The 72089-nt window shown below is 42.6% G+C and overlaps 1 protein-coding gene across 3 annotated transcripts; it reads right to left on the bottom strand.

Annotated features, from left to right (window-relative positions):
* Nucleotides 1–24259: 24259 nt before the first annotated feature.
* LOC147630593 (pentatricopeptide repeat-containing protein At2g03880, mitochondrial-like) lies at nucleotides 24260–56273 on the bottom strand. 3 transcript variants are annotated; one of them, XM_086810528.1, is made up of 4 exons: nucleotides 55759–56273; nucleotides 55400–55562; nucleotides 55097–55281; nucleotides 24260–24534 (listed from the first exon to the last, which is right to left on the bottom strand). In XM_086810528.1, the coding sequence occupies exons 3-4, from the start codon at nucleotides 55268–55270 to the stop codon at nucleotides 24358–24360; spliced, it is 351 nt and encodes a 116-aa protein (XP_086666654.1). In that variant the 5' UTR covers nucleotides 55271–55281; nucleotides 55400–55562; nucleotides 55759–56273; the 3' UTR covers nucleotides 24260–24357. The 3 variants fall into 3 exon arrangements, with proteins under 3 accessions (XP_086666654.1, XP_086666655.1, XP_086666653.1); XM_086810529.1 differs by lacking the exon at nucleotides 24260–24534 and adding an exon at nucleotides 25889–26368; XM_086810527.1 differs by lacking the exon at nucleotides 24260–24534 and having other exon boundaries at nucleotides 53445–55281.
* Nucleotides 56274–72089: the final 15816 nt, after the last annotated feature.

Here is a 72089-nt window from a genome sequence, read left to right as displayed (position 1 = left end):
ACAAAGTAAAGGTAATGATTAGAGAGGATAACATCATGGGAGTAATGGAATTTCCACCAACAACTAGGGACAAAGATAGTGGAGAGAAAGAATCTACCATTTAAATATTTCCTCAAAGACAAGAAGTACAATAATAATAGCACAGAGTATGACAATATAATAGATCCTATTGCAAAAAAGGCATGCCAAGCCTTGTCAATGATAATGCAAGTTAAACAACTTGTGGTGGATACATACAATTGGGTGGATCTCCACAAACTACAAAAGGTGCATCTAGGTACATCTTGGAAAAGGTTGTGTGTAAGGATAAAGGTAAGAAGAGATGAGGGGAGAGGTCATCCATGTGCACACCCACCTTGAGCACAGCATAAGCCCTCTCCCTAATTGGATGGATGGGTAGTCAATATTGGGGCCCCTTGAAAGTCAAATGGTTGCATAGAGAGCTTCATATTATTTCACTAGTTTATTATATTCACTTGCTTTAATGTATTATAATAATGTAGCATGCATCTCTCTCTCTCTCTCTCTCTCTCTCTCTCTCTCTCTCTCTCTTTGTAATAGAAGATATATTACCAAAAATTACTTTACAAATGACCACATGGCCACCATGTGATGTACTAGATTTTCCTCACTAATTACTCCAAACCACAGATGTAGCTCGGAGTACCCTCATCCAATAATATACTAGCTAGTACATCACATGGCCGCCATGTGATGTACTAGCTTTCCCTCACTAATTACTCTGAACCACAGGTGTAGCTCGGAGTACCCTCATCCAATATACTAGCTAGTACATCACATGGCCGCCATGTGATGTACTAGCTTTTCCTCACTAATTACTCCAAACCACAGGTGTAGCTCAGAGTACCCTCATCCAATATATAGCCATGTCATTCTCCACCAAATGAGCTGACCGCAAGGAAAAGATCTACCACAATAATAGCCCTTTTATACGACCTATGTGAGCTGCAATACCCACTTTTGCATCAAACGTGAAGGCATTCCTAGTTAACCAGATATGCCACAAACCTATCCACGTGAAAAAATGAAAGAAAACAGAATAGTTTGGGTTATCCGATCCATTCGAAATCTTGCTAAAATCTAGTCTTTAACCTTTACGGGCCTATTTGTCAACAAAATCCATACACGAGAAAGGAAATCCCACACCTTCTTTGCCGCTGGACATGAATAAAATGTTGCAGGCATATTTCCAAGCATGTAGTACAAAACACACAATTACGAGAAGCAATCCACTCCTTTCGCCATTGGTCTCCCAATGGTAGGCCTCCCCTTGGCATGTGCCATACTAGGAACACTTTCCCTTGATATGGAATCTTAGACCACCAACCCTGTAAGATTACTTCCTTACACCAAGCCCTACTTTTCTTGATTTTCCATACCCTATTAGCCTTCTGAGTGATCCAACGTTATCTTCCACCATCATATGGTACACTTGATTTGTTGTACATTATTGAACAACGTCCTGAGGCTTTCTAAATGCCCAATCTAACCAAGGTTGCTGATCCTCCAACTGAGGAATATCACCAAACGGTGTAAGTCCTAGTGGCAAACAAGCATCCATAATTCTCACTAGTCCTAATCGAGCCATTCTATTGAATTATGGCTGCTCAACAAGTTTGTCAGGCTACTCCAAAAGTCTAGCTAACACCTCACCTGCCCACCATAGAATTCGATTGCAACCGCTGATCTGAAGGCTTCCATTTAATTTTGCCAACACCTCCTTCCATGAGATCATCAAATGAGAAAGGAGAGGTGAAGCCACCACTTGAACCTATTGGGAACCATTCACTACATCCCACCATGTACCATCAATCCTCATATTAACCATGCACAAGTGCGATCTTCTCTATGAGGGCCTTAGCCCCATTACCACCCATAGCTCTTGATATACACACATATCTTGCAATAAAGGCCATCTCCTAGAGACCATATGTAATCTGATATCTAATAGGGCTGCCCCTCCACTCCTATTTGGAGTAGTAACATGTTCCCAAGAAATCCACGTCTGCCCTGCTTATTTCTTGATGTTTTCCATAGCATAAATCTAATTGGCTTTTGTATCTGATGCAAAGCTTTGCCCGTCCATGGCAATAAAGGCAAGAAAAAAGATATCATGCTAATCATAATGGATTGTGCCACTTTGAGCCGAACATGCATAGGTCAACCTTGAGATTTCCAATACACAACAAATCCTGTGAATCAACATTAGGCTCCGATCGGATAACCCAAGTGGCGTGTGATGCCTCCCCTTTTTATGACCTACCCATTCTATCCCAAACCAAGCAAATCGATCTCGGTACAACTTATTGGAGCAAATTTTTGCATATTAATGTATAACCCTGAAGCAAGACAAAAAGTATCCCAAACAGCCTTAGCCTTCTGAACATTATCTCTTTGAGCCTTAAGGAACATGAAAGAATCATCTACCAATGCGTAGTCGACCATCTACTCTGTGCTTGGAAGAGTAAGCACATTTTTTGCATATTAATGTATAACCCTGAAGCAAGACAAAAAGTATCCCAAACAGCCTTAGCCTTCTGAACATTATCTCTTTGAGCCTTAAGGAACATGAAAGAATCATCTACCAATGCGTAGTCGACCATCTACTCTGTGCTTGGAAGAGTAAGCCCTACAACTTCACCATTCTCCACTAGCCTATCCAGTCAAGATAAGATTAGATATGTAACAATTGCAAACAAGAGAGGGCTAAGTGGGCATCCCTGTCTGACCGATGTCGTCAAATGAATGGGCTAAGTGGGCATCCTTGCCTGACCGATGTCGTCAAATGAATGGGCTCAGTCACCCCACCATTAATCATAAGTGTAGCCACTACATGTTGGCTAATATTATAAATCAAAGAAGACATGTGAGGGCCAAATCCCATAGCCTACATAAGCTGTGAAAGAAAAGACCAACTAACGTGATCATAAGTCTTTTCAATATCTAATTGTGAATCATAACCACCTCTTTCCTTGAAGCCCTTGCATAATCAATTCCAATTTGTACATTCAGTATATTATGCAAAATATTTTGACCTTTAATAAATCCATATTGCCTTGGATGAATCAATGTAGGAAGAAATCGTTTGCAGCCTGTTGGCCAAGACCTTTGAAAACTTATACATGGCCCCCATCAATGTGATTGGTGTCCATTGACATAGATTAACTAGGGATGGAACTTTAGGCAATAAACATTTAGGCCCAATCTTACAACATGTAGGCATGATACCTATATTCCACACCTCCTAAAAAATAGAAGCGAGAGGAACCTTCAACTCATCAACCGTTACTTTGTGAAAAGATTATTGGGGACCACATCCCATCTTGGAGTTTTCCCTTTAGTCAAATGCTTCAACATATCTTCCACCTCATCCGCAGAAATATCTCTTTCCAATTCATTTACAGAAACGTCTGATACAAAGAAGATAACAAATAAAATAGAAATCATAATTAGCAAACATAGCTTAATGAAGTTTACTAGACTATTAAGATGGAATAAAAAAGAGGCTCAGAGAAGAAGAAGAAGAGATGAAGCAGATATGGTGCAAAAAGTGGGTATTGCAGCTCACATAGGTCGTATATAAAAGGGCTATTATTGGGGTAAATCTTTTCCTTGCGGCGGTCAGTTCATTTGGTGGTGGAGAATGGCATGGCTATATATTGGATGAGGGTACTCCAAGCTACACTTGTGGTTTGGAGTAATTAGTGAGGGAAAGCTAGTACATCACATGGCGGCCATGTGATGTACTAGCTACTATATTGGATGAGGGTACTCCGAGCTACACCTGTGGTTCAGAGTAATTAGTGAGGGAAAGCTAGTACATCACATGGCGGCCATGTGATGTACTAGCTAGTATATTGGATGAGGGAACTCCGAGCTACATCTGTGGTTTGGAGGAATTAGTGAGGGAAAGCTAGTACATCACATGGTGGCCATGTGGTCATTTGTAAAGTAATTTTTGGTAATATATCTTCTATTACAGAGAGAGAGAGAGAGAGAGAGAGAGAGAGAGAGAGATGCATGCTACATTATTATAATACATTAAATCAAGTGAATATAATAAACTAGTGAAATAATACTAGTATTGCACCCGCGCATTGCTGCGGGTGTGGCCGACTAAGGTTTCCAAAAAAGAACTATTCCCTCTCTACAACCATCTCTCTCTCTCTCTCTCTCTCTCTCTCTCTCTCTCTCTCTTTCACACACACACACAACCATCTCTCTCTCTCTCTCTCTCTCTCTCTCTCTCTCTCTCTCTTTCACACACATACACACACACACACATGCGCATGCATATGACCCTCTCCCTCTCTTTGTCACGTACACAATGTTGAAACTCTCTCTCTCACACACATGCACACACATATACACACCTGTTCTCTCTCTCTCTCTCTCTCTCTCTCTCTCACACACACACACACACACACATACACACATGCACACACTCCCTCTCTCTTCTTACACTCTCCCACACATAGAAGCGCTCTCTCTTTGTCTCTCTCTCTCTCTCTCTCACACACACACACGCACGCACGTATGCACTCTCTCTCTCTCTCTCTCTCTCTCTCTCTCTCACACACACACACGCACGCACGTATGCACTCTCTCTCTCTCTCTCTCTCTCACACTCACACACACACACACATACACATATGTAAATATATAGTATATACAATATTATGTTTTAGATACGTATACCTATACATAGACACATATATACATGTATTTAAAAATATAAATACAAACATCGACATAATTTAATTAATTTTGATTAAATTTTAATGTGCAGAGATGGGTGATAAGCTGTGGTCACTTTTAAATATATAGATAGATATATCATACACACACACACACACACACATATACAAACATATATATATATATATATATATATATATATATATATATGTATGTATGTATGTATGTATGTAAAAATGTAAATAAAAACACACACATGTATATATATATATATGTGTGTGTGTGTGTGTGTGTGTGTGTGTGTATGTATGTATGTATGTATGTATAAATGTAAATAAAAACACACACACACATGTATACACACATATACATATATGTTTTCTATTTAATTTATACTTTTGTTTATATTTTATTAAAAACTACTTTTTATTCTCTATCTCTCACTCTCTTTTCACCCTCTCCCCCATTACATCTCTCTCTCTCTCTCTCTCTCCCCACGTATGCCCCATCTTACTCTCTCTTAAGCACATTCTACACATAGATGTAGATGTACGCACATGCATATACTCTCTCTCTCTCTCTCTCTCTCTCTCTCTCTCTCTCTCTCTCTCACACACACACACACACACACACACACACACACACATGCATGTAGATGTAGATGTACGCTGTCGTGCCATGGCACGTCTATGGTGTGAAACCATGCATATGAGGCCATTAAATGCAAATCCAGATGCATGGGATTAAGTACCATGACTTGAGTCATTATATGATGCCTAAGTATATATGTTCATATTGTAAATGAGGTTGAATAAGACGAGTTGAGGCTGAGCCAGGTCTCGAAGCTTCTGTACATGAGTGTGGTGTGAATCATGGAGTTTTATGCTTATGGTAAACCTTGTAGTAGGGGACACCCCTCTCAACATGTTTGGGAAATGTGAGAGCATGCATGATGCAAGGATTGGTTTTGAAAGAATGCCTTTTTGAGATATCGTGTCTTGGAATGCCATGATTTCTGTTCTTACTCGGAATGAGCAAAACAAGGAGGCTCTGGGTTTGTATGATGAGATGCACTGTTGGAGGCTGGGGGTTGGCTTGGGCATTAATAAGGCAATGATGAAGCTAATGGAGGGATAGGTCTTGGGTGGTGGCTTTCATTTCCACCACCCAGAATTAGGAACAAGGCTGAGAGATGGATACTATGTGATGGATCCTGAGAAGGCAGTCTAGCTAGTGAATGAGAACACCATCTGTGTGTGCACGATTCTAGGTTCCACATACAATGGTTTGAAGATGTGAAGCGTTTGAATGATCTGCTTGAGAAAAAGAACAAGGAAACAGGATGGGACACTCCAATTCATGTGGATGCGGCCAGCGGTGGTTTTGTGGTACCATTTTTGTACCCGGAGATAGAGTGGGATTTTAGGTTACCATGTGTGAGGAGCATTGATGTGAGTGGCCATTATTGAGGCGAGAAAAATAAATGAAATATATGATACATGTGGCCAATAATATAAAGGGCCACATGGAAGCTTGTGAGGGGCCAACGTAGCCGCCAGCACACGTGAAGAGAACTGGCTAGAAGGCTGGCGAGCTGGCGCAGAACGCGTGGGGGGGGTGATTTGGGAGAGATCCGGTGATTTTCAAAAAGGTTTTGCTACTTGGTTTTTGGAAGGCTCGGGGGTGGAGCAAGTAGGCGTGGAAGACAAGGGAGCTGCCTGGTAGAAGAGGGCTGGGGAGAGAAGAGCTATGGGGGGGGAAGTCGATGCGTGGCCGCCTGGAGATACGAAGAGCAGACTGGTAATACTGTGGGGAGAGGATGCTAAGAGGACCGCCTTGTATAGCAAGGAGCTGACTGGTGATAAAAGCGGGAATTGGTAGAGAGCCGGAAGGGCTGGTGAAGAACGTGGCTGTATCGTGGGAGAGATGGTGGACATGCGCGACTATCTGCAGGGAGCATGAGAGTCTTTTGGAGAACTTCTTGGATTTGTGATCTTTGAAAGTTGTAAGCAAAATTCCAGTTTGAAAATTTTAGTGGGCACATGAAGAGAATGAATATGTGTTACATTCTATCTATTGCTTCTTTGTGAGATGATGGAAATTATAAGCAGGTCTTTTCGACAAGTTCAATTTTCGTCTTGAAGTTGTGAAGATGGCAACATGCAAAATATGTGATGTGCAAGTTCACATGTATTGGGAACTTGTCGAAGTCTATGTGATGCCAATATGTGACATGTATATGGCATTTGGATAAAGGGTCAGGAGATCTATGCTTGGATCTGATCATGCTCTTGATACACAATTTATGTGCAATCATCAAGCTGAAAATGGAGATGTCTTATGCTCCTTGAAGAGTTATATGTTTTGTTTCCTTGCTGGGATTTGAAAGCTACTCTCACAGCCAGAAGTCTCGCACTTTCCCAGCGATACCGCCCACGTCACGACAGCTTTGGTGAACCCGACGTGAAACCGCTGGGGTGAGAGTACATAGAGATGGCTAGAAAAATGGAGCATTTATATGTAGAGATGAAAGAGCTTGAAGAGCAGTTCAGGAAGATTGAAGAAGAAAAGCGAATTCAGGAAGCGGTGGAAATTGTGGTGCAATTGGTATATGACAGGGTCAATATATTTGATGGTTTCGATCTAGAAAGCTATCTAAGGTGTTACGAGATAGAGATGAAGAATCAAGGGGTTCTAGAAAACATGATGATTGCATCTTTTGCACACCTTATAAGTCCTGATTTAAAAGATGAAGTGCTGGAACTAGCAAAGTATCACTCCAAACGATGGAGTGATTTTACAGATGCACTTATTTATGCGAGTTCCATGAACCTAAAGCAGGAACAACTTACTTGGGAAAAGAAAAAGCAAAAGGGTGATGAAATGAGGTATAATGTGAGTTGTGATAGTGTTCCAGCAACAATCCGGGCCAATTTAGAAGCAGTCGTGGAATTATGTCATATGGAGGATAATCAATTGCTATTCAAGACTGATGCAGAGATCATTGAGGCTGTCTATGCTAAATTGGAACTGCAAGTAGCCGTTAGTGAACGCAAGACATTCACAGTGCTAAAAGGGATGCTTTGCTGCAACCTAGAAAGGATACAGTGGGTGAACTCACATGTAAGCTTTCTAAACTTGAGGATTCTCATGACAAAAGCACCCATTCAAAGGGTATTCCTCAGGTGACATATCGTATGTGCGAAGAGCTACAAGAACCAATGTTTTTTGTTGAAAGCATGATTGCAGAGTTTGAAGATCTAGGACAAGAAGAAGATGCTATCATTACTGCATTCTTATCTGGTTATGATGCTTATAAGCAGCATGATGTGTGGCTTTTGTGATGAAGGTCTGGATCAAGATTTTGAACTTGAAGACGAGGGACCAACTACTTTGCTAATTGAAGAGCAGGTTTTAATAGAGGGTATACATGAATATGCATTGGAGGAAAATAAAATATTACAAGATGGGCCACAAGTATGTGTGATTGATTTAGAGGGGGTGAGTGATATGGGTGATTCCAACAGTGATGTTGCTTCTGAAGCTGGTTGCCAAGGTTCTTTGGATTTGGGTTATCCTGGAATGCTAACTGGGTGTTCCAACAATAAACAGGGTGATGCTATGTCATCAGTGTCAGGGTTACCTTGCAACCACATTTGTGAGCAACAATCTCAAGCTTGGAAGCCTGTTTATGACGATGATTTGGAGAGGGAAATTGAATCTGTCCTTTTGGATCATACAGGGTTCAATGACATACAGATTCAAGGGTACTCGGGTGAGGGACCCATAATTCTAAGCCCACAGGTATCAAGAAATACTGGGAGATAAAATGCAAGATATGCAAAGTGTGGTCACAGAGCCTCATGAGGCTGCATATGAGCAACCAAATGGATATAGCTATGGGGGTATGAATGTTCATGATAATCAACATGTGGGATTGCAAGATGATAATGGCTTCAATGCGATTGATCCTGAATTGGATGCTATCCTAGATGATGCATTGGATGATTTCATGATATATAATAGATTCCCATCAGCTTTGGGCTCTTCTATGCTTGATGCTAGTCAACTGTCGGTTGCAAGCGAGGATGTGCAGGTGTTATGTAAGCCAAATGATTGTGATGAGATTGATCCAGAGCTGGAGGCTATTCTCGATGATGCCTTGCTGGACTTTGTATGTGTTGATGGTGTGGATGCTTTGCATACTTTGCAACGGCCTAAAGAAGAGGTATATAATAGCATAGAGGAAGCCAATGAAGACCATGCTTTTCCGTCTTTGGATGAGAAGAATGAATGTTTGTCAGTGGGTGAGCTGGATCCGGGCAAGGTAGATTTGGATGGGATGTTACCAAGTGTGTGTTCCATGCTGTTAATGCAGTTGTTACTTGGTGTGGCCATACAATATGTGGTGCAAAGGCTTCAAACATGGCCTGAGGAAATTTTTGAAGGAAATTATTTTGAAGAGCATCCCACTTTGAATGATGAGGGTAATTATGCATATGCAGGGAATCTAAGTGAGGATAGGGCTTCATATGAGTAAAGGATATGGCACATATGCCAAAAGCGGTTGGTATTTGATCCAGGTGGGAAAGTAGAACCATTCAGATGTGATTGCTAAGATATAAATATCTTGCAGGCGCTAGGGGGTAGGTTAAGATGTCATGCTATGTTTCAACTAAGGATAACCCCTTGTGAGTGGCACTATGTATATTCTTCTACTGTTTCATGTTTACTAGGGTGATACCAACTGGGTCAGGTTTGACAGGGTTTAAGATGCCTAGTTGGATGCTTGTACATATACCAATGTTGGTGTGCAAATAATGCATGGACACTGAATTCCAGGACCTGTGTGGCACATACCGGCGGATGTGCAGGTTTAGAGGGGGTGGATGTCGTGCCACGGCACGTCTATGGTGTGAAACCATGCATATGAGGCCATTAAATGCAAATCCAGATGCATGGGATTAAGTACCATGACTTGAGTCATTATATGATGCCTAAGTATATATGTTCATATTGTAAATGAGGTTGAATAAGACGAGTTGAGGCTGAGCCAGGTCTCGAAGCTTCTGTACATGAGTGTGGTGTGAATCATGGAGTTTTATGCTTATGGTAGACCTTGTAGTAGGGGACACCCCTCTCAACATGTTTGGGAAATGTGAGAGCATGCATGATGCAAGGATTGGTTTTGAAAGAATGCCTTTTTGAGATATCGTGTCTTGGAATGCCGTGATTTCTGTTCTTACTCGGAATGAGCAAAACAAGGAGGCTCTGGGTTTGTATGATGAGATGCACTGTTGGAGGCTGGGGGTTGGCTTGGATATTAATAAGGCAATGATGAAGCTAATGGAGGGATAGGTCTTGGGTGGTGGCTTTCATTTCCACCACCCAGAATTAAGAACAAGGCTGAGAGATGGATACTATGTGATGGATCCTGAGAAGGCAGTCCAGCTAGTGAATGAGAACACCATCTGTGTGTGCACGTTCTTTATGTGAGTATTTTTTTTGTAGTCAATAGTAAACAATACCATATCATTGGGAAAGTCTTGCACACAAGGTTCGTACTACTTGGCTTTCCATAGATAGGTACACAAAGTAAAATTTGTAAGGTGATCCTTGAAAATGGTTGAAAGCTTAGAACAAACCATCTCTTTAAATAATAGCACCTTTTTTCTTCGTCTATGTTCTTGCTTGCATGGTGCCTCTTTATACATCTTCAAACACTTTTACTTAATTGTTTTTTGAGATTACTTAAAGTTAATATTTACTCCTACCTTGTCTAGCAAACACTTGTGATTAATGAGAACACACAAAAATGTATAGACACTTGCATTTAGCTCAGTTTGTGATCTTTGAAAGTTGTAAGCAAAATTCCGGTTTGGAAATTTTAGTGGGCACATGAAGAGAATGAATATGTGTTACATTCTATCTATTGCTTCTTTGTGAGATGATGGAAATTATAAGCAGGTCTTTTCGACAAGTTCAATTTTTGTCTTGAAGTTGTGAAGATGGCAACATGCAAAATATGTGATGTGCAAGTTCACATGTATTGGGAACTTGTCGAAGTCTATGTGATGCCAATATGTGACATGTATATGTGATGCCAATATGTGACATGTATATGGCATTTGGATAAAGGGTCAGGAGATCTATGCTTGGATCTGATCATGCTCTTGATACACAATTTATGTGCAATCATCAAGCTGAAAATGGAGATGTCTTATGCTCCTTGAAGAGTTATATGTTTTGTTTCCTTGCTGGGATTTGAAAGCTACTCTCACAGCCAGAAGTCTCGCACTTTCCCAGCGATACCGCCCACGTCACGACAACGCACATGCATGCATATACTCTCTCTCTCTCTCTCTCTCACACACACACACACACACACACACACACACACATGTACACACCGCATATACACTAATGCAAATGCACACTCTCTCCTCCCACACAAACTATCTCTTACGTGTAGAAATTCTCTCTCTCTCTCTCTCTCTCTCTCTCTCTCTCTCTCACACACACACACACACACACTAATACAAATGCACACTCTCTCCTCCCACACAAACTATCTCTTACGTGTAGAAATTCTCTACCTCTCTCTCTCTCTCTCTCTCTCTCTCACACACACACACACACACACACACACATGCACACACCGCATATAAATGCACATGTATATATAGGTATACATCTCTAAATATAATAAAACATAATATTATAGATAATATATATTTACATGTTGGGGTGTGTGTGTGTGTGTGTGTGTGTGTGTGTGTGTGAGAGAGAGAGAGAGAGAGAGAGAGAGAGAGAGAGAGAGAGTGTGTGTGTGTGTGTGTGTGCACGTGTGCATAGTGTGTTTGTGTGTGTGCATGAATGTATGTAAGAGAGAGAGAGAGAGAGACAGAGTTTCTATATGTGGGAGAGTGTGTGTGAGAAGAGAGATAGCATGTGTGTGTGTGTGTGTGTGTGAGTGGAGGGGAGAGAGAGAGAGAGAGAGAGAGAGAGAGAGAGAGAGAGAGAGAGAGAGAGACATGGAAGTCTATGTGTAAGAGTGTGTGTTTGCATTAGTACATGTGCATGTGTGTACATGTGTGTGTGTGTGTGTAAGAGAGAGAGAGAGAGAGAGAGAGAGAGAGTGTGTGTTTGCATTAGTACATGTGCATGTGTGTACATGTGTGTGTGTGTGTGTAAGAGAGAGAGAGAGAGAGAGAGAGAGAGAGAGAGAGAGAGAGAGAGTTCCAACATTTGAGAGTGTGTACATGTGTATGTGAAAGAGGGTGTGCATGTCTCTGTGTGTGTGTGTGTGTGTGTGTGTGTGAAAGAGGGTGTGCATGTGCATGTGTGTGTGTGTGTGTGAGAGAGAGAGAAAGAGAGAGAGAGAGAGAGAGACATTACAAGTAAGATACATTTATTTGAGAGTGAGCACACCTCACCACTCATCCCTACCATTAAAATTTAATTAATTAAAATTATATATATGTGTGTAAATCTATTTAAGCATGTGTGCATGTGTATGTATGTGTGTGTGCGAGAGAGAGAGAGAGAGAGAGAGAGAGAGAGAGAGAGAGAGAGAGAGAGAGAGAGAGAGTTTCTATGTGAGAGAGTGTGCGCGTGAAGAGAGACGCAGTGTGTGTGCATTAGAGAGAGAGAGAGAGAGAGAGAGAGAGAGAGAGGCAGAGAATTTCTATGTCGGAAATAGTTTGGAGGAGAGAGTGTGCGTTTGCATTAGGGTATATATCAAATTTTAATACGTGAGAATGCATGGTGAGGTGTGTTCACTCTTAAATAAGTGTATCTTATATACAATGTCTTTAGTCTTCTCTTTTGCATACATATGTGTGTGATTGTGTGTGCACATACACACGTATGTGTGATTGCGTAATGTCTTCACACCTGCATGTGTCATGCAAGTGTCTTGATTGTGTGTATGTGTTAGTGTGTATGTGTTAGTCTTGATTGTGTGTATGTGTTAGTGTGTATTTGTTGTGTGTGTGTACATGGTGTGTATGTTTTTATTTATGTGTATCCATAGAGCGAGTGTCTACTTGTATGTATGTGTGAGCATGTGAATATACTCGTGTGTACATGTATGTGTGTGCAGGTGCAGGTGCATATGTGTGTATGAGTGTATGCATATCCATGTGTGTGCACATGTACTTATGTATGTGCTTGTGTGCATGTATACACATATGTGTATGTGCAAGCTTGAGTATGTGTGCATATCTCTAGATGTTGCATATGTGTCCATGCATGCGAGTGTGTGTGTGTGTGTGTTTGTATGCGTGTGTGCTACATCACTAGTATGTACAAACTTCAAAGGTTTTTAGTAGAAAATACAGAATTCTCCTCTCATCCAAAAGGCTATAGGAGAATGGTCAAAGCTATTGCATTCATAGTTTTCTCCATTGTCAAATATCCTCTTAGAGGTGAAGAGAAGGGACTTGAGGAAATTGAAGGCTCTTCAAACTTTTGCTTTCTTAGAGATTTAGAGGCAAATGATGTAGAGGAGGAACTTGGACCTGAGGAGGAGGAGAGGCTTGCCCCAAGGATAATGAAATCACAGAATTAAAGGCACATCCAATTGTTCAATCACAGAATTAAAGGCACATCCAATTGTTCAATCACCCAAGGAAGGTGGAGATCCATTGCATAAATATATTGTTACTTCACTGCCAAGTTTTCCTATCAAAAGGATAAGGAGTATTTACTCCTTATTTACTGATGTTCAAAAGTTATTTAACTTGAGGGAGGACTATTATCTTGCCATCATTGCATAGGGTTGTGAAGCCTACTGAAGGGTTCATTGATATTGAGAATGAGAATAATGATGAATTTGCTGCTTTAGATGTGTCTACTTTAGATGACAAGTTCATTGACTCAACTCATGCTTTATCATTATGTATTAAGAAAGCACAGGAGTCACAACCATTGATCTTTGAAGATGAATTTAATCAGCTTAAAGCTTCACTTGGTATTGCTGATGTTGGTAGGGAACAGAGTGATTATGTCCAACTTAAAGACATCAAAGAAACCTCAATCTCACTCTGGGCATTAGATATACTTGAACAAGATGAAAATCAAAAGGTAAATGAATATGAATTTTAATCCATACATTATATTGTTTTAACTTATAATAATTTCACAATATTCCTCTGGTTTACAGTTGGAGCTAGCAGATGAAGATAACTTCTTAGGGAGAGGTAAAGGCTCAAGGCAAGCAAGCTCTAGCAAGAAAGATACTGCACTTGGACACTATTTGTCCAAGATGGATGAGAATATTTTCCATGTGTTGCATAGCTAGTTCTCCGAAGGATGCAGACTGGCTTATACTTTGTATTAAAGCTCTTTGCAGACTGTATGGCTTCTCAACTATACAAGCCAATGCTAACAAAATAATGTTTCTTGAGAAGACAGCCACGAATAGAATTTTTGGTTATGGCCCTGGGTTTTTCGCCTCTAGAGCAGGATATTTTTTGACATACTCTACATATTCTACAACAATTCACTTTTTTGACAGTGTTGTGTCCGAAATGTCATTTTTCTGCATTCTTTGTAGTTGTCTTCTGAAAAACCAGTTAAATAACTCTGCAAGAGCATTTCTTCTTGTGGCCCCTCCACCATGGCTTGTGCTTCGAAAGAATGATGTGTGTGCCTGGTAATGTGACTTTTAAATCCCTTGGTTACTGTATGTTGCTAGGGGTCCATGCTCCTCAACAAAATATGGCCCACGTACATGGAGGATGTGCTGCATAACAAAAAAAAGAATAGCATATGTTAATTCCACTGAGTGTATCATGAATACAAAGGAGTCTTACCAAATAATATGTGATATCTTTTTCTCCCCATGCTTCTTTGATTATTTGAATGAGATTTGTAATAGAACTTTTGTACTCTTGCGCATATGTAGCTGATGTCTAAGAACATTTAAAAAGATGTCAAGATGCTTCCAAACCTCCATTCTAAGATTTGCTAGCCACGGTGTACTGGCAACATTTGTCGTGATCTCACACAATTCTTTCCAACAATCCCACATAACATTCACTTGTTTTTTTACTATGGTTTCCTAAAAATCTTCTGGCTTTTGCACCTCCCATGGAGACATCTGCCAAAGACATCTCGTGTTTTCCCTGAAACTGTTGGATCTTTCCTTAAATGAAAGCCCATTTTTGACAACAATGCTTCACATTTATCAATACATTGATCTACCAACGATGTTGGCCTAATCCCCATGAAAGCCCATTTTTGACAACAATGCTTCACATTTATCAATACATTGATCTACCAACGATGTTGGCCTAATAGAATATGCATAATCAAGATGCAATCTCAGAAGCTTGTCAATTATTCTTATCTATGCATGCAAAGCGCATATGTGAACATTCTTAAGAGAGATAGGAAGAATGGGATCCCAAATGTCTTCTTTATTCTTGAACTTACTCATATCTATAGAGTCTCTCATTGGGACTCTCCTTGCTGGTCGTAAACTGCTCCACTCTTTTGATCCCATACCTTCCATCATACAATAAATGCAAGGATACTTTGCATTAGCTCCATTGCATATTCCAAGCATACATTTGATAATCTTTAAGTCAGCACCCAAATGCCATTCCACTTTGAAATTGCCAACTCCATCAACTATGAACATATCTCCAGTACTTTGGGATTGAATGATATTAGAGATACCTGTGTGGGAGAACAACCATTTGAGGGTTTGATGATTTTCAATTAGTATCTGAGCTGCACCAACCCACCAAAGCTCCATGTCCAACTGGTTTTTATGTTCTAGTTCCTCTCCTCTACCATTGTTGTACTCAATTGCCCTATTTATGATAGATATGCTCACTCTTTCCATCTTTTGTCCTTTTTGGATATGTGCCTCATCTAGCTTCAACACAAACTTTAGCACACCACCACATTCTTCTACAGTAATTTTATGATAGATATGCTCACTCTTTCCATCTTTTGTCCTTTTTGGATATGTGCCTCATCTAGCTTCAACACAAACTTTAGCACACCACCACATTCTTCTACAGTAATTTTATACATATGCACCATTGCAATTTTTACTTTTCTAAGATCCACCCATATATTGTTGAATGCATTATAGACAAATGTACTCTTTTTCTTCTGCTTCTCATAAGGCATTATCCCTTCAATATGTATGTACTCTCCAAAAATACTCAAAATTTTCTGATTCATAGCAGTCCTAGCAGTAGAAACTGAAAGGGATCTTAGCAAACCAAAAGCCCTTATTCTCTTGCATCTAAAATTTTGGAGCCATAATCTAGAAAGAGCTCTAGAAAGAGCTTGGTAACCTTTGCGACTAATACCCACAGTGTCACAAGTCTCTACTATTTCATTTGGTTTCACAATGGTCCTTAAGTCTCTTACCAACTCTTTGAGAGTAAGATCTCTCAAATTTGTATTCTCTGGAGATTGAAGAATTTTGACCAGGTCTGCCTTGTTCATGGTTTTAATGAGAAGCTTGATTCTCTCCTCATTTCGACGGATATTAATACCTGAAATTTGAGAGACACATTTCTTTACAAGGTTGAGTCTCCTCTTTTTAGCCCCACTACTTTCAGACAACTCACTTATATTCTTTAAAGTTCTCTTCCTCTCTCTGAATCCTCCTGGGGTTTCTTTCAAGTTTACTAGTTACTCTTTATAGCTTCTAGCTCTCTAATCTTATCATAAAGCTCCGAAATAGTTTTTTGAGATATTGATTAAGTTTCTTTTAGTTGATGCATTTGGACTAAAGCACACAGAAGATGCAGAATATAACTTCATATACAGTAACCAAGCAGACCATCAAAACCATCGCCAACAAATATAATCAAGTCATGAACATTTACAAATGGAGGAGGTCTACCAGTTAAAGGATCATTGGGATGATAAATACTTCCATCCACCCACAAATCAATGTGCTTTCTTCCCTCTAGTCATCTGTTTGCCTCATCTTTGTCCAACATTGCTCAGTGATGAATACTTCTCTAAGATGAATAGACCTTATCTATGTGAATAGCAAGTTTGTATCTGCGTTCTCTTGCATTGAGTAAAGAGTTAACGATAGACATTAGAGTGTAATCCACTATGCAAGGGTATAACAGAAAAGAATAGAAGAGAAGAAGCCTATAAAGGGGGTCAGTATTGAGTGATATGGGGCCTGCATGATGCCAACGAGACTCGTGTCACTTGGTACTGACCCCATGAGCAACGTGTCTCCCAAAAGGGGAGTCAATACCAAGCAATATGGGGCCAGAACGATGCCCACAAGCCTCCTATCGATTGGTACTAACCTGGCAAACAAAATGACCCCAAGGGGGGCAATACCAAGCAAAATGAGGCTAGAAGGATGCCGACAAGCCTCGTGTCACTTGGTACTGACCCCATGAGCAACATGACGATCCTAAGGGGGTTCAGTACCACAAGCAATATGGGGCCAATAGGATGCCAATGAACCCCTTATCGCTTGGTGTAGACCCTATTAGCAACATTACCCTAACAAACCGCAATACATTAAGAAAAGGTTGTTACTAGTAGGCGATAAAGAGCTCGCGGGGTGCCTATGAGCCCCTTATCACACGGTACTAACCCCTAAATGAACCCTTATGTTTAGGTCAAAAACTCTCAAAATACCTGCAACGCAATGGATGTAGAGGCGATGGCGTACGTTTGGGGGGGTCGACGAGGAGGTAGATGCAATCACAAAGCAAAGTCAATAAGGCACCGATAATGTTTCCTAAAATAAATCAAACACATGCAGGAGAGGAGAGGAGTGAGTACCTACCATATTAACATATCATTCATGCGCTTGACCTTATAAATGCCACTTATGATCAGTACACACCATATGAGTGGTGCTAAGATATGTGGTACAAGACCACATTGGTCTATAACGGCCCCTATCTCCCTCGAGAGCTTCATTCATTGGTGTCGAGTTCCCTACATCGCCCTTCGCGTCATCCCTCTGTAGTATCATCATCGTCCCTTCTTCTATCTCTCCACAAGAAAAGAGAAGCTTTTAATCAATATTTAATCAAATCTGTAGGCATGCTTTTCTCTCTATCTCTCTCTCTCTATCTCTCTCTAATTAATGCAAACACTTAAACACTCACAATATTTAATCAAATCTGTAGGCATGCTTTTCCCTCTATCTCTCTCTCTCTAATTAATGCAAACACTTAAACACTCACAATATTCATTCTAAACACACACACACACAACCTTACAACCTTACAGAAAGAAAAAACCTTATAGAAATAATAAAAAAATGCTCCATCTGCAACAACCTTACAAAAAGAAAAAAAATTATATGATGTTTTAATGAACCATAGCCTTGTGATGCATTCTCATTTTTTAAGGCATGGGATGAAACTTTTATTTGAAGGGTTAATTCTATTATGCCCTTTTTTCCCTATATGTAGCAAGTGGATTTTGAAAAATTCACCCTTCAATTTTTTGGTGGCCTTATATGAGCGGTAAAATGGCTTATAAATGTGTGAGACCTTATAGTGCCACTTATGATTAGGACACACCACACCCGTGGTGCTAAGACCCCCACATGGGTCTAAAATGTCCGAATCTCCTTGGGGACATCGAGCTTTCTTCCCATTATCCTAAACCCTTGGTGTTGAGCTCTCTACCCTTCGTGGGTCTAAAACAACCCAAATCTCCTTGGGGACATCAAGCTTTTTGCCCATCCTAAACCCTTGGTGGTGAGCTCTCTATCCTTTGTGTCATCCCTCTACATCGCCCCATGGTCATTGCCATCGTCTAACCTTTGCCCTACCATTTCCTTGGTGTCAAGCTCCCCTACCGCCATCATCGTCGTCACCAAAGTAGGTATCCTTGTAGTGCCTTATAGCTTGTTTTTATTGATCCCCTTTTCTTTCATTTTGTTATCTGGGTCAGTACAAATTAGTAAGGGGCTCGCGGACATCACGTAAGCCCCCTATCGCTTGGTACTGACCCCATGATCCATATGGCCTCGTATTTACCCCCATGTCTCTCTTTTTATACACAAGGGGTTAGTACCAAGCAGTAGTAGGGAATTCCCATGCATCGCGTAAGAACCTAATCGCTTGATATTGACACCCTTTTGTTTTCTTTTGTTTTGGGGTACCAAGCGACAAGGTGCTTGCATGGATTGCCTAAACCCCTTATCATTTGGTACTGACCCCTTGTATAATAAGCGTGTTTGTCCTAATTGACTAAAATGTTTCTTTAGGCATGTCGGCGAATGAGTTGAACATTCTCTTGGAATCGGATGACAAGGCAGAAGAGTCTTGCACAAAAAATCTATATATTTTCCTATACAATGCACATGCCCACCAGCATGCTCCTGAATTGTCTTTAATGTTCAATGTAGAATTTCCTTTTGAGAACATTATCAAGATTTCTAGGATTGTTCTCGATGATCAGGAGCAAGATTATGAACATATTATTTTTGGCAACATTGTGACGTCCGAGACAACATATTCATCCATCTAATTCTGCAATAGAAAAAGTCATGAAAAGAAGGCTCAACCATTTTCTTAAAAAGATCCACAACTATGGCAGTAGAGTAGAGGAGAAATTCCTATTACACTCAAAGAAGTTTAGCCTTCTCCAATATAGTTATGGATTTCTTTGTTTTCTACATCTCCTTAACTGATGAAGACTCTGAGCCCCATAGATTTACCAAGCATTCAAGTGCCAATCAAGGATTATGGAGTAGAGGAAGAGGTCACTATCGATCTAGCAAAGGAGAGGGAAAAGGCCAAAAAGGAAGTGTTTCCCACTAGTACATTCCTTGTCAGTGTCAATGTAGTAGCACCTATGAGTATAATCCTAGTGGAAGCCAGTCCACCTAATGAGAATGAACAGGGAGACTTGTCACTTCCTTCTTTTCCCAGACCAATTTGATTATGTATTATTAAAACAGACATTATGCATCATTTTAATATTCGTGTGAAGACTATTACCTGGCTGCTTTAGCAAATTATAGTGAAGTAGACATGGGGTGGGTAGAGCAAAGAGTTGACAAACACCTCCTAGTTGATTCTACATTCTAGGACCCCAAGTATCTTCCTGGCAAGGAGATATTAAAGGACATGTTCAATGAAGCTAGGACATATAAAACCCAATTGCCTTCCAAGGAGGAGGGTGTTTGGGGCATGGATGTCAAGTGCTAAGATGCCCCTACTACCTGTCATACACAGCCCAGGATCTTGCAGTAGAAATTAATGAACCAGACACATTACCTCCTTATGGGAAAAGATATCTAATGAGGAAAAGACAAAGCCGGTATGTTCCTCCAGAACTGTTGCCTCCAAAGGTGCAACTGCCAAGAATAGATCTCCCGATAGATGAAGTTGAAGAAGAAGATGAAGAAGAAGAAGACCACAAAAAAAGATCAAGCCCACCTCCTCATCAAGCTCACTTCCTCCCAACTCTAATCAATTGTAAAGTACAGTGTATGATTATATAGTATATGTTGCAATCAATGATAGAACAAAACCATATGTATGTAAAAATTAGACTTGAAGTATTGAGATTCTTTTAAGTCTTCTTCTTCTTTGTGCATCATTTCTACTACTGTTACTGAATACTTGAGTACGAATTTCAATGAGAAATAAATTAATCATTTATCTGAATATTTCGATCTCGATAGATTTCTTGAATTTTCTCCTTACAATCCGTGTGAATATACAACGATAGAAATTTCTCTCTTAGAGTATTTAATTATTCATTTATCAAATACTCATAGAACTTAAACATAGAATTTAAGAAAATTTTAATTTTGATATAAAAATTCTTTATGCATCTATTTATGCATAAAAATCAACTTCAATGGGAATAACACTTTTATATAAAATAAAAATCCTTTTATGCATCTATTTATGCATAGAATCAAATTTAATAAGAATAACACTTTTAAAATAAAAAGAATTTCTTTATGCATAAAAATTAATTTCTATAAGAGTAACGCTTTTATAATTTTAAAAAAATTCTATGCATAGAAATCAAATTTAAAAAGAATAACACTTTTATAATTAAAAAAATTTTCTTTATGCATCTTTTTATGCATAGAAATCAAATTTAATAAGAATAACACTTTTATAATAGAAATCAAATTTAATAATTAATATCAGTTATATCCATGCATATTCATAGGTGAATATGTACATGGAGTAATTAGAATATTTTTTTTAGATATAAAAATGGTGAGAATTACTCTTTTGAAATAACATAAAAACAAACTTTCTTTTTCACAAAATTCTAAAAAATTTTGCCATGACCTCCTTCGTATGGCTAACCATTTCTCATTTTTATCTTTCTTTATTTAACTTAATTAACCCTTGAAAGAGATACTAGTGGTTTAAGTTGAAAGAGATACTAGTGGTTTAAGTTGAAAGATATACTAGTGGTTTAAGTTATCGTAGCCGAATCTTTTATATGATTTGCAAGGTTGATATAATGAAATTGTTTGAAGGCAATACCTCAAATACTTGCACATAGTAGGATTTTCTTACAATTCTTCCTATCACTATAGCATCAAAATGAGTCCCTTCACAAAAGCTCTTTATGGGTAGGATTACTTCACACCACTGACTTAGTTAGAATAGTATCAGGTTTGAGGTATCCAATCAAATGTTAAAAACAAGATGGATTATCATAAGGAGATCATCTAAAAGGACATTAAGGTTGCCCAGTATAGTATGCCAATCAAAAGAAGTCAAGTCGAGTATTTTGGGAAGAGGCATGATATTCATGGAGTACGACCCTAGAGAATCTCTCTATCCTTAGGGAAGTACATGAAACTATCTCCAAGATACTGTGGACCATATGTGATCACAAGGAAAATAGGGGAACATGTATATGAATTTTTACTATTCTTACATTTAAAAGACCACAATGTGTTTTATGTTAACATGCTCTATAAATGTTGTTCGAGACATTGCTAGTTAACAATGCTTGTTAGTTGTATTTTAAAATGTCCCACATTCTACTTTTTCAATTTCAAATGTATTTGCAAATGTCATTCCCTCACTTTTCAAAGTTTAAAAATAATGCCTTTATAATATTGTCATTCAGTTACACACCATAATGTGGAGATATAAGCTGAGCTCCATCCCTTTTGCTCTCTTTCCCTCCCTCCCTCCCTCCCTCCCTCTCTCTCTCTCTCTCTCTCTCTCTCTCTCTCTCACACACACCCTCTCCCCCCACCCTGTGTCACCCTCTCTCTCAACATCCCGATAGGCTCCAAGACTCCCTCCTTCCCTTCCTCTCACATCCTCTCCATGTTCTCCCACTCTCTCCCTTCTCTGCAAAGATATGGAGATCTGTACAGTGGCATCTAATCAGGCAGGTGTTTTTGCGATGCAGAGAATGTCTTCAATGGAGGTAAATAACTTTAACCACTATTTGTATAAAGCCATGCTTGATTATCGGAGAGTTTTGGTGGACCATTATAGAGCTGATGAGACGCCTCGTGTGAAAATAATGTATTTCGATACACCTTTTTTATTTTATTCTTATTCTATAAAAAAGGAAAGGAATTTTTTGTTCTAGATTCATCAATCTTGGCAATTTTCCTAACTAAGTATCATTACGTATGTATGTTTGCACTTAGCAAGAGAAACTTACGGAAGGGATCCATTACGAGCGGATGATGGATCCCAACTTATAGGACCCATCTCTTACCGTCATCAGGGAGTATGAGAGAGAAAGGAAGAGGAAACAACGAGAGGAGAAAAAATGCAAGAAGAGTGAGGATGGAGTAGATGCTCTTGATAAAAAGAAGAAAAGCACAAAATTTCTTCTGATATAGTAAAAGTTTTCAAGCAAAGGACCGAAGACTTAAACCACTAGTACCTCAAGAGGCCTACTCTTGTAAGAAACCTTCAATTTCTCATTTCAGAACATTTGGCTATGAATGTTATGTGTATATTTCAGATGCATCTAGGACCAAGCTAGATGCCAAAAGCAAGGGTTATAGTCAACAGTAGTCGAAGGCATATCTCTTTCAAGCCTTCGGTCCTCTGCTTGAAAACTTTCACTATATCAGAAGAAATTTTGTGCTTTTCTTCTTTATCAAGAGCATCTACTCCATCCTCACCCTTCTTGCATTTTTTCTCCTCCCGTTGTTTCCTCTTCCTTTCTCTCTCATACTCCTTGATGAGACGGTAAGAGATGGGTCCTATAAGTTGGGATCCATCATCCGCTCGTAATGGATCCCTTCCGCAAGTTTCTCTTGCTAACTGCAAACATACATACGTAATGATACTAAGTTAGGAAAATTGCCAAGATTGATGAATCTAGAACAAAAAATTCCTTTCCTTTTTTATAGAATAAGAATAAAATAAAAAAGGCGTATCGAAATACATTATTTTCACACGAGGCGTCTCATCAGCTCTATAATGGTCCACCAAAACTCTCCGATAATCAGGCATGGCTTTATACAAATAGTAGTTAAAGTTATTTACCTCCATTGAAGACATTCTCTGCATCGCAAAAACACCTGCCTGATTAGATGCCACTGTACAGATCTCCATATCTTTGTAGAGAAGGGAGAGAGTGGGAGAACATGGAGAGGATGTGAGAGGAAGGGAAGGAGGAAGTCTTGGAGCCTATCGGGATGTTGAGAGAGAGGGTGACACAGGGTGGGGGGAGAGGGGGTGTGTGTGTGTGTGTGTGTGTGTGTGTGTGAGAGAGAGAGAGAGAGAGAGAGGGAGGAAGGGAGGGAGGGAGTGAGGGAAAGAGAGCAAAAGGGATGGAGCTCAACTTATGTCTCCACATTATGGTGTGTAACTGAATGACAATATTATAAAGGCATTATTTTTAAACTTTGAAAAGTGAGGGAATGACATTTGCAAATACATTTGAAATTGAAAAAGGAGAATGTGGGACATTTTAAAATACAACTAACAAGCATTGTTAGCTAGCAATGTCTCGGACAACATTTATAGAGCATGTTAACATAAAACACATTGTGGTCTTTCAAATGTAAGGATAGTAAAACTCATATACATGTTCCCCTATTTTCCTTGTGATCACATATGGTCCACAGTATCTTGGAGATAGTTTCATGTACTTCCCTAAGGATAGAGAGATTCTCTAGGATCCTACTCCATGAATATCATGCCTCTTCCCAAAATACTCGACTTGACTTCTTTTGATTGGCATACTATACTGGGCAGCCTTAATGTCCTTTTAGATGATCTCCTTATGATAATCCATCTTGTTTTTAACATTTGGTTGGATACCTCAAACCTGGTACTATTCTAACCAAGTCAGTGGTGTGAAGTAATCCTACCCATAAAGAGCTTTTGTGAAGGGACTCATTTTGATGCTATAGTGATAGGAAGAATTGTAAGAAAATCCTACTATGTGCAAGTATTTGAGGTATTGCCTTCAAACAATTTCATCATATCAACCTTGCAAATCATATAAAAGATTCGGCTACAATAACTTAAACCACTAGTATCTCTTTCAAAATTTTAAAGAAAAACAGAATGGAAATAAGAAGAAAAACTTAGGATCCCTTATGAGATCTTGAGGTTTCCATTGGTGCACCACACCTCCCCTTGAATCTTTTTAAATACCTGCCTCGAATATCTTAGATCTCTTTCATCAATTCCAAAGTTTCACTCAGCTTCCTTTACTCCCTGTGATCTCCTTGGATGCCATCCTTGTGCCACTTCCATTACCCCTATAGACCTTCAAACTTCTTAATATCTCTCGAGAGCTTTTAAATCTTAGTAACCCTTGAAGCTCCTTTTGGATCCCGGATACCTCTCGTGGTTCTTGCTGAGCTTCTTTGAGAACCTTCAAGCCCCATCAATCACCTCATTAATCTTGTTATTCATCAACTAATGGAAGCTAGCTAGACTCACAACAATGCTGAACTAAATCATGTAGTGGTTTCATTGTTAGAACAAGTTAGATTTCTCCACAAGTCATGTGCCATTGACCCCCGATTCCGAATTTGCAACCATTCCTCCCCCCACAATGCCACTCTAGTCACACAAATTAGCCTTTACAAGAAGAGGAGTCATAATCTACACTACAACATGATGACATTGTGATTGTCTCCGTAAGGAATTGGAGATTTCAATGAGGAGAAATTGAAGTTTCATTGATGTGCATATTCATAAAATAATGTAAAATAGACCCTTTTTTTTTAGCTCAAGTGATATATTGGGGCTTAAAATGTGCACACACCCGCATACACACAATTTGTGCACTAGATGTTATGTGCAGAACATTCTTACGCATTTACACTTGTTGAAGAGGTACCACAGCCCGTATTTTAGTCCAAAGAGGAATGCAAAAAAACCTCTCTCTCTCTCTCTCAGAGCAACGGACAACTCGTGAGCCCCTTATTAAGGTACCAAACACATGAGGCTCATCCATGCGTCATCATGATTATGCCAACCTTCATTCATGCCCTCACCACTACAAGTAGCTTTTTAATATAAGCCTTCAGAAGTAACAGATGCATCAATCATCTTGATCCACGATTAAGTTTTCCCTCTCTTCAAGATCTTCTAGAAGTGGAGTTTTAGTAAGTACACTCTAGTACCTTCAGCACCAGTACAGTGAGCTTGGATGGCTATTCATTATGACTAAAACAGCACCATGATCATATGCATTTGATAACGTTTTACATATTTATTACCCTACAAGGTTAATACCATATCCTATATTGATACCACGTTGTAAACTCAATGCATCCTACTCTACACAATTGTCATTTTTCATTAATAGATGCATTGCAACTCTTGCAGTCTAATTTGGTTCTTTAGCCATCTTACATATGTACATGGCATGAAGATTCCAAAACTTTCCATAGTGATACTGCGGCATTTTGCGCTTCCCTACCTTTGTGGTGCTCCTATTGAAGAAAACTAAGGGTGTTTTCTGCCCCTTGGTTTTCTGCTTAAGTCCAACACAACAAAGGCCCTTGGTTGTTTCAGCATCTTCCCACTAGAACAATCAAATTTTTGTCCAAAAAGCTACGCGATAGAGCATGCCATCAAGCTTTCCCTTGTTAGTAAACTTATATAAAGACAGTTTTCTGATGTCACGTGCACGAAACTGTGTGTCTTCTTTCAACCCTAAACACCTTTCATAGGAACACATAGATGCAAAACGCAAAGAAGAGATGGAGAGAAGAGAGAGAGAGAGAGCCGCATTTTCAGTATATTCATAATATGTACAAAAAGCTACAAGTTCTTTGGCAGCCATAGACTTGCCCATAAAAATGTGATCTTGATTCCATGAAGTCCTAGTCTAAGATCCAATCCCTAAAGGACTAAATGAATCAACTAATACTTGGCTGAACCCTTTTATAAGCACGTGGGACAACTTCTTATGCTGGCTGTCGGCCAGCAACAAAAATACACAAAATATTTGAACTGCTACCGACCAGCCAAATAGTACTCACAGTACCCTACCGACCATGTCCTGATCCAAATGGAATCCTTTCTGGTGTCCTGCAATGCCCTGCTCAAGCCTTGAATAATCTGTTCTTCTGCTGCCCTTCAAGGATTAGCATGTCTATGTGCATGCACATGACATCCCCTTTTGCTAAACTTGATGACGAGATTCTTCGGGGGTTCACTATATGTAAACTCTCTGTATCGCATGCGTTCAAGGCCTGATTTAAAAACCCCTTATCTATAAGTTTTTCATGAATAAAACACATCCTTTTTCTATGCAATCTGTAAATACCCCCTTTAAATGGTACCCTTTTGTATGTAAATGTGTTAAAAAATGGATTAAAAAAACCCCTTCTATTGAATACACATGCTACGTTCACATATTTATGAGTGACCCCCCCAAACGGGATTCCAACTTCTCACCCTAGATGACTGTCATCATCCCCTTGTCTCCTCATATGGTCTCCCACACCGTCATCCTTCCCTTTCTAGCAACCTTTTCATTGAAAACCTTGCCTTCGGTCTCTTGATCCACTCCAAATCCCATGCAGATCTACATTTGTTCCACTTTGACCTCTTTTCCTTCTTGCCCTGTCCGTGAACACAAACATGAATCCTTCTTCTTGAAGACTGGTTGTGGGCATCCTTGGCTCCACCTGTTGGATGATCTCCATCCCTTGGAGTGCTCCATCTGTTGATACTGTTGATACTTTATTGAGTTTCAATAGTGCTGCTCGGGCAACCCCAAGTGGCTACCGACTCTCATGAAATGTTCCCGTTCAATTTGCCTGACACCAACCAACTTTGAGAGTCAAGACACATGCTCCGTTACTCTCCTTGGACTGAGCACCTTCATCTGGGATACCTGTCACATGCATCCCGCACTTGGATGCCACGTAGACATTTCTGTACAGAAGGTGCAGGACCTGGGATGGTGAACTGGTCCCATGTGAGCCCAGTCTGGGACGAGTCAGCCAGGGATCCATCTCAGTCGTCCGAGGTCAGGTGTGCATTGTCCTACACATGAGTCCGAGGTTAGGTGTGCACTGTCCTACACATGAAACAGTGCCAGTCCGCGCTGTGAGTCTCCCTCTAGAATGATGTCAGTGGTTCTGTGTATCTGGTATGGTACCGGATGCCAGATCACTGAATAGACTATGTTTAGGACAAGGGGCCAGCCCATAGGGCTACCCCGGAGCTTAGTATGGGCATGGGAATGGTGTGAAACCATCCCCATGTGGGCCAGGAAGGCCCAGGCTGAACCCACCAGCCATGGAGGGGCTGTAGGACAGCCCTAGGGCACAGATAAGGCAATCTCCAAGAGATTACAGCCTTTATATGGCTGTAGGGCATGTATGGGGCAGCCCATACAGGCTGCCCAGCCCTAGGATTGTGGACAAAAGTTGTGTCCAATCAATCGGAAGCAAGCGCATCACTTTCAGTCTGTTAGGAAAAAAAGGCAGTATTTTTTGGGATTTAATTCAGCATTTATTGCTGAATTTTCACCAGTCGTGGGACATTGCCTGTTTCTGTCCCTCGAAGGACGGTTGGTTTTTAGCCTCTGGAAGCCTCCGGAAGTCTCCCACACAGATAGTGGATGGTCAGATTGCGTTCTGGAAAGGAATTGCATTTTCTTGCTATGGCGAGATTCGGTGACGAGAGAGACCCAGAACCATGGGACCAGAGTGCACCAGGCAGCCCAACTAGGGCACCCGGCTTGAGTGTCACAGACATGTTCCAGCAGATGATGCGAGCAATCGCAGACCAGACAGCCAAGTTGGATGAGCAGAAGGCGCGGATCTTGGCTCTGGAGAAGCGTTCTCATCGCGTTTTCCAGCTCCTCCTCCCTCTCCTTCTGTATCCCAGATCCTCGTCACAGGGACCCTCTCGCAAGGTCACAGCCGCAACCAAGCTCCTTGCTTGAGTTGCAAATGCGTGCATTGGAGATCCGACAACGAGAAGACGACGCCATGCGACGCGTGGAACACGAGCGTTACCTCATAGCTTTGGACGCCAGATTGACACCAGCGGCGCCCTCGAATCATTTTTCCGAGAAAATGAATTTCAGTAAGTATAATGGTAAACTCGATCCCACAACTCTTTATTCATGGTTACATCAATTTGAAGCTTACCTTGCCGCAGTGAGGAAAACAGATACTGACAAAGTGATCTTAGCTAGTTGGTACTTGGAAGGTGAGGCCATTCCTCGGTGGACTCAGTGGGCTCATGCCCACACCAGAGTAGGTATGGCAGCTTATGTGTGGGACGAGTTCGTCCGCGACCTTAAGCAGCGGTTTTTACCGCCCCACTACCTTGAGCGACTCGAAGACGAGTTCACGGGAGCCCGTCAGAAATGCAACCAGTCTTTCAGTTTGCCAATAAAATTTCGACCTTGTGTCTACAATTAGGCTTATCTGATACGGACAAGAAAGGGCAATTTTTGTATGGCTTGGACACGCAAATCCAATGGGAGGTGCGTATGTTTAGGCCAGCCACCTTTGAGGACGCACTCTCGCTTGCGTAGAGTGCAGAAATGAAACACAATGGTGGCAAGCCCAAGACTTCCCAGCCGGCTTCTCCCAGGGCTAACACCTCGGGGGGCAAAAGCCAGAACCAGACGGGGTCTTCCCCAAGACAGAGCTCGGGAGCCTCTGGCTCCAAGAACTCAAACAATGCGTCTAAGCTTACTCCAGACCAGAAAGCGGAGGCAGGCAAGACAGGTGGCAAGTTGAGTGCTGAGGAGCTTTCTCAATACAAGGAGGAGGGTAGATGTTTCTTTTGTCATACAAAAGGACATACTTCTCGGGATTGTCCGAAGAAGCCTCCAAAGGCCGCCGCCGCCTCCATGGTGAGCTCACCTCCCACACAGACCCCAGCGGCTAACCCTAGTTCTTCAAACCCCGGTGCTTCAGTTGGAGCAATTATTAGCCGGGAGCTCGAAGATAAGCAAAAGGGCGCCCATGACCAGGAGTATGAGCGCAACGAATTGCTCAAGTCCTTTGGCTGCATAGGCGGCCAGAGAGTCGTTGTCTTGTTTGACAACGGTAGCACAGAGGATGTGGTCACGGAACAGGCTGCTAGGCGTGCCCGTTTCGAGCTGACTCCGGTGGACAAACAGGTTGAGGGTTTTAGCACAGGTATGACAACGAGCGTCAAGTATGAAGCTCTAGGTGCTAAGTTAGTGATTCAAGGCATAGAGTTTGTGCATGACTTTATGGTTGCCCCTCTTGTAGGAGCACACATAATTTTGGGTATCCAGTGGTTTCACAGGTTTCTTCCTGATGTCAAGTGGGACAAGCACACGTTCCAGATCAATCGGAATGTGTCAAACACCCCCGTGACCATTAAGTGTGAGCCAAGTATTCCAAACTTTCCGCTCATAAGCCACTTGCAGGCTAAGCGAGCAGTCAGGAAAGGCGCACAGTGTGCGATGATTTACATCCAGACAGCCCAGACAGTGGCCAGTGCTTCCGAGAAGTACTCGCTTCTCCATGAAAAGTTCCAGAAGATTTTTCTTCGGGACAGCCTCCCTCCCCAGCTCCCCCCGTCCAGACCAAAGGATCACAAGATTGACCTCCTCCCAGGCTCGGAACCCCCGAGCAAGTTTCCGTATCGCCTTTCTAAGGCAATGGAATCGGAGTTGGACCGCCAACTCCAAGAATTGTTGCAAGCTGGCTTCATCCGCCCCAGCGTGTCGCCATTTGCAGCACCGATCTTGTTTGTCACGAAGAAAGATGGGTCTTCCCGGTTGTGTCGATTATCGTGCACTCAACAAGCTGACTATCAAGAGCAGATTCCCGATGCCTCGAATTGACTATATTCTCGAGAGGCTGAATGGAGCAAAGGTGTTCTCAAAACTGGATTTAAAGAGTGGGTACCACCAGGTACGGATTGTAGAGGGGGACATCCCCAAGACAGCCTTTCGTACAGAACTGGCCCACTATGAATTTGTGGTCATGCCATTTGGTTTGACGAACGCCCCAACTACATTTAACCGCATGATGATGCGTGTTTTCCGGGAGTTGATTGGAGAGTGTGTTCATATTTCTGGACGACATACTCATATTTTCAGCTACAGTTGAGCAGCATGACATTGATGTGGAGAAAGTCCTTAAGTTGCTGGAAAGCTGTAACGGGAGGCGGACGCGTGTATTGGAATCGTATAAATGTGAACAAGGTTCTGAGCACTTAACACTTGAGCATTACAACCACAAAGCTAAAAATGACAGTACACCACATAAAGGGACCGATGATAGGCTGACCCCCCCCCTTTAGGTTATATTACCAAAAGAGTCTGCAAAGTACAAGATTACGGGTGCCTGGGGATTCACCACCAGCCTGCACCTGATTCTTCCAAATACATTATGAATGAATACATTTCAAACAAGAGAATCTGTAGGTACATCCGCCCTACACAAGCCTCTTCACAGGTACATCCGCCCTGCACAAGAGTATCACAATCCTCACAGGTACTCCGCCCTGCACAAGATGTAAATGGATCTTTAGGCCCTGTTTCCACGCGAGAAACTGATCCAGAAACCTGTGTTCTCTGCGAGCAAGTGTCCCCAATGCTTGCCCTAAGCACCTGCTATACCAGGAATCCTTGAGACACATCCATGCTCACATATTCCATTGCTGTCCGGTCTGTTTTGTGCAATAACCAGTCCAAAACGGCAACTTTCTGTCGCGAGAAATCCACCTGTAAAGGGTCCTACAGCCCTGTGGAGGTCCCTAGAGCTGTCCTGTACTGTCCAAGTTGACTTTGGACACCTGTAACCAGCCCAAAACTCGCAATAACCAGAAATTGCAGGTCTGAAATTTACCAACCAGCCCTTTAGAAGAGTGTGGGGATCGTTGTCCAAGCTTGTGTGAGTCCGGGAAGCAAGCAACCAGCCCTGTAGCAACTCCCAAAGCTCCAACCAGCTCTCCAATATATTGAATAGTGAGTAAAACAACCCAAAAGGGCCTCTTGAGGGAGGCGCCATTTTCAGGTGCCACCTCAGGGGCCTGGTGGGTACACATGCTGGCTGACATGTGTCCCCATAAGGTGTCCAGGTAGGTGTCCAGCCCATAGTGCTCCATTTGTCCTGTTTCTATAAGTTTAGGTCCAACCAAATGGGAAATGGCCATAAGCTGTCCGGACTTCATTAATTTTGGTCCAACCAAATGCGAACGCATTATAAGTTGTCCGGCTACTTATTAATGAGTGTGGACCTGCAAACCAATAAACCTTAGTAGTAAATGAAGTAAGCTGTAAATTGAGTGTGGACGCACTTACCACCTGCAAAACCCATAAGCCCACAGTTTTAGGCCCAAACAGGAGTGCACACACGTGTCCACAAGGTGCCCGGGCGTCCCCGGTTCCTCGGACTTCACAAGCCAAAATAACAAGCATTGTCCAGGCAGCAAGACAATGTCACACAAAGTAAAATAAAGTTATGGCATGCATCATTTATGCATTGTGCACATGTAAACTTGGAGAACCACCTATTATCATTCTTGTACTTGAAAATATTCCACCTGCCATCATAACACACCATGTGTTCATGGCCTGAATCCACACAGGCACCGCCCGAAAGTCCACAAATGTCCTGCCATGTCCTTGGACTCATATGCATCCACTCATATGATCCATAGACATGCCCAGGTATAATACATACATGCATCCGCATGTTTCTAGGCCTGACACGCATCCGCATGTCCCTAGAATATAGGGGTTGGTGACATTCCCCCCGACTTCTAATCAGTTGACCGAATCAGTTGACCGCAAAACTGAAAAGCCTCCAGATAGGCCTTCAAAAGATCTGGGTAATCCTCGAAGTAGGCCTCATCCATCCATTTCGCATCCAAAGCTGAATAATTCTTGAACTTCACAAGGTACCTACGAACAAGTTTGCCTCCCGCAAGCTTTCGTTCCTTGTGAAAAACAATCTGTTCAGGTTGAAGAATCTCTTCTAGCTCATCCACCTCGGGTGGGTCTTCTAGCTCATCCACCTCGGGTGGGTCTTCCAAAACCGGCTCAAACGGTGTCGGTCCCACATAAGGCCTCAATAGGCTCACATGAAAAGCATTATGCATGTTCCAATGATCTGGGAGTACAAGCCGAAATGCAACATCATTGATCTTCTCCAAGATCTGAAAAGGTCCATAGTACATGTTGGAAAGTTTAGGGTACTTTCCCTCTTTCCCTGGCCTCTTCCGAAGGCGTGCCTTTTCAAATTTCAACAAAACCCAATCTGTCACACCAATTGGCCGACCATTTGGTCCATCTCCAGTTTTTGCGTCTCGTTCACTTGAGGCCAGGCCAGTGTCTCATGTGAAGAGGCCAGTATTTTGCTGACATGGACGGCTGGTGCCACCCATGTGTTAGCAGGATGGTGTCGTATGGACGGGAGCGAGACCAGTGCCACCCGTGTATGACCTGGACTGTGTTCGACCCATGGGACTGTCACGCCATGGAAGAGCCAGTATTCGTGCCGTGTTTTGCCTATGGGACTGTCACACCATAGGGAGACTCGTGCCTGGAACTGTGTCTTACCTATGGGACTATCACTCCATAGGAAGACCAGGTTTTTATGTTTTTTATGTCGTGCCAGTTTTGTGCCGACAGATATTTTGTACTTGTTCCATGAACGGGAGATATGTCCATGTTACTATTTGCACATGCACACATATTTTGCATGTTTGAAACTGTTTTCGCATGACATGTATTTGTGTGTTTGCCTGCTTGACGTGTTACTTACTGAGCGGGGACGCCTGCCAGTGAGTCGTGAAGTCTCCTCTGTATTCTGACGAGTTTTGGTGCATGTGAACAGGTGGTAAGTATGTCGCGCATATTGTTTTAATGTTTCATATTTTAACCTTTTATTTTATAAGGTTAGGTGTTCACATTCACTTAAATGTGGGCCCCCTTTGGGCACCCACTTAGGGGCCAAGGTGGGGAGCCCCACTTTTAAGTGAGTGTGGGGGTGGGCATGGTCACCTACCCACACTAGTCCCCCCCACATGCATGCGTGGAAATCTTTAGTTGTAACTTCATTTTAAATTTTATAAACAAAGGCTTCCTCCATGAAGCGTAGACATGAACCGCTTCCACCATCTTTCGTAAAGAGAAAAACAGCCGGCGACCCTCTCCGGTGCATGTCCTCAAGCAACGCCATCTCCATCACCCTTAGAATTGCTGCACTCCATCGCTGCTCGCGGCTGCACATGCTACTGGTGGATGCGCTAATCCTCCTAAGGCGGCTGCCATCTCCTACAGAATTGCAGCGCATACCCCCCAGGCGGCCATGAAGCTGCTGCGCATGTTTTTTTACAGGCGGCTACTGACAGGCTGCCCTATCCTCTGCACTACAGGCTGCAGCCCTCCACATGCTCCCTGGCGGCTGCTGAACTGTATACGCTTTTGCTCCAAGGCGGTTGCTGACAGGCTGCACTTCAGTACCTTCTGCTGGTGACTGGAACTCCCTACTGCTGAGGGCTGCGCTGGTTGTCCAGTGGGCTGCCCACCACACAAGCAGGCAGCTGCGCAGGCTGCATCCTCTACAGGCGCTGCTTCCTCTGTCTACTGCGGGCGCCTCCTTCTCAACAGAGCGACTGTGTGCTGTGAATCTTCTTCAACTGTGTGCTACAGACCGGTGGCTGCAAGCTACCTCTCTCGACATGCTGTGCCTCGGTGTCTTTCTCAAGTAAGAGCGCACATGGGTATTGGACTTCCTTCTGCCATCCACAACAAGTAAGTGAATTTTCAGATTTAAATAAAGTACTTTGTGTTAAATCTGATAAGGGATTCATTCCCCTCGGTAACACCCGTTCGGTGCCGGGTAGTCCAAGCTATATTGGCGAACCTCGGTCCAAAGGTGCTGAGATCAGGAGAGCCAGGCGTTAGTACGAGAGCGCCTGTTTGTGCGTGGTCTCGGAACACCAGTGAGGCACTCTCCGCGGAGTCCAGTGAAAGCACAGGACCGTAGAGATTGGACCACACTAGTGGTCGTTTTGCTTCGAGCTTCTACATCGAAATTCGACTTCGAGCCTATTTGTTTGGTACTGTTTTCATATGTACATGGACATCATCTGGTACATGGACATCATCTGGTTCTTGGAACCCATGGAGCATTGTATTCATTAAATACTCCCAATAAATATATCATATATTGAGGGGGGGGTCGGCCCGTTGCGGCCCCAGTGCTGGTGTCCATCTTTCCATTTCATTTCATTTCAATTTCAAGTTGTATTAAGTTGTCCATTTCAAATTTGTGGTTTTAAAGTTGTGCTATTAAGCGTGTGGGTGTCCAACGGAGTCTTTCCCACTTGACGGGATCGGTTTCATTGGTATCAGAGCACGGTTGTTTCCCTCTTCCTAGTGGGGAAACGAACCTGTGTACTGGACATCCCGCTTTTAGCAAACTTTGAACACAATGGACAGCCAAGGTAACCCTTTGGAAGTACCAAATTCGAGGGGTCCATCTAGTGCCTCTCGTGGGTCTGATGCCCTGCGAGGTAGACACAAGCCTCTTGAAAGGGTTATGGATAGTGAATCAAAGGGTCATCTGTCTCCAGGAAAGACAGTTATGCTTGAACAAAAGCCTGATGCTATGAGGGTTGAAATGGAACATATGAGAAAACTTTTGCAGGCTCAAGAGCAAGAGTTAAAGTTTTTGCATGAAGATCCCCATCTACAAAGTGCTATTGAAGCCAAGAAGGCTGATGCTATGGTAGATGTAACTTTTGAATCAATGGCTCGTGAAGTGGGCAAGAAACCAAGAGAGTTGGCACTAGCCTACCTCCTCCGCAAAGGTGATATCAAAGAGGGGGATGACGGAGAGCTGAAATTCAGAAATCCACCTCGTTTGAAGCATGGAGATCCCGCATCCCAGAGGTTGAAATCTTTTATGCAAAAGGAAGAGGTGACCGTCACCTCTCGACATGCATCCTCTCCCCAAGGCACTAAGCCTGACAGATATATGTATGCCAGTGCTCATGGAGGGCATGAGAGTCACATGCATGCCAGACATGTATATCATGGTGACAGGTCTACTTCCAGAAAAATTTTGCCTTCTGAGTTGTCTCATGGAGAGACCATGCCATATGCAGGTAAGTCACATGCATCTGAGTTTCGAGTTCGTGGAGCACATGCCACCGTGCCCCATGAAGCTTCTATGACGGCCCATGGAGCCCATGCAGATAGGGCTGCCCCGTTGGATAAGGGGAAAAGAAAAAGAGAAGACCATGAGTCTCATGCCAGGAAGCTCAAGGAATTCAAAGCAGGTGACAAATTAGTCAAATTTGATGTCTTTCATGGTGAACATGATGCTTCTAAGGTGTTAGCATTCGTGGCACAGTTCGACATTGCTTTTAGCGATGAGGATTTCACAGAAAAATCAAAGGTGCGCCATGCTAGCATGTTTTTGAAAGGGACTGCTGCCCATTGGTGGATCACTGAAAAGATCACCAAGGATCCCATTTCTACTTGGAAAGAATTCAAGGATAGATTTTATGCTCAGTTCTTGCCACCCAATGCAGAGCAAACTCTCACTCAAAAGTGGGACAGGCTGGAACAAAGGGATAATGAAAGTGTGCAACAGTATGTTAACAAATTCTGGAAAGTGTTGCTGAAAGTGACTCCCTTTATGCAAATCACTGAAGATGAAAGAAAGAGGAAGTTTCATTCTGGACTGCAACCAGCATATAGATCGGGTATTGAATTGCACCCAAAACATACGTTGCAACAACTCACAGCTTCTGCCCTTGCTACGGAGCAATTGGTGCTCAAGATTAAGCAGGATCAAGGAGGTTCCAACGGGAAGGACAAGGCTGTCCCAAATCAGCAAAAGGGTGGACAGCCACCTAAAAAGAACTTCCGGGAGTCCTACAAGGGTGGTAAAGCTGAAAATAACACATCTAAAGAACAGGGCCCAAGGAAGAACAAATTCGGCTTAACCCCGGAGCAAAGAGAGCAATATGCTAAGGATGGAAAATGCTTTTCTTGTGGTAGCAAAGACCACATGTTTCGACAATGCCCAGATCGCAAACCAAAGCACGAGGACAAGCACACCAAAGCAAATGTTCATGCAGTTCCTGATGTGCAAGGTAATACAGGTCATGATGCAAAAGAGCGTATGGTTTGCAAGGCTTGGGAGCAAATCAAGGATCAGCCCGCACTCTTCATGTTTGATGACTGTGCAACTGACAATTTCATCTCTACGCAAATGGCAGCTGCATTGGGTATTGAGGTTGAAAACATGGGACCTCAGATTGAAGCCGAAGCTGCATTTATTGGTAAAGAGGTGCAGGTTACCCCTTTGATAGGGAAGTTGCGCATCCATATCCAGGGCTACCTTGACAATGAGCATTTCTTAGTTGCTCCACTGAATGGATGTGATGTATTGTTGGGCAAGCCGTGGCATCATAGGCTTGAGCCCCGCAAAGACTACAAGTCTAATATGATTTCTTTTATGCATAAAGGCCGCATGCATTTTATTGATGCTGGCAAAGAAGGGGATTCCATCCCACTTGTATCACACATCCAAATTAATAAAGCAATGAAAAAGAGTCTTTCAGCGTACTTGGTTTTTGTGCGTGATAGTCTTGTGCCAAATCGTCAAAATGTGGATGCTATGTCTAATGATAGGCTGAATTTTCTTAATGCATTCAACGACTGTTTTGCTGACTCGTTGCCAGGTGAACTACCTCCCCAAAGGCCCGAAGATCACCGCATAGATCTTGTGCCAGGTAGTTCTCCACCTAACAAACCCGCATACCGAGTAAGTGCTGCACAACAAGAAGAAATCATGAAGCAGGTAAACGAGCTTTTAGAAAAAGGTTTGGTTCAACCCAGTTCTTCACCTTACTGCTCTCCTGTGCTTCTTGTTCAAAAGAAGGACGGATCATTCCGTATGTGTGTAGACTATAGAGCTTTGAACAAGCTTACCATCAAGAACAGATTCCCTATTCCACGAATTGATGATATCTTGGATAAGCTTGATGGCTCAGCTTGTTTTAGCAGACTTGATTTGAAGAGTGGCTATCACCAGATACGTGTGGTGCCACAAGATGTCCATAAGACTGCATTCAGGACAGCCTTCGGATTATATGAATTCTTGGTAATGCCTTTTGGTCTCACCAATGCTCCTGCTACTTTTAATCGTATGATGGATAGGATATTCTGACCCCATCGCAAGTTCACAGGAGTTGTCATGTGCATCACAGATGCCATGGACATTCTCAGGGCTAGAACCAGAAGAGGCAGCCAGATAAAGAGTAGAATCAGGATGATAGAGCACAGATCACCTTGGGCAGTGAAGACTGGAGACAGGCATGGAGAGCAAACTGAAGACCAGATGGTTGTCGGCTGCAGGAAAGGGTGTTGCTGGCTGCACACAGGGCTGTCGGCTGCACATTGGAGTGGTTGGCTGTACCAGAATACAAGGCGGCTGAGAAGCGCATGCATCAGGACCAGTCGGCAGCATTAAACATGTTTTATGCATTTATGACTGGCCGACCAGCAGTCGGCCAGCATAAAATATGTCCAAGACACCTATATAAAGCATAGATGCTCATCATTGTAAGCATTCTCTCCCACTAGGGGATTGGATCATAGGAGGTCCCATAGGGGACAGAATTTAGGGTTAGGAACCTTTTTATGAAGGCAGCCCATGGCTGTACAGATTTGTACCTTTTTTGTACATAGTATATACTGAAATTCCAGCACTTCTCTCTCTCTCTCTCTACTCTCTCTCTACCTTCGTTTTTGCATCATGGTGCGTTTTTGCATCAGAAGGTCTTCAAGAGTGTTTAGGGCTGAAAGAAGACTACCCAGAGCTTCCGCGCGTTACATTGGTATCAGAGCATCAGGCTCAGCCAAGCTAAACACTGATTCAGTCCCAGATGATGGTGTACAGGTCCAAGGTACAGGAAAGTACACGGATTCGAAGCCCAAGGCGGAACACAGATCGGGAAGAATTCCCAGGAGGTGTGTTGGTGGTGTTCCACAGTGCCAGATGGGGATGGCAGTTCCGTGAGCCAGATAGGTTCTAAGGGAACGGTCCCAAGGGAGGTTGATCCTCCAAGGGTGATGTGAGAGTGCCAGGCTCAGTTCCAGACCAAGACCGTGTTCAGAGTCAAGGCAGGAATGGATTGTGGACTAGAGGAAGACCAGATGCATAGATCTTCATCAGAGACAGAGTGGTTTGGAGAACAGATCGGATTTTCAGAGAAAAAGGTTTGCCAGGGATGGATGATGACAGAGGGACTTCGGAACAGGATTGGGATGATGACAGTCATCCAAGAGCAGGTTGGATTCCCGTCATCAAGTTTAGCAGAGGGGGATGTCATGTGCATCACAGATGCCATGGACATTCTCAGGGCTAGAACCAGAAGAGGCAGCCAGATAAAGAGTAGAATCAGGATGATAGAGCACAGATCACCTTGGGCAGTGAAGACTGGAGACAGGCATGGAGAGCAAACTGAAGACCAGATGGTTGTCGGCTGCAGGAAAGGGTGTTGCTGGCTGCACACAGGGCTGTCGGCTGCACATTGGAGTGGTCGGCTGTACCAGAATACAAGGCGGCTGAGAAGCGCATGCATCAGGACCAGTCGGCAGCATTAAACATGTTTTATGCATTTATGACTGGCCGACCAGCAGTCGGCCAGCATAAAATATGTCCAAGACACCTATATAAAGCATAGATGCTCATCATTGTAAGCATTCTCTCCCACTAGGGGATTGGATCATAGGAGGTCCCATAGGGGACAGAATTTAGGGTTAGGAACCTTTTTATGAAGGCAGCCCATGGCTATACAGATTTGTACCTTTTTTGTACATAGTATATACTGAAATTCCAGCACTTCTCTCTCTCTCTCTCTACTCTCTCTCTACCTGCGTTTTTGCATCATGGTGCGTTTTTGCATCAGAAGGTCTTCAAGAGTGTTTAGGGCTGAAAGAAGACTACCCAGAGCTTCCGCGCGTTACAGGAGTCTTCTTTGATGATATCTTGGTTTTCTCCAAGAATGAGCAGGAACACAGAACTCATTTGGTCACAGTGTTCGAAGAGTTGCGGAAGCATAAACTTTTCGTCAATGCCAAGAAAAGTGAGTTTTTCCTTTCAAAGATTCATTATCTGGGTCATATTGTATCCAAAGATGGAGTTACAATGGATCCTGCAAAGATAGAGACCATCCGGAATTGGCCCGAATTGCAAAACGTACATCAAGTACGTAGTTTTCTGGGATTATGTTCGTACTACAGGCGTTTCATAAGGCATTTTGCTATGATTGCCACTCCTCTACATGATCTCACGAAGAAGAAAACTGCTTTCAAATGGACTTCAAAGGAACAGGATGCTTTCTTGCAGCTTAAGCATGCGATCATATGTGGTCCAGTATTGATTGTTCCTGACTTGCACAAGTCATTCGTTGTTGAATGTGATGCTTGTGGTGATTGCATAGGAGCTGTCCTAAACCAAGAAGGGCATGCAGTTGCATACGAGAGCCGTCGTTTGCATGATGCTGAGCTTCATATGGATATCTATGAGAAAGAGCTCTTGGCTGTAATTCACGCCTTCAAGATTTGGAAACATTACCTTCTTGGGGCTGAATTTGTAGTCAAGACAGATCATCAAAGCTTGAGATACTTTCTATCTCAAACCAAGCTTTCAGAGAAGCAAATGAGAATGGCAAACTTTCTTTCCATGTTTCATTTTCAGATTGTGCATACTCCAGGAAAGAAAAATGTGGTGGCCGATGCACTATCTAGGAGGCCTTATGTTGCTGCAGTCTCAGTGGCCTCTCATGGAGATCTATCTGCTATGAGAGATTTGTATCATTTGGATGCTGATTTTTGCCATATATGGACTGATTTGATGGCTGGTCATTCACATGCCTCTTATGTTATCAACGAGGGTTATCTCATGAAGGATAATTGCCTATGTGTGGTGAAGGATTTGCGTACAAAGGTTATGGACGAATGTCACGCTCCACCATGTGCTGGTCATAGAGGTATTATGCCTACTACTCGCATGATTGAGAGGTATTTCTTTTGACCGAGCATGCGTAAAGACATTGAGGCTTATGTGCGTGCATGTATCACTTGCCAAAAGGTGAAATTTGATAGGCAAAAGCCTCCAGGTTTGCTTCAGCCATTGCCTATTCCCTCGCAACCTTGGGAAAGTATCACGATGGATTTTATTATGGATTTGCCTAGATCCCAGCATGGGAATGATGCTATTTGGACTATTGTGGACAGGTTTAGCAAGCAAGCTCATTTCTTGCCCGTCAAGAAAACCATCAAAGCTAATCATATGGTAAAGCTTTTTCTTGCTAATATTTTCAAGCATCATGGTATGCCTTAATCCATTGTTGAGGATAGAGATCCCAGGACTACAAGCCTATTTTGGAGGGCTTTATTTGATAATATGGGTACTAAGATTGAGTTTTCATCAGCTTATCATCCCCAAACGGATGGCCAAAGTGAAGCTGCAAATTCAGCCGTGTTGGATTTATTGAAATGTTTTGTGGCAGATCAAAAGAGTGCATGGGAGAAGTATCTTCCACTTGTTGAGTTTGCCTACAACAATACGATCCATGCTTCCACAGGAAAGGCTCCATTTGAGATTATTTATGGCAGAGTGGTATTGCCACGCATCCTTCGTACTAAGGATGAGATATTTGCAGCTGATGAATATGTTCGTGACTTGGATGTTGCCTTTGGTCAGGTGCGGACAGCCATTGCAAGATCTCAGGATAAGCATAAAATGGCTGCTGACAAGCATAGAAGGGACATGGAAGTCAAAGAAGGTGATTGGGTATTGCTGAAATTTGAGAAGGCTAGGCTTCGCAAGAGGCCCGAACGAGAAGGATCATATCCTAAGCTTTCTCCTCGCTATTATGGACCTTTCAGAGTGATTCAGAAGATCAATGAAGTGTCCTATAGGCTTGCTCTACCTAGTCATTGGAAGATTCACAATGCTTTTCATGTGAGTCTATTTCGGAAATATGTGGGGCCAGATCCTGATGAGCCTGTCACACAGAAGATCCGCCAGAAATTGAAGAGCTTGAGGAGATCCTCCAGCCAGAACAGATTGTTTTTCACAAGGAGAGAAAGCTACCTGCCGGAAAGCTTTCCAGGCGATACCTTGTGAAGTTTAAAAATTATTTGCCTATTGATGCCAAATGGGTAAATGAGGATTATTTTGCAGATTATCCGCAGTTGTTGCAGGCATATCTTGAGGCTTTTCAGTTGAGGTCAACTCTTTAGAAGCCCGGGGGGATGTCACCAATTGGCCGACCATTTGGTCCGTCTCCAGTTTTTGCGTCTCGTTCACTTGAGGCCAGGCCAGTGTCTCATGTGAAGAGGCCAGTATTTTGCTGACATGGACGGGAGCCAGACTGGTGCCACCCGTGTGTTAGCAGGATGGTGTCGTATGGACGGGAGCCAGACCAGTGCCACCCGTGTATGACCTGGACTGTGTTCGATCCATGGGACTGTCACGCCATGGAAGAGCCAGTATTCATGCCGTGTTTTGCCTATGGGACTGTCACACCATAGGGAGACTCGTGCTTGGAACTGTGTCTTACCTATGGGACTGTCACTCCATAGGAAGACTAGGTTTTTATGTTTTTTATGTCGTGCCAATTTTGTGCCGACAGATATTTTGTACTTGTTCCATGAACGGGAGATATGTCCATGTTACTATTTGCACATGCACACATATTTTGCATGTTTGAAACTGTTTTCGCATGACATGTATTTGTGTGTTTGCCTGCTTGACGTGTTACTTACTGATGAGCGGGGACGCCTGCCAGTGAGTCGTGAAGTCTGCTCTGTATTCTGACGAGTTTTGGTGCATGTGAACAGGTGGTAAGTATGTCGCACATATTGTTTTAATGTTTCATATTTTAACCTTTTATTTTGTAAGGTTAGGTGTTCACATTCACTTAAATGTGGGCACCCCCTTTGGGCACCCACTTAGGGGCCAAGGTGGGGAGCCCCACTTTTAAGTGAGTGTGGGGGTGGGCATGGTCACCTACCCACACTAGTCCCCCACACATGCATGCGTGGAAATCTTTAGTTGTAACTTCATTTTAAATTTTATAAACAAAGGCTTCCTCCATGAAGCGTAGACATGAACCGCTTCCACCATCTTTCGTAACGAGAAAAACAGCCGGCGACCCTCTCCGGTGCATGTCCTCAGGCAACGCCATCTCCATCACCCTTAGAATTGCTGCACTCCATCGCTGCTCGCGGCTGCACATGCTACTGGTGGATGCGCTAATCCTCCTAAGGCGGCTGCCATCTCCTACAGAATTGCAGCGCGTACCCCCCAGGCGGCCGTGAAGCTGCTGCGCATGTTTTTTTTACAGGCGGCTACTGACAGGCTGCCCTATCCTCTGCACTACAGGCTGCAGCCCTCCACATGCTCCCTGGCGGCTGCTGAACTGTATACGCTTTTGCTCCAAGGCGGTTGCTGACAGGCTGCACTTCAGTACCTTCTGCTGGTGACTGGAACTCGCTACTGCTGAGGGCTGCACTGGTTGTCCAGTGGGCTGCCCACCACACAAGCAGGCAGCTGCGCAGGCTGCATCCTCTACAGGCGCTGCTTCCTCTGTCTACTGCGGGCGCCTCCTTCTCAACAGAGCGGCTGTGTGCTGTGAATCTTCTTCAACTGTGTGCTACAGACCGGTGGCTGCAAGCTACCTCTCTCGACATGCTGTGCCTCGGTGTCTTTCTCAAGTAAGAGCGCACATGGGTATTGGACTTCCTTCTGCCATCCACAACAAGTAAGTGAATTTTCAGATTTAAATAAAGTACTTTGTGTTAAATCTGATAAGGGGTTCATTCCCCTCGGTAACACCCGTTCGGTGCCGGGTAGTCCAAGCTATATTGGCGAACCTCGGTCCAAAGGTGCTGAGATCGGGAGAGCCAGGCGTTAGTACGAGAGCGCCTGTTTGTGCGTGGTCTCGGAACACCAGTGAGGCGCTCTCCGCGGAGTCCAGTGAAAGCACAGGACCGTAGAGATTGGACCACACTAGTGGTTGTTCTGCTTCGAGCTTCTACATCGAAATTCGACTTCGAGCCTATTTGTTTGGTACTGTTTTCATATGTACATGGACATCATCTGGTTCTTGGAACCCATGGAGCATTGTATTCATTAAATACTCCCAATAAATATATCATATATTAAGGGGGGGGTCGGCCCGTTCCGACCCCAGTGCTGGTGTCCATCTTTCCATTTCATTTCATTTCAATTTCAAGTTGTATTAAGTTGTCCATTTCAAATTTGTGGTTTTAAAGTTGTGCTATTAAGCGTGTGCGTGTCCAACGGAGTCTTTCCCACTTGACGGGATCGGTTTCACAATCACCTTGTTTGAATTGTACATCCCTTCTATGCTTATCAGCTACCTTTTTATTCTTGGTTTGAGACCTCTCTATGGCTGTCCGTACCTGTGCAAATGCAGTATCCAAGTCTCTGACATACTCATCTGTTGCAAAAATCTCATCCTTTGTACGAAGGATGGGTGGTAGTACCACCTTGCCATAGATAATCTCAAAGGGCGCCTTGCCCGTAGAAGTATGTACCGTATTGTTGTAGGCAAACTCCACAAGTGGTAAATACTTCTCCCAATCCGATTTGCGGTCGGATACATAAGATTTCAGCAAGTCGAGGACGGTTGAATTTGCTATTTCACTTTGCCCATCTGTCTGTGGATGGTACGCTGATGAGAAGTTCAGCTTTGTACCCATATTGTCAAACAATGCGTACCAAAATAAGCTTGTGGTTCTAGGATCTCTATCCCCCACAATAGATTTAGGCATGCCATGGTGTTTGAATATCTGTGCCAAAAACATTCTAGCCATATAATCTGGCTTTATTGTCTTGCACACGGGAATGAAATGTGCCTGCTTGCTAAACCTGTCAATGATGGTCCAAATAGCATCATTTCCCTGTGGCGTCCTTGGCAAATCCATAATGAAATCCATAGCAATGCTTTTCCATGGTTCATTTGGTATAGGCAAAGGCTGAAGCAATCCAGGTGCTTTATGTCGGTCAAACTTGACCTTTTGACATACCATACATTCACGTACATATGCTTCAATATCCTTGCGAATATCTGGCTGTCACCAGGAGGTGAAACTTTTTGCAGTTGTTTTCTTTATTTACATTTCTTTATAAATATATATTTTTCTTTTCTTTCTCTTTGGTTGCTGTTGTTTTCCCCCGGGATCTCTTGGAAGGGCTTGGACCATTGCAATGTCAGAATGGGTCAGCCAGTGGGACTTTGGACCAGTGGGGTTGGCTAAGCCTGAGAACTGCACTGAAAGATGAATGACAGTGTCCAGGACATGGGCACTGAAAGATGAATGACAGTGTCCAGGACATGGCCACTGAATGAGGACATAGGCCGGTTTACACTAGTAAGTGGCCGCCACCGAAATGTGAATGTATCTTGAATTCTGAGCAAATTCTGAAGTGACCGTAGTGGTCAAAGATGGTCAGGAGACCAGAAGGAATGCAGATGACATCTTCCCTAAAATCTAGGGAACTGCTATTTTGGGCAGTGTCGGAATTGAAAAGTGTTCGCATCAGTTTGTGCAGAATGTCAAGGAGACCAAAAGCTAACAAAGGACTGTTGTGAGAAGGTGAACCAGTCAGGAGATTTTTAGCTGGGAAGATTGCATGTGGAAAAGGCTTAAAAATGTGCCAAGTGTCAAATTTATGTGCATTTTCCGCACTGGGAAGAGGGAAGCGTGGGATTTTGGGCTGAATGAGGCTCATTTGCAGCATGATGGTGGATTGTTGCAGGTTAAGAGCTATTGTGGTGCACTCCCTTGCCCTGCAACTCATCTATTGAGGGTTGAGCTTGCTCCCCACAGCCTCTCTCTCTCTCTCTCTCTTGCAGACTATGGTAATGCTCTCATCAGATAAAATCAGGTACAGTTGTGTGAATTTCATGCTTATATGCAGAGGCTAGTTGCCTCCTTGAACAGGAACCGGTGTAGTTAGTTCCTACACCTATGGAAGCTGTGAACCCTCTTTATGCCAATATAGGTGTGCAGCCCGGATTTCAAACTTATTTTAGTCCAGCTTTGGGGCCCGCAGCACCTGTCAGTGTGGCTGAATTTTCTCAACCTAGTGGACAAAGAGCAGTAAGGACTTATGCAAAAAAGATGCAAAAGGATTACAAAGGAGGTCAAGCAGTAAAGTTTGAGACTTTCAGTGGGATGCAGGACAAATTGAAAGCGCTGACTTTTATTCAGCAGTTTGATGCAGCATACACTGGGGGTAACTTTACAGAGTCTCCTAAGGTGCGGAAGGCTGCTACTTTCTTGAAAGGTAATGCATTGCAGTGGTGGACCTCACTGTTGATGCAAGGACAGGCACCTACTACATGGGTCCAATTCAAGCAACAGTTCTCTTTTGCATGGCTGACAAACACTTTTGAAGTGCATGTGATGACAGCATGGCACAAACTGAATGAAGCTGAAACTGATTTGTCTGCACTAGACGAAGGTACAAAAGGTTTCATGTTAGACACTACAGTGACATGATCTGCTTTTTGAACCTGAATTTTGAATGACCTGTACACTTGTATCATATGTTTGGCAATGTACAATTTTAACATTTGTTGTCAATGACTTAATCAATGAATGAACTTTCAGTGCTTTGAAGTTGTATCTCTTACACTTCAATGAATGATTATACATGTTGTGACACTAATAGTGCGGGGACACGTGCTATCGCCCTGTGTTGCATCCGGAAACATGTATTTGAAAGGCTTGAACCTGCGATGGCACAAATGGTAGTGGGGAATCCCTATCATCGCCCCGTGTCATCTGTTGGTAGGAGATACATGCGATGACACTAATCACCTCGAGAATCTTGTGATCGTCCTGTGTCATCCGTTTGCATGTGGACTTGCAATCGAGGTCGCTTGCTTCTTTCAAGAGGGGGGTATGTCACCAGGAGGTGAAACTTTTTGCAATTGTTTTCTTTATTTACATTTCTTTATAAATATATATTTTCCTTTTCTTTCTCTTTGGTTGCTGTTGTTTTCCCCCGGGATCTCTTGGAAGAGCTTGGGCCATTGCAATGTCAGAATGGGTCAGCCAGTGGGACTTTGGACCAGTGGTTGGCTAAGCCTGAGAACTGCACTGAAAGATGAATGACAGTGTCCACGACATGGGCACTGAAAGATGAATGACAGTGTCCAGGACATGGCCACTGAATGAGGGCATAGGTCGGTTTACACTAATAAGTGGCCGCCACCGAAATGTGAATGTATCTTGAATTCTGAGCAAATTCTGAAGTGACCGTAGTGGTCAAAGATGGTCAGGAGACCAGAAGGAATGCAGATGACATCATCCCTAAAATCTAGGAAACTGCTATTTTGGGCAGTGTCGGAATTGAAAAGTGTTCGCGTCAGTTTGTGCAGAATGTCAAGGAGACCAAAAGCTAACAAAGGACTGTTGTGAGAATGTGAACCAGTCAGGAGATTTTTAGCTGGGAAGATTGCATGTGGAAAAGGCTTAAAAATGTGCCACACTGGGAAGAGAGAAGCGTGGGATTTTGGGCTGAATGAGGCTCATTTGCAGCATGATGGTGGATTGTTGCAGGTTAAGAGCTATTGTGGTGCACTCCCTTGCCCTGCAACTCATGTATTGAGGATTGAGCTTGCTCCCCACAGCCTCTCTCTCTCTCTCTCTCTCTTGAGGACTATGGTAATGCTCTCATCAGATAAAATCAGGTATAGTTGTGTGAATTTCATGCTTATATGCAGAGGCTAGTTGCCTCCTTGAACAGGAACCGGTGTAGTTAGTTCCTACACCAAAGCAGGGGACGGAAGAGGGTAATAACCTCTTCAATACAATGCTGTTTCAGCACTGTTTAGGTGCTGTTTTTGGGCTGTTATGTTGCCCGGTTGATGCCAGAATGCAGTAGGACTTTGCTAAAGTCTTCCAGGACAGTACAAGGGTTAATTTGGGCTGAAAACAGAGCTGAAAACAGGTCTGTGCAGAAAATTACAGCAAGCTGAATTGTGATGTTTTGGACTCCATTGGGTAGTCTGATGCCTATGGAAGTGAGCCTGTCAGTTGGGACTCATTCTAAGATGTTATGGAACAGTTTTAGTGCAGTTATGCTGGCAAATTTCTCCCACAATTTGTAAAACTCAGCTGGTGCAAGTAGAGTGCTCTGTTGCACTCGTGCTTTGTATTTTCCAACTTTTTTAACAATAAAGAAATACCGCAAGGGGCGCCGGACTTCGAGGCCAATGTGTTGTTGAGCGAGGGAGCGAGGATTCTGTGATTGTGTGTCTGAGTAAGTCCAGGTTATTTGTGAATGAATTACCGCTTTATGTGTCCATAGACCGGTTTCACTGGCCAAAAGAAATACCTCTCCAAAGCTTGTGCTGTGGCCAAAATGCCTCTATTACCTGCATATGGAGGAGCATGGCACTCATCCATAACCTTATGGCGAAGGTTCTTTACCACACACATACGATTTTGCATCATGAGATATCCATCTCTTATGACATAAGATGGGACAGCAATACCCTCTTGCAAATCAGCCCATACATGTGCAAAATCCTCATCCAGATGATAAGTATTACGCATATCTGATAAGTCCTCATGGTATGCAACTGTAATAGCATGAACCTGTGGTCGTCTAGATAAGGCATCTGCCACCACATTCTTTTTCCTTGGAGTGTGTAAAATCTGAAAATGAAACATTGAGAGGAAATTTGCCCATCTCATATGCTTCTCTGAGAGCTTACTTTGAGTCAAAAAGTTATCTCAAACTTTGATGATCAGTTTTGACCATAAAATCAGCCCCTAAAAGATAGTGTTTCCGAATAGTAAGGGCATGACTTACAACCAACAACTCCTTCTCATAAACCTGTAAGTGAAGCTCTGCATGTTGCAAGCGTCTGGCATGTCCTTCTTGGTTCAAAACAGCCCCTATGCAGTCCCCACATGCATCACATTCCACCACAAAAGGTTTGTGCAAATCCGGAATAATGAGTACCGGTCCCGAGATGATTGCACTCTTCAACTTTTGAAAGGCATCTCTCTCTTCTTGTGTCCATTTAAAGATTGCTTTCTTCTTCGTTAACTCATGTAACGGAGCGGCAATGAAAGCAAAATGCTTGACGAACCTCCTGTAGTACGCACATAAACCAAGGAAGCTCCTCACTTCATGGACTGATTTCAGCTCTGGCCATTCTTGCATGGCTTGTATCTTTGCGGGATCCATGCGCACACCATCCTTTGATACAATGTGACCAAGATAGTGAATCTCTGGGAGGAAGAATTCACTCTTTTTTGCATTTATGTAGAGCTGATTTTCCTTAAGCTCTTTAAACACAATAGCCAGGTGCTCACGATGTTGGGCTTCATTCTTTGAGAATACAATAATGTCATCAAAGAATATACCCGTGAACTTTCTATGCTTTCTGAACACCCTGTCCATCATCCTGTTGAAGGTAGCGGGTGCATTTGTAAGGCCAAAAGGCACCACCAAAAACTCATAAAGACCAAAGGCTGTCCTAAATCCTTCAAGCTTGTCCAAGATGTCATCAATGCGCGGAATGGGAAACCGATTCTTGATGGTTATCTTATTGAGGGCACGGTAATCAACACACATCCTGTAAGTACCATCCTTCTTTTGAACAAGAAGTACCGGCGAGCAATATGGCGAGGAACTAGGCCGAATCAAACCCTTTTCCAAAAGTTCATTCACCTGTGCCATAATCTCTTCTTGTTGACTAGCACTCACCCTGTATGGTGGCCTATTAGGTGGAGAGCTACCGGGAATTAGATCTATGCAATGATCTTCCGGCCTCTCGGGTGGCAACCTTGCTGGCAAAGCATTCGCAAAACAATCTTTGAACTCATTCAAAAAGTTAAGCTTGTCTTGATCTAATGTACTAACATCAACACTAGAATGTTCAATGGTATCACGTACAAAAACCAAGTAAGAACAAGCTGATTTCTTTATTGCCTTATTAATTTGTACATGGCTTACAAGAGATATGGTACTTCCAGTAGTACCAGCATCTATAGAGTGCTCACGGCCTCTATGTACAAAGCTGATTTTCTTCTCTTTGTAAGCCTTAATAGGCTCTAAACGGTGATGCCAAGGCATCCCCAACAAAACATCACAACCTGTAAGCATGGTTAGTTAGTACGAAAGGTACGATACGGTACGGTACGATAAAATACGGTACTAATCGGTACCTTAAAATTTTTTGAGGTACGGTACGATATTAGTACGTTTTTTAAAAAAAATACTTCCTAAACTTAAAAATTGTAGACAAGAAGTTACAAAATAGTAGAACCATGAACATAATGTCATCATGCCATTAGAGTACAAAATTGCTACAAAAGGATAGGCCAAAAACTCATGGCATGGGCGACCGCCAACATGCGTACATACATGATACTACATACTACAATACATCATCGATGGGCTAGAAGGAGATAGATGCCCAATGCCTAGAGAGCTATAACATATCAAAAGTCTACATCATCACCAACATCTGCATGATCATCAACATGATCACTACTAGAGTGTCCATCAAGAGAGTTCTCTGAAGAGGACTCTTCGAAGGTGGACGAGACACTCTGGGGATCATTCTCGCTAAGTAGGTTGCCATCATCATCAAACAAGGGCTCTCTAGGCAGTGGGGTATCATCATGAGGGGGCAATGGAATATCATCATGAAGGCGGGGATTGGAGCTCGAGGATCCCCGCCTCACATATGTGAGGAGGCCACCCTTTGCCGATGTCGAAGGCGGAGGCCTATGAACTCCAACTGCTCGGCCCCGTCCATGCTGACTCCTGGTGCTGCGACTATCTGCTGCCACAAGCTCACTATAGAGCTCCATGAAGATTGCCTCCTCCTCCTCATCAGGTTGTTGATTGACACTTGCAAAGTTTTCACTCGTCAAGGTGAAAGTGTCAACATTGACCTACACATTAAGGCACAAAAGTTAGAGTCTGTACAGTGTACACAAAACTTAAAAGTTATGAGTCATGACAAGTTAGAGTCTAGACTTGTCACTTACTTGCTTGGGACTACCCATACTAAGAATGCCCTGCATCATGCGCAAGTTAGTGCGGCAGTAGACCAACCGCTCCAACTGTCGTGTGCTCAGTCGATTGCGTATCCTCGTGTGTATGAGAGAATAGGAACTCCAGTTCCTCTCACATGCACCTGAAGAACAATCCTGGGCTAGGACCCTTAAGGCTATGGGTTGGAGATGCTCTAGTCCATACCCAAAATTGTCCCACCAAAAAAGGGGCTTCACAAGTGACTCCCCTCCTCCAGCAAGTGGGAGACGAAAAGGAGGTTTGACCTCTCTGATCAACATAGCAGCCCAACTCCTCTAGAAAGGCATTGTGCTCATCAACTGGCACAGCTCGAAGCATATATGCATCCCGATCTTGTCGAAGCTCCCTATCGGTGCAAACTACTGGAGACTTGTAGGCTGGATGTACCAATGCTGCAAACCCGTGGATTGGTTTGTGCATCCACCTCCATCTCTTCTGTGCAATCTCCATGATTTGTGCTCGCTCCTCAGATGTAATGTCTGTGCAAGCCTCCAGCTCCACAAGGGAGTCATAGCAATGACAATTGCTCGGACTCTAGCCCACGGACTCTAGCCCAAAATCTCTCCTCTAGGCAAAAGCGTTGCATGGCTTTGGCCTCTTCAGTGACGTGCTCATCCCAATCGTTCCACATGGTGGAAACAACTGTCTGGCGAAGGGAGGGCCTCACATCGTATAGACGCTCCAAAACCAGCCACATGTAGGCAAAGCAGGTGGCTGATGGCTTCTTCAAGTCAAGCTTGCTATGCTCACGAAACATAGCAAGCACCTTCACCTTTAGCATGAAGAAGTTGACAATAGATGTAGCTTGTTGCACAATCCTCTTCACCCAGCCGAGCTTCGCCACATCCTCCATGAGTAAGTCAATGCAATGACTCGCACATGGAGTCCACACAATGGTGGGGAATTCCTCCTCAAGCAAGCGGCCCATGCGTCGACAATTTGATGCATTGTCGGTGATGACTTGCACCACGTTTTGAGCCCCAACCTACATGGTAGATAAATCATATGAGTTGAGGGCTTTGCACAAATGACAAAATCAGCCACACTTAAGTAAAATAATGATTACCTCTATGATCGCTTGGCTAATATGGCGGTAGATGAAACTCCCGGTTGTCTTTCTCCCCCTTCTCCCGGTGTCAACCGCACGCAAGAAGTATGTGCCAAGCGGGCAAGACACAAGGATGTTGATAATGCCACGCTTCCTTTGATCACTCCATCCATCTGTGAGAATAGAACATCCATACTTCGTCCATGCGGCTCGAATCGGGTCAAGGGCTCGATCAATTCTCTCCTTCTCTTCATCAATCTTCCTTGTGCGCATAGCCGTGTAAGAGACCCCCGTCCACCCCTCACATGGGCCCACATTTGCAATCGCCGTCACCATCTTCTTCCATTGCTCCTTTTGGAGTACATTGAAGGCAAGATTGCATTCAATAATGGTGCGAGCAATCTCTATCTCCGCAAGGCGTTGCCGCTCCTTAAGGAATGCAACCGAACCTCTCACACTACCCGTGACTTGGTGGAGAGAGGGTTGCACCCCTTCACGCTCCACCACCCTTTGCCTTTTGCCCGGTGCGGAGGCGGACCGTGCATCCGTGGAAGTGGCAGTGGAGGATACACCAATGAAAGAGCCGGTGGCCGCTTCATCATGTGCCGATGGTGGTGCTGGTGGTGGTGCCGGTGCGTGTGTTGATGATGCTCCTCTACTTGAATTTGAGCCGCGGCTCATCTTCCACGAAATGTCATCGGCAATGCTTTGCGGAATCTCCTTTCATGGGGCAACTTGTCCCCCAATCTTCGAAAGGTGTTGGAGAAGCCTTGTTGTTCCACTAGTGTATGACTTGCCGCAATATCGGCATGTCCAATGATGGGAGTTGGACTTCTTGGTGTCCTTCTCCACATTGAGGCAATGCAAATCAAAAGCCTCATGCTTCTCCCGAGGCATGATGGATAAGAGAAGGGCTGAAGCGTGGAGTAGAGGAGAGAGCGTAGAGAAGATGAAGTATGGGAAGAGCTTGGAGGAAGAGAACTTGGAGTAGAGGCTCAAGTGGGATGGAAGGAGCTTGGAGGAGGGTGGAGGAGGGTGGAGGAGAGGCTTGGAGTAGGGCTTGGTGCTTGAGGCTTGCTTGGAGTAGATAGAGGAGAGGCTTGGGCCTTGAGGCTTTTATAGAAGGACTCAAGAGAGATGAAGGCAAACAACCAAAAAAAACGGGCAGAAAACGGCTAGAAAAACGGGCAGAAAACGGGCAGAAAACGGCTACTTCCAACGGACAGAAACGGCCACTTCCAACGGGCAGATCCAGGCGATTTTCGTACCTAATCGTACGGATACGTACGGTACCGTACGGTACGATTCGTACGTACGAATCTGTCCGTACGACGTACGGAACTAAGCCTGGGCACAGATAAGGCAATCTCCAGGAGATTACAGCCTTTACATGGCTGTAAGGCATGTATGGGGCAGCCCATATAGGCTGCCCAGCCCTAGGATTGTGGACAAAAGTTGTGTCCAGTCAATCGGAAGCAGGCGCATCACTTTCAGCCTGTTAGGAAAAAAAGGCAGTATTTTTTGGGATTTAATTCAGCATTTATTGCTGAATTTTCACCAGTCGTGGGACATTGCCTGTTTTTCAGCTGGCCGACTGCTCCTTAGGAGGAGTATAAATAGTGGAGGCCATAATCCCAGCATTCATCTCATTTTTCACCAAGTGCTCAAGCAAACCAAGGGGCCAAGACAGCCAAGGGCTTGCTAACGCAAAGGGGTGAAGGATTCAGGTCAAGGGCAGGGATTTTCCAACCAAGAAAGGTCAAGTTTTCTGTATTTGTTTTCAGATTTACATCATTCTAATAAAGCAAATACACCATCCGTGGTGGGGGCCCTACAGAGGGTAATTGGGACCCAATACTGTGTCCTCTCCATCTCCCCCTTCTCTCTCTATTTTCTGCACATCTCCTTTCAGTTTGTGCGTTAATTTCCATCGCGAAAAGAGTGCTGATTTCTGAGTTTTTAGGTACCGATCCTTCTCCGAAGCTTCCGCATATTACAATACCTCCAGTGTTTAGCATTGCTAAACCTGAAGCTTTACTACCAATGTCACATGCATAGAAGCTTAGTGTCTTCTTTCAACCCTTAACACCTTTCATAGGAACACAGAGATGCAAAACGCAAAGAAGGGATGGGAGAGAGCTTTATTTTCAGTATATTCATAATGTACAAAAAGGTACAAGTTCTTTGGCAGCCATAGGCTTGCCCATAAAAAAGTGATCTTGACGCCATGAAGTCCTAGTCTAAGATCCAATCCCTAACGGGATTGAACGAATCAACTAATGCTTGGCTGAACCCTTTTATAGGCGCGTGGGACAACTCCTTATGCTGGCCGAAACTAGCAGGAAAAATACACAAAATATTAGAACTGCTGCCGACCAGCCAGATAGTACTCGCATTACCCTGCCGACCAGCCAGATAGTACTCGCATTACCCTGCCGACCACGTCCTGATCCAAGCGGGATCCTTTCTGGTGTCCTCCAGTGCCCTGCTCAAGCCCTGACTGTTTTCTGCTGCCCTTCAGGGATTAGCATGTCCATGTGCATGCACGTGACATCTGCATTTGCAATCTCTCTCAATTTGGTTCTAGGTAACGACAAAGAAGAGATCTTGCACACAAGGTACTGTGTTAAGTATATCAGGATTGATTTTTTGTTTACCACACACAGCATCACCCTGCTCCTTAATTAACAAAATAAAGTTTTGCTGAACGTGCAACATATAATTCTCAGGCTCTAGTTGCTGCAAAGGCTTTGAAGATTATATTCTGCATACCTGTGGCAAGCAAAACGAATGAAGCTTAACATGGCATGTCAAGTGCAAAGCAACATCCTCCTATCCTCTGCAGTATACATGTTCGATAGCAACACATATGACGCAGTATTCTCAGGGTCTATTTCCATCAAAAACTTTGCAGCCTTCTCTCCTCTCACCATATCAGCGTCATGTTTATAAAAGTTAAGCAATGTAACAAGTGAAACAACCAGAGCTTCACATGGCAAATCATGGAGCAGGTACTCTGCCTCATCCACCCATCCAGCTCTTCCAAGTAGGTTAATCATGCAAACAACGTGGTCGGCTACAGGTGTGATCCCATGCTCCTGTATCATAGAAGTGAAGTAGTGCACACCCTCGTTGACCAAACCAGCATGGCTGCATGCAAGAAGAATACTGACAAAAGTGATTGTGTTTGGTGAGACTCCTTCCTGCTGCATTTGCTTGAACAGTCTGAGGACCTGCCAGCCTTCCCCATGTTGTGCATATGCTGTAATTATGGCAGTCCACAAAACAACATCCCGCTGCAGCATGCTAATGAAGACCCTCCAAGCATCATCAACACTACCACACTTACCATACATGTGCACAAGGGCAGCCCCCAAAACACTATCAGGCTTAAAGTTTTCTTCTACCATGCAGGTATACACGAGTTTGCCTGCAGTTAAGGCTGCCTGATTGGCACATGCAATGAGAATACTGGTAAAGGTGACCTCATCTGGCACAAGTTTTTCCTGCCACATTTTGATAAGAACTTGGAGGGCACTGTCGTTTTGCTTAAGATCTGTGAGCATTGCAACCATTGCATTCCAAGAAACCATACTCCGGCTAGACATTACACTGAATATCCTCCTAGCATCACCTATGCTACCACATTTGGCATACATGCTAACAAGAGCATTTTGAACTTCAACATCAAGTTCACAGTTTCCCAGTTGGATGCAAACATGCAGCTGCTGACCTTCAGCTAATTCTCCTTGGCTAGCACATGCACCCAAAAGATTAAAAAAACTTACCTTAGTCGGTAAAACTCCTTCACATAGCATTTGGTGATAGAGCTCAAAAGCCTGTTGGCGTTTTTCGCCAGTAGTGCATGCTGCCATCATAACATTCCAAGATATGGCATTCCGTTGCTGCATCTTGTTGAATACATTCCAAGCATCCTTCAAGCTGGCGCATTTTCCATACATACTGACAAGGGCTGTTTCAACAACAACATCAGATTTGAATTCAAAAAGCATGATGCAAGCATGAATACATTTGCCTAGAGCTAGAGCAGCACGGCCTGCACATGCAGCAAGAAGAGTAATAAAGGTTACCTTGTTGGGTAAGAATCCCTCTTTCACCATATGGTGGTAAATCTGTAGAGCGTGTTTGCCACGTCCATGATCAGCATACACAGAAACCATGGCAGTCCAAAGAACCACATTGCGCACATGCGCTTTATCAAAGGCCTTCCATGCATCTTCATGGCTGCCACATCTGCCATACATGCAGACAAGGGCGCTACTCACGATGACATCCACATCAAAATCACATTCCAACAGCAAGGCATGCATTCTCTTGCCATCATGCAGCGATGCACAAGAACCAAAAAGCCTTAAAAAAGTTACTTTGTTTGGAAAAATTCCATCCAAAAGCATTTGATCAAAGAGTTGGAAGCTGTCAATGGGTTTACCATGTGCTGTGATCATCATAGTCCATGTGATGACATTCCGGACGGGCATATTATCAAAAAGCCTTCTTGCTTCAATCGTGTTACCACATCTTACATACATGCTGACTAGAGCAGTTCCAACAACTACATCCAAGTGGAAGGCCCTATCCATGATAAGGCTATGCATTCTCTTGCCTTGACCCATGTCTGTGTGGCATGTGAAGGCGGACATGAGGCATACGTATGTTGCTTTGCTGGGAATGGACCCTTCTAGCTGCATCTGGTGAAAAGCTTGAAGCGCTTCTTGGCCCTGGCCTCTTTGGCAAAGCTCTCTGATGGTATAATTCCATGAAGAAAGGCTTCTCTCCAGCATATTGGCCAAGGATGGCATGAGGCGATGTTGTTGCAGGCGCACTATAACACAGTAGCATGTCCCCACAAGGTCTTGGCAAGCAAAGGTCGCGCCAAAGGGTTTCTCTATGAGACAGAGAGAGACAGTGGGGAGAGATACATTTTCCTGTCTATATTTTATTCCATTTTCAAATATTGGTTTGAGCTATTACCTAAGGCTTAAGCCCTAGCTGTAATTTGACATTTTCCGGTCTATTTTATCCCATTTTCAAATATTGGTTTGAGCTATTTCCTAGCTGTTTTTTTCGGCAACACATTAATTAATTCAGAATATGCCTTTTGTATAGGTTTTAAAATGGTGTTTCGTAAGGTCACATCTTTGAGAAAATTTTTCATGATATCTTAGTATGCCTTTAAAACTCCAATCTTATGTGGCCACATGGAATATTTCTACGTATAATGGAAGGCAGAATAGCTTCATGACAATGATCCATGCCATTGTGATCTACTTGTAAGGAAGAGTATAACATGTTACACCTTCCATGGGATCGTTGGAACTGCTCGTTAGTGTATTGCTTTGGTAGAAATTTAGCCTACAACATCAATCGCTAATTTGTGAGGCCAAATTTGGCCTAAGGGCAAATAATGTGCTGATTTGTTGAAAGGGCACCGACTAGAGCTTCTGTTCAAAGTTGTATGCTCTAGCAAGGGTTTTAAAGGCTAGTTGGAATTAGTTGTACTCTACCTTGAGTACCATCCGAACCATGGATGCCCCCTTATATGGTCAATTAGACGAAGCCATGCGACTAATTAGATGGATTGTCAATTAGAACTTACCTTAAAGTCCATTGATGCATGCAAGTCCAACAATTGAACGTATTCATATATTTCTTTAGTTTGGCTACAACCATCTAGGAGCACACAATGGGGAAATTGGAATATCTTGTAGATGTGGGAACATAACATGTGACTCGGAATGTTCTCAACAATGTACAATTTTTATTTATCGATGAAGTCAACGAGTAAAGGAAGATGTTAAAGTTTGCTTTGAAATATGGTACGTAGGCCACTGATACAAAATCCCACACCGTATTGCAAATTATCTTTCCCCCGACTACTCCAAGCACTCCGAATCCCATGCCAAACCCCAATGTCATTCCTTACAGTGGTACATGTTATAAGTGTGGATTCGATCATGATTACAAGTATTGTCCCAACATAGTGCCAATCCCCCCAATGCCATCAGCCACTTTGACAAGTCTTAACTTATTGAGTGTGTGAACAAGGAGGACTTATTTACACAGTCTCCCTTAATGCCATCACAAGGCTCTAAGACAAGGGCAATAACCAAGGGGGTATCCAAAGCCTGCCAATAAGTAGAAAGCTCAAGTGTCAACCTCAAAGCAAGTAGCTAAAGAGCCTAAGGCGTAAGCCCCAAACGCTATAGTAGCCCCTAAAAAGGCTAGTGGACCGGAATCAATAGTCCAAAAGAAGAAGACATCAAAGAGCACTAATCGTTTAGTTTTCAAGGCCCATGATGTCGTGACCATTGAAAGTAGTTCGAAGAGAGCTCCGAAGCTGTCTTCCTTATGGAAACAATGAGCGACCTCCTGCTCAAAAGAAGAAGACATCAAAGAGCACTAATCGTTTAGTTTTCAAGGCCCATGATGTCGTGACCATTGAAAGTAGTTCGAAGAGAGCTCCGAAGCTGTCTTCCTTATGGAAACAATGAGCGACCTCCTGCTCAAACCACCTCTTCGCAAAGAAAAGAAGTGTAGCAACTATGTAGACCTTCCCAAGATACTCAAAGAGTACCCCAACCCTGTGTTGGAGAAGGAACGACTGGAACAAGCCCAAGAGCTTGTAACGTATAGGCTGAAATAGTACAAACCATTAACCTCATCTAAGCGTATCTGAGACCCTATTCCAAAGTTAAGCATAGAATTAATGAGGGAACCTCAAATTCTCCCAAATGCCTTGACCAAACCTATAACCATTCTCAATGGCCGCATAAAGAGCCAATTCTAGAGCATCAGAGAGAGCCAGTTCCTCTACATCTACCCTCTCGAACCAATTCAACCAAATCACCCATTGCTAGATGTTGCGAAAGCGGTAGTGAAAGAGGACTCACAAGGAGGTAAAAGTTAGCCTTTAATGGGTCATCATCATAATATTTTCTTTGATGTTATTGGAAAACAACTACCCCTTTGGAGGCACCACCTCCTATAGGGACGATTTTGTGATATTCCAATTTTCCCATTGTGCACAACCATCTAGGAGCACACAATGGGAAAATTGGAATATCTTGAAGATGTGGAAACATGACAACATGTGACTCGCAATGTTCTCAACAATGTGCAATTTCTATTTATCAATCAAGTCATCAAGTAAAGGAAGTTGTTAAAGGTTGCTTTGAAATATGGTATGTAGGCCAACGATGCAAAATCCCACACTATATTACAAAGTATCTTCACAAGGATCCCAACCCCCCCTCCCCCGTCGTGAGTGCTCCAAGCACTCCGAATCCCATGCCAAACCCCAATATCATTCCTTACAATGGTACATATTAGAAGTATTGTCCCAACATAGTATTATTATAAGTGTGGATTCGATCATGATTTACAGGTATTGTCCCAACATAGTTGTATCAGCCACTTGATGAGTTAACTTATTGAGCATGTGACTTATTCGCACAGTCTCCCTTGATGCCTTCACAAGGCTCTAAGCTTAGACAAAGGCTATAGCCAAGGCTGCCAATAGGTAGAAAGCTCAAGCTTCAACCTCAAAGCAAGTAGCTAAGAGCGTGAGGCGTAAGCCCCAAAGGCTATAGTAGCCCCTAAAAAGGCTAGTGGACCAGAATCATAGGTCTTAAAGAAGAAGACATCAAACAACACTAATCGGTTAGTTGTCAAAGCCAATGATGTCATGACCATTGAAAGCAATTCGAAGAGAGCTTTGAAGATGTCTCCCTTGTGGAAACAATAGCGATCTCTCGCTCAAACCATCTTCGAAGAGAGCTTTGAAGATGTCTCCCTTGTGGAAACAATAACGATCTCTCGCTCAAACCAGCTCTTCAAAGAGAGCTCCAAAGATGTCTCCCTTCTAGAAACAATGAGCGACCTCCCACTCAAACCAGCTCTTCCCAAAGAAAAGAAGCGTAGTGACTATATGTAAACCTTCCCAAGATCCTTAAAGAGTACCCCAACCCTGTGTTGAAGAAGGAACGAATGGAACAAGTCAAAGAGCTCGTAAGGTATAGGGTGAACTAGTACAAACCATTAAACTTGCTTAAGTGTATCTGAGACCCTATTCCAAAGTCAAGCATAGAATTAATGAGGGAACCTTAAATCCTCCCAAATTCCTTGACCAAACCTATAACCATCCTCAAATGGCCGCATAACGAGCCAATTCTAGAGCCTCAAAAAGAGCCAATTCCTCAGCATTTTCCCTCTATAACCAATTCAACCAAATCGCCCATTGCTAGATGTTGTGAAAGGGGTAGTGAAAGAGGACTCACAAGGAGGTAAAAGTTAACCTTTAATGGGACATCATCACAATATTTTCTTCGAGGTTATCGGCAACAAATACCCCTTTAAAGGCACCACCTCCTAGAGAATATTTTGTGCATATTCCAATTTTCCCATTGTGCACAACCATCTATGAGCAGACAGGGGGAAATTGGAATATCTTGTAGACATGACAACATGACAACATGCAGCTCAGAATGTTCTCAACAATGTACAATTTTTATTTATCAATAAAGCCATCGAGCAAAGGAAGATGTTAAAGTTTAATTTGAAATATGACGATGCAAAATCCCACACCGTATTGCAAATTATCTTCACAAGGATCCTACACACCCCCCCCCCCGCTCCCCCCCAAGTGCTCCAAGCACTATGAATCCCATGGCGAACCCCAATATCATTCCTTACAATGGTGCATGTTATAAGTGTGGATTTCAAGTATTGTCCCAACATAGTATTGTTATAAGTGTGGATTTGATCATCATTACAAGTATTGCCTTGAGTCTTAACTTGTTGAGTGTGTGTATAGGCAGGTCTTATCGACACAGTCTCCCTTAATGCCATCACAAGGCTCTAAGCTAAGACAAAGGCACTCACTAAGGGGGACTTCAAACAATAAGTAGAAAGTTCAAGCATCAACCTCAAAGCAAGTAGCTAAACAACATGAGGCAACGCAATTCCCAAAGGCTATAGTATCCCCTAAAAAGGCTAGTGGACCGAACTCAAAGATCTAAAAGAAAAAGATTTCAAAGAGCACTAATCGGTCAGTTGTCAAAGCCAATGATGTTGTGACCATTGAAAGTAGTTTCAAGAGAGCTTCAAGGATGTCTCCCTTGTGGAAACAATGAGCGACCTCCCACTGCAAATAAGTAGAAAGCTCAAGCTTCAACCTCAAAGCAAGTAGCTAAACAACGTGAGGCGCAAGCCCCAAAGGCTATAGTAGCCCCTAAAAAGTCTAGTGGACCAGAATAAGAGGTCTAAAAGAATAAGACATCAAAGAGCACTAATCTGTCAGTTGTCAAGGCCAATGAGTCGTGACCATTGAAAGTAGTTCGAATAGAGCTCCGAAGATGTCTCCCTTGTGGAAACAATGAGCGACCTCCCACTCAAACTAGATCTTCCCAAAGAAAAGAAGCATAGTGACTATTTAAACCTTTCCAAGATACTCAAAGAGTACCCCAACCTTGTGCTGGAGAAGGAATGAAAGGAACAAGCCCAAGATCTCGTAAGGCATAGGTTGAACTAGTACAAACCATTAACCTCACCTAAGCGTATATGAGACCCTATTCCAAAGTCAAGCATAGAATTAATTAGGGAACCTCAAATCCTCCCAAATGCCTTAACCAAACCTATAACCATCCTCAAATGGCCGCATAAAGATCCAATTCTAGAGCCTCGGTTGGAGTTAAGGCTAGGGCACCAGATTTGCTCAAATTTTATATAGAAGTTGGACTTAAAACAAGGATAGAACACCAATATCATCATGAAAAAGTGAGATCTGAAATCCAATATGTGATGTGTGAAAATAATTGCCAGGTATGTTGATAACTAACTTCTCCATACTAGGTCAAACTACGAGCTCATATCTTGAGATCTATAGGTTGGAGTCAAGGTGATCAAATAGTCAAATTTTATGTCTACAGAAAGCAAGCTTTCTATCTATGCAAGTTTTGTACAATTTTGGATTGCACAGAAAATGTTAGTATAGTTCAGGGAGCTGTAACTTTTACCTAGTTTCCAAATTACACAACTTTGTACCCTCTTATTTCTCAATGATTGTTTGAGTGTTTGAATGCTTGGATATGACTACATGGAGTACAAACATGTGTTCAAGGCTTTGGGTTCACTTGATGAGTGAAACATGTTGTTTAACTACAGTTAACTTGTTTAGGGTTCACAAACACAACACAACTAACTACTACTGACACAGCAAAGACAACCCCATTAGGTAACACTAACTTAAATTCCCACATCAGACTAAACACAAACATCTTCCTCCATAGAGAACACGGATTGAACAGAGATTTGTTAAACAAGATAGAGAATAACAGAACAGAACTGAAATACCATGTTTGATTGATCAAGATGAATCATACATTGCTTTCTCCTTCTTCTCTTACTACTTACTACTTGTTGTTGTAAAAGACGACTACAAAGTCCCTATAAATAGGCGACTTCAGACAGTTTTAAACAGTTGTAACTAGAATGTCACAAGACACTAACAGATGATATCCGACTTAACCAGATCATAACAAACTCCGACTGATCAATAATCCGACTGAGTAGAATTCCGACTGAGTAGAATTCCGACTGAGTAGAATTCCGACTACGCAACTATTAGGTAACTATTAGGTATTCTATCTGTAGTTCAACACATGGCACAGCCCGGTGGTTGATTTCAAGGAAATCGGACTTGAATTCACAATCCCTTGATCAGAAAATACTGGCCACATGACAAAATTTGATGCTGCTTCTTCAAATGTCAGGTACTACATCACTTTGCTGCTCAGCCTGCATCCCTTCAACAACTGGAACCTCCTTCAAAACCTCAGTCATCTCTGCTGATTTATCTTCCACTGAAGTCTCCACTGGCTGCTCACTCTGACTTGCTGTTTGCACACTTAAATTGATAATAGGTACTTCCACCTGAACTTCTAGGTCCTGAAAGATTTCCTCCACAGTCCTATCATTCTGAATCTTCACACTCTGCATCTCTTTCAGTTCCTGTACCTGCTGAATCCAATACTCACGTTCTTTCTTTAACTGTCCAACCTCTTCTATCAAACTTGCCTCATGCTGAGTGACAAACCCTGATGTCATAACCTTATAGGGATAATTGAGCATTGTTGACATCCTTTCCTTGATCATTCCCCAAGAATCCCATACCTGCAACTTCAATTTCCTGCTGCTTCAAAATTCCCAATGGTTGCACCCTGGTTTGATCTGCCATTTTCACCTGAAATGGTGCTGGGGCTAAATTTGCTGCACCCATTTCTTTGTATACACTTTCAGGGAGAATGTTAACCCCTGATCCTCCATCCAAAAGAACTTCATCAAACACCCTGCCCTGGTACTCAACCTTAATGACAGGAACCACAAAGTCAACATCTGCTGGATCAATGCTATTAACTGCTGGAACCAAAGTCGGATTATCTCCTGACTGCTGATTCTGAAGTCTTTTAAGTAATCTTTCCTTAAATGCTGGAACCAAAGCTAACAACTGATCTAATGACAATTGCAAGGGAGAATTTATGAGTACCTCAAACCAATCTTTGTCCCTTTCATCCTTCATCTTCACATTGCTTTCTGACTGATGCAGAACTAACTCTTCTGCATCCTCCAACTCCGATTCTTCTTGCTTATCCTGATTCTTCAAAATTCTTCTTTGTACCTGGTCCCTGATGCCTTTTTGTTCCTTCCAATCAATTGGTCCTTTCTGTTTAGACCTGGTAACAGCCAATACCTCAATATCCTCAATACCCTCAGTATCCTCAGTATGCTTTTTGCTTTGCTGCTCAGGTATGTTTTGACCTTGCTTTAGCTGTACCTGTTCATCTTCTAATTGAATCATGATTACATTTGCTTGAGCTGCTGGTTGATTCTGAGGTTGCTGCTGCCCCTGCTGGTTATTCTGATTATACCTAAGCACTGGGACACCTCTTTCTTCTCTATGTTTTACCCATAAGGCACAATTTGGCCCTATCCAATGATCTGGTGCTGAACAATAAACACAAGGCATGACTCTTGCCTGCCTTCCTTCATTGTTTTCCTGTTCCCTTAATGGTGGTCTATCAGTTCTTGGTCTCTGAAATCCTCCTCTGCCCCGAATTGGAACAGCCTGGTTTACTGCAACCTCACCCCTGCCTCTTCCTGCATAAGGTGTAGTCTGACCCCTGTTCTTGGGATTATACCAACATAAAGCTGTCGTATGCCCATCCTTATCACAAATTTCACAGAACTTCTTTTCTTTTGGTGCTGCAACAGAATAACCTATCTTTCTCAATTTACTTACCAAATCCTCCTCTTTGGATGGTTTTGCTTTGGTCTTGTGCTTTTTTTTTGTCTTCAACTCTTCTTCCTCACTGTCGGATCCTGCTTCTGAATCCTCCTGCTCAGAATCTGATGCTGACTCTGGCTGGTCATCTGAATCCGAATCATTCTTTCTGGTGTGTTTGCCCTTGCCGCTTCCAAGTCTTTTCTCTACTCTAGCAGCTGCAATAACCAAATCATTAATTCCACCTGCAATATCAATGCTAGCCACTGCATTTTTCAGCCCACTTCTCAATCCTTTCAAAAAATAACCGGCCAGCATCTCATTGGTGGGTCTCTCATTTCCCTGTAACCTTTCAACCAGAATTCTGAATTTCTGAGCATAGTCCTCAACAAGCATCTTCTTTTGTCTGATGTCTCGGAGTTTTCTTAAAATGTCTGTTGGAGTCTTTTCCCTCCTGAATCTCTGTAAAAAAGCTATTCTAAGATCATCATATGTTGGGAAGTGTGGTATGCCATATTGGCTAAACCAACTCATGGCCTTCCCTTCAAGAGTTGCTGCAAATTGCTGCAATTTAACTGCATCATTGTACAACACAGTATACCCATTTGCTTGCCATTTTGTCTCAAACTGAGCTACATGACAATCAGCATCCTCCTTAGATCCTCCACTGAATTTAGCTGCTTTCACCCTAGGGTTGGGTAGTTGTTGAGCCATGGGATGTGGCTGAGGTGGTTTCCTAGGTCTTTGCCTGGTTGCCCCCTTTAATGGGTTGAACTGAAGACTCCTTCTAACTCCTGCAGACCTTCCTGTCAGGATTAGGGCGCCAAGAAGTCCCCCCACTAGCCTCCTCTCTGGTGCAACTGAACTTTCCCCCCCCTGGCCTACAACAACGGCTTCAGGGATTTGGTGTTCCTGATCATCTTCACCCTCGTCAGCATAATGAAACGGGTCAGGGTTACCAATTCGGGCCTGAGCCCTGGTATAGTAAACCCTTCCTACTCTTTTGTCCCCCTCGGACATTCATCTCCCTTCTAGTAACAGAACGGGACCAGCAGGATCGCCAATGTGTTTAGGGTTCACAAACACAACACAACTAACTACTACTGACACAGCAAAGACAACCCCATTAGGTAACACTAACTTAAATTCCCACATCAGACTAAACACAAACATCTTCCTCCATAGAGAACACGGATTGAACAGAGATTTGTTAAACAAGATAGAGAATAACAGAACAGAACTGAAATACCATGTTTGATTGATCAAGATGAATCATACATTGCTTTCTCCTTCTTCTCTTACTACTTACTACTTGTTGTTGTAAAAGACGACTACAAAGTCCCTATAAATAGGCGACTTCAGACAGTTTTAAACAGTTGTAACTAGAATGTCACAAGACACTAACAGATGATATCCGACTTAACCAGATCATAACAAACTCCGACTGATCAATAATCCGACTGAGTAGAATTCCGACTGAGTAGAATTCCGACTGAGTAGAATTCCGACTGAGTAGAATTCCGACTACGCAACTATTAGGTAACTATTAGGTATTCTATCTGTAGTTCAACATAACTACAGTTGCTAGGGGGTTGCAAACTTGTTCTTACTCTTTAAGCTAATTTTTTCAAGAGCTAATCTAACCTCTGAGATTGTCATCAATGAATATAAAACCTTAAAAGACCGTCCTCAATGTTGGAGAGCTAATCTAACCTTTTGAGACATGAAACACATCATAATATAACTATACTTGCTAGTGGATCGTAGACTTGTTCTTACTCTTTAAGCTAAGTTGTTTGAGAACTAATCTAACCTTTTGAGACTGTTCTTAAAATATCACAACCCAGTTAGTTCTTAATAAGTTTGGTGAGAGATATCCACCAAACTATGGTGAGAGAATGTATATCCACACTATGGATATACATTCTTACCTTGTGTGGGAAGGTACGCAATAGTTGAAGTCGGGCATCATGAACAAGTCACTTACTCATGATCTTGGTCTTTAAACTATTAAAAATAGCCGAGGCAACCCGGTCAAGTTGTAGGAGAGAAAACTAGTTGTATACCTCATCTTGACAAATTCTCATCCCTGTGGTGGATGATGATGCATGAGCATTGGTGGGAGGGTTTTAAGTGGGGTGTTGCTTTAGAAAGGTTGGGAGGGTTCTAGTTGGGGTGTTGGTTTGGAAAGGGTGGGAGAAATTGTTGGGGTGGGGGAAGGTTGTTCTATGTAGGTAGGTTTGGGTCCTTCTGCTTGGAATCTTCTTTGTCACCCAAATTGTTAGTCTTTTCTTTGTCACCCAAATTGCTAGTCTTTTCTTTGTCACCTTCAGATCTTCATGGCTTATCCCCACCCTGAGGAGTCTTTGTGGTCATCTTATTCATCTACAAGTTTGTGGCTTTTAATGAAATAAGCATGGGCCTTATTGATGGAGAGCTCTTGTGGTGGGTAGTTCACATGAAATGGTATGAATGGTGGTGTCTCCACCGCCATAGGTTGTGAGGGTATTCTTGAGGTACATTTGAACTATTTGATATAGTCAAAGGATGTTGTGTGGGTTGTAATGGTTGTTGGGCATGTGGCACAGTTAGTAGTAAGTTGACTTCACTCTTCATGAAGAGATTCATGGCTATCAAGGTAGAGTGAGTTAGATAGCATAGTTAAGGTCAAGGGGTGCCTTGGTAGAAAGTGTAGAGTTGATGAGCAAGTGGTAGCATGTGGGTGAGCTTGGACACGATCGAGTGAGATTTAATGGAGTAATTTCCAAGAAGGAAATGGATTGGTCATTAAATATGAGGGTCTTGAGGGCTAGGTTTGTTGCCATGTGGGGTGTTAATGTAAACAAGGATAGTGTAGAATGTGGAGGTTGAGATTGGTTCAATTAAAATTCAAGTAGGTAAAGGGAAAGGGTGTGGTTTTGATGAGGGTGAGAATATATCTATGGGGGACCGACAATCTATTGGCCCCCCATAAATAAAATTCAAGTAGGTAATGGGAAAGGGTGTGGTTAATGAGGGTGAGAGTATATCTGTGGGGGACCGACAATATGTTGGTAATGTGTCAAGGTTAATTTGCCACGAATATCTAGCTTCTTTTGGTAGCCTTCCAAGGGGGTATTATGTGAAATCATATCTTCCAACTTATGAACTTTTGTGTGTGCCTTGGTAATGAGATTTATTTGTTGGAGGGGCTCTTGTTTCTCTAGCCATCCACTTGGCCATGGCATGGTTATACTCCTCGTGGAATGAGATTTTCTTTTTGTTATAGAGGGGCTCTTGTTCCTCTACTTGTGTCCACTTGGCCATGGCATGGTTATTCTCCTTGTGGAACTTGGTCAAGGACTTTGTTGCCTTTCCGGTTGTTGTTATTGTGAGGGAATCTTCATATTATTTTGCAAATTTATTAGCAGGTCTTGGGCTTCATTTTCTATAGGTTTTTTGACCTCTTTGAGGAGTTTGTCCTTTGTGTGCCAAGGGTTCCTCATTCTTAAAACAGCTCCCAATTCTTTATATTTTAGCCTTAGGGCATCCATGTCCCACTTGTGAGAGTTTGTGAACTCTTCCAATGTAGCCTTAACAGAAGCTACAAGCTTGTTCCCAATCTTGTGAGAGTTAGTAAACTCTTCCTATATGGCCTAACAACAACTACAAGCTTGTTATCAATCTTGTAAGAGTTAGTGCACTCTTCCTATATGGCCTCGATAGCTACAAGCTTATTCTCAATCTTGCGGCGAGAGTTAGTGAGCTCTTCTTATGTGGCCTTGATATCTAAAAGCTACAAGCTTGTTATCAATATTGTGAGAGTTAGTGAGCTCTACCTATGTGGCCTTGTTTACCTTTTTGAGCTCGGCTTCTAACTTGGCAACGTTCTCATTTGCCTCATAAAGTTGTTGCTAGGAATGATTAAACTTTTGTTTCTCCTCTTGGAGAAGATCATCCCAAAACTTGAGGTTGTGTGAGTATGTGCCTCTTCTTAGAAGTCTCAACCACATGGTTGATTAGCTTGACCCATTGGTGAATGTCAATTTCAGAGGTTCTTGGGTGAGATGATAAGAGATCATTGCTTCCTGCATTCTATGGGATATGATAGAATGGTTGAAATTTTGGTGCTCCTCTTGGATGAGAACTTATCCTGACACTTGAGTTCGTGTTGTTGTCAAGGTATGTGCCTCTTGGATCTCTTAGTCACATGGCTGATGAGCTTGACTCACTAGTGAGTGTCAGTTTTGGAGGTGCTTGGGTAAACTAGGTGATCATCTGCCTACATCATGTGGGAAGTGATGTCAGACATGGAATAATTAATAGCTTTCTTGAGTGTGAATGTTGTGGAAGTTGATATGATGTGGGATTGGGTGAGGGATTTATGGACCGAGAGTGGAGCTCACTCGTGCTACTTTTGTTAACTTTCTTGTTGTGGGCACCTTAGCTTTGGTTACTTGGGCTTCATGGGGGATACTTCTAATGTGAAGGAGTCATGTGGCTCAAACATGTCACTTCCCAAGCTGAGAGGGTCTTCTTCTTAAGTGGATTGGGGAAATATGAATGTGGATTCTTAAGTTATATTCTATGGATACTCTTGGGTAATGGGCTCATGGGTTGTCATATGATCCTCCAGTGAGGTGTTTTGAGGGGTTATTGGACATCTCCAACTTTTATATCTTAGGGAAAAGATAGGGCTTAGGATTGTTAAAGAGATGGTGATTCATAAGGAGGGATAAAACTAGTCAAGGCACATGAAGTGGGGTTTCTTTGCTGATGGCATGACATGGAACTTTTGTGAGAATATAGGTATAATGTTCCTTTCCTACTACTAGATTTTTGCACAAGACATGAAGCTCACTTGTAAAGGTGGCCCAATTTTCTTGTAAAGTAGCTTGGCTATAACGGTGAGAAATACTTGAATATGTCAGTCCCTAGCCTTTTGGTGGGTGAGCAAAGTGTGAAGTGCAATTCATGGAAGAGAGCTAACATAGCATAAATAAGACTAAATGAAAGGGACAAGGGTTACTACAAAAGGAAGACTAGATTGCAAAGACATTGGAAAAGTGTGAAGGGGGAAATTGATATGGCTTGTCAAAAGATTTTATGCTTGGAAAATGGTTATCTCCCTCCCACTTTGTGAGGTGGGAAGCCAAACAAGCAATAAAAGAAAGGGATAATTTTTTTTCTCCATAAACATGTTTTGTTGATTAAATGAGGGATAAAGATAGCATCACTTTGAGATATTCTTATCGAACGAATGAGGGGTGAAGTCAGTGTCACTTCAATGTGTGCTTTCTAGAAGGGGATTTTGCAAGAGGTGGGGTTTATATGTCCTCTGTGACTTTTTTCTTTGAGCTACCCTTAGTGTTTCTTGTTGCGATCATGTGTGCTCTCCTCTTTGCCTTGCTTCTATCTTGTTCTATAGTTATGTGAATGAACACTAAATGAAAACCATCTCTCTCTCTCTCTCTCTCTCTCTCTCTCTCTCTCTCTCACACACACACACACACACACACACACACACACACACACACACACACACACACTCACTCACTCGCTCGCTCGCTTATGCTTTTCTTCTAATTGGAGAAATACAAAAAAGAAACAAATCTATCTTGCCTACTCTCTTAAGGCAAGTTGAAAAAGGAAAAATGTTAGATATCTGGTAGTACCACACTGTGAGGCCAGGTACTTATGCCATAGGCACTTTTGTCCTATTAGGTTTTTTCCCATGGCCATCCAAGTGTGAAAAGGCACCTTAGGGTTAGCTAGGTATATAAGCAACCTCATTCACATAGTTTAGGGTTGTTTCTCATTTGTACTTTCTCATTTTGTACTTATAGCTTCATCTCTCTCCTTTGAGCTGGCCAATCTCTCTCACTCTACACCTCTGTATTCTTGTCATTGAACATTATGTGTGTGTGAATCTAGCTCCAGTATTTTGTGTAAGATATCAGTGGTATTAGAGTAAAGCTTTTCCATAGCTTAGTTTTTGGTTTTATCTTCACTATGTTCAAGCTTTCCATTGCTTTTTTCTAGGCTTTTCATGGCTTAGGTGGTTGCAGAGAAGCTCTCAATCTTGAGCTAACAATGGTCTCTATTTTATGAGCACACTTCTAGAATAGCGTTGCAGAGTTAATTCAATGATTTTATGAGCACACTTCCAGAATAGTGTTACATAGTCAATTCCTTCAAGCAATTCAGCTTCATACAATTGTTTACATCTAACATTAGTCATTTCATGAATTTGAGATGATTCTTTATATGATTTAGCATACGATTTGCAGTCAGCTTGAATTTCTCGTCATATGGTATACTCCTTAGAGACTCAGTTGAATCGTTTAGCTATACAGTCCAAGGTGATCCTACATTTTCATTGCTTTCTTTTTTGCTTTACAATTTGAGCGGTAATGTAGCTTCTTTTACCTATCAAGAGCTTGTTAGCTAACTGATTGTTGCAGGAGGAACAATCTAGATAGAATGTCTTCGAAGGTTCTATTCTATATGGAACCCACAAGATGTCCTTCTTGTTCAATAAGCTGTTGTGTCATACACAACAAAAGGGATGATGGAACTTGGGAACCCAATGAGATTGGGTTACTATGTTGCCCTCATGTAAGGGATCTCACAAGGTGAAAAAAATGAAAAGAGAGGATACAAAATACCATTGGAAGGGATGCATTGCTGCTTTCAAGGTTACATCTGAAGGCTGGTTTGCTCAGGTCCAACATGTTTACATGGCAAGGGATATGTACTTACCTCCAACTCAACATATTCCTATGCAAGCACATTGTAAGTTGTAGTTCAATTTTGCAAATATGTTTTCTCTACAAGTTTTAACTTAAATTTTCTTCAAATATCTTTCCCTCAACAAGTTTTGAGTGGCAGCTTGTGGAGACCTTCAGTGGTACTTTCCCTCTACTTTCCAAGCCATTCACAAAGAATTTGCAGAGCTCATGTATGGTAGCCAGAAGACGGATTTTTTTAGTAAGGGTAATCTTTTTGTATACTACGCATAGTACGTTGTTTCCCCAAAACCAGGTGTGTATGGGCAAATTGAGGATTTAGCAGTGCCAAGCCTTTCTTCTCTTAATTGGGACATTCCAGATGAAGCGCCGGTGTAGAGCTTCAAATATAAAATATCGCAGGATATTCATTTATGTCCTTTCAGCTTCTTCTCCTTCCCTTTTCTCTGAGCCTGATCTCTTGGAGGAGGAGAGTTGGGATCTACAGGCGTAATTGCTTTGTCCAATATAATCTCAATACATCTCTCTCTTATCCACCAAATATAAGATTCAGGGTATTTATTGCACTACTAAAAAAAGTAAAGTTCTAAGAAAAATAATGTATAAATACATTAAGAGCAATGCAAAGGATTCTCTGGGGTTCTTACATTAACTTGTTGTTTTAACAACTTAAAATCTATTGTCTTGGAAGCCATCTTCAAACAAAGAAACATCCAAACTAAATTCTCAATACCTCTTGCTGAAGATACTTGAATAGCTTCTGTGGATCTGTAAGGTCTTCATAATTCTTCTCTAAATATACTAAAACAATTTTGCAAGCACTGCAATAAAACAAGTGCAATGTTTGTAACAAAATTGTGATAGTTGATGAAAAGAGATAACATGGTAGTGATGAAAAGAGATAACATGGTAGTGATGAAAAGAGATACTTACATTTTGCATTGACCATGGATACCAGCTAAGGAGTTCATGAAAGTAACCTCTCTATCCAAAACATCAATGAGTATAAGACTCCAATGGTGATGACTGCAAATAAAACAATAGCAAGAAAATATCTACTCACATGAGTTATGAATTTAAAACTATTATAAAATACTACCTTTCATTATATGGGATGAATATATAATAATTTCTCAGGCTGTCATATGCACTAAAAAACACTTCAATATTGGATCGTGTCTTTGAAAAAATATCACTTGATATTAGAGGATCAACCACAAATATGTTGCTTGAAACCTCTATGGGCATTGTAGAAATGTATGCCCTGTAAATCAAAGCTAGTATGAAGTATGCAAAAACGAGAGAAAAGGACAAAACTGTGGCTAAAGAATGATGCTTACCTCATGCAACAAATTAATACAGAGTCAGATATTTCAATATTTGTCTTCTCTAACATCACTTTGTCCTCAGGTGAAATGCTCAAGTAATATTCATTTTGAGGGGGGTTGGAGGAGACATTGATAATAATTTGACCAAATACCTTGCCCATTCTATCATAATTCATAGCACCAAGTCTCCTAACTTCCTCTTTATAAAAATTATACTCCCTCTCACGAAGCATCTATTTTTGGTCAAGTGCTTTTCTTGTTTCATACTCATGTGTAACATCTTCATCAATAGTAGGCCCTTCAACTTTGCGGGACCTCTTGGGAGGAGGAATTGTCAAGATATCAAAGGCCCTAGTATCTGTGGTGGGAAGTGGCTTGAAAACTTTATCAAATCTATACCTAAGCCTGCTTACCCCCATTGAGAAAT

Source organism: Cibotium barometz, chromosome 16, assembly GCF_041138505.1.
Source record: "Cibotium barometz isolate CiBa-2024 chromosome 16, ASM4113850v1, whole genome shotgun sequence".
Lineage (NCBI taxonomy): Eukaryota > Viridiplantae > Streptophyta > Polypodiopsida > Cyatheales > Cibotiaceae > Cibotium > Cibotium barometz.
The sequence above is the reverse complement of the archived record's forward strand: the minus strand, read 5'-3'. Positions and strand labels throughout refer to the sequence as shown.

Coding starts and splice junctions, on each gene's coding strand:
- LOC147630593 (XM_086810527.1), bottom strand. CDS start 55,270: ATGTATGGAAAATGCGCCAGCTTGAAGGATGCTTGGAATGTATTCAAC.